At 44.8% G+C, this 72,089-nt stretch overlaps 1 protein-coding gene across 2 annotated transcripts; it reads left to right on the top strand.

Moving 5' to 3' along the window:
- Window positions 1-47,679: 47,679 nt before the first annotated feature.
- Window positions 47,680-71,415, top strand: RSKR (ribosomal protein S6 kinase related). 2 transcript variants are annotated; one of them, XM_089693619.1, is made up of 12 exons: window positions 47,680-47,787; window positions 48,258-48,506; window positions 51,404-51,487; window positions 53,082-53,150; window positions 55,880-55,949; window positions 60,791-60,898; window positions 62,756-62,796; window positions 63,019-63,046; window positions 63,592-63,681; window positions 65,377-65,465; window positions 65,548-65,658; window positions 70,916-71,415. In XM_089693619.1, exons 1-12 carry the CDS (start codon window positions 47,761-47,763, stop codon window positions 71,138-71,140), a joined length of 1,191 nt encoding a protein of 396 aa, XP_089549745.1. In that variant the 5' UTR covers window positions 47,680-47,760; the 3' UTR covers window positions 71,141-71,415. The 2 variants fall into 2 exon arrangements, with proteins under 2 accessions (XP_089549745.1, XP_089549746.1); XM_089693620.1 differs by lacking the exon at window positions 51,404-51,487.
- The last annotated feature ends 674 nt before the right edge of the window (window positions 71,416-72,089 follow it).

Below are 72,089 nucleotides of genomic sequence, written 5' to 3'. Positions count from 1 at the left end.
ATTCCCAGTGCAGATTCACCCTGTACAGTCCACATCAGTACAGACCCCTCCTGAGTACAGACCCTTCCATAGACACACCCAGTACAGAACCCCTGCACCCTGCATTAATGACCCACCCAGAAAACACAACCCTCAGTACACAAACCATTATTGCACACACATTTGCTGTGTTGATGATGCTCTGGTCAAAAAGGTTCTGCTGTCTGTCCTCCGTAGATGGGTATACCTCCTTCCCCGTTTTACAGTCGAGACAGCGCACACAGACGGGACAGCAGTGCAGACTTCATACTCTTCCAGTCCCCTAGAAGGATCGACCTCAAGCGGAGATCTACCTACTTTACAGATCAGCCGCGAAGGATGCAACCTCTAGGGGGTGCTGAAACAGTATAGAAACTCCGTATGACTTTCACATCAAAGCTAAAAAATGCATACTATTTTTGAAACACTGTGCTCTGCAAAGTATGGTAGTGTGCTTCAATGCAGTTAATTATGGACATACCCCTATGCAGACATTTCAAGTATAGACACTCCCAGTACAGAATCGCCTTGTACAGGTCACCCCCAACTACAGACGCCTCCAATGGAACAGACCTCCAGTAACCACCAGTACAAACACCCCTCAGCACAGACACCCCAGTACAACCCCGGAAGTATTGACACTCCTCAGTGAAGACATGCGAGAGCAGACCCCCTTCAGTAAAGACTAGAAATTCTGAATCAATCCTCTGCCCACTGCTTTATACCATTTCTAGCAAACTTTCCACAACAGGGATTTTTAGTTCACATGTATTTCAATACATGTTTAACGTGGCCAATTGCATCAAAATAATCCCTCTCTGGCCAGGCTCTCTTCTACTCTGAAAAATGCAAACGCTCTAGTGGATATAGTGCCATTATAGTGCAGATAGGCAAAAGATGTAGAAGAGCTACAGGTGCAGGTCTGGTTACTGACCTGGACAATGCAATACAGACCCACCTTGTACAGATTCATCCCAAACACACACCCCCTCCAGCAGTACAGATCCCCGGTAACCACCAGTACGGACACCCCAGTACACCTCCCGAAGTATAGACAACCCTCAGTAAAGACAAATTGGTGCGAACTCTCCCCAGTAAGGACTCCCTCAGTGCAGTCCCCCTCAGTACAGATTCCCCAGTGAAGAAAAGCCAAGTAGAGACCCCCTCAGTTTAAACATTCCCAGTGCAGATTCACCCTGTACAGTCCACATCACTACAGACCCCTCCTGAGTACAGACCCTTCCATAGACACACCCAGTACAGAACCCCTGCACCCTGCATTAATGACCCACCCAGAAAACACAACCCTCAGTACACAAACCATTATTGCACACACATTTGCTGTGTTGATGATGCTCTGGTCAAAAAGGTTCTGCTGTCTGTCCTCCGTAGATGGGTATACCTCCTTCCCCGTTTTACAGTCGAGACAGCGCACACAGACGGGACAGCAGTGCAGACTTCATACTATTCCAGTCCCCTAGAAGGATCGACCTCAAGCGGAGATCTACCTACTTTACAGATCAGCCGCGAAGGATGCAACCTCTAGGGGGTGCTGAAACAGTATAGAAACTCCGTATGACTTTCACATCAAAGCTAAAAAATGCATACTATTTTTGAAACACTGTGCTCTGCAAAGTATGGTAGTGTGCTTCAATGCAGTTAATTATGGACATACCCCTATGCAGACATTTCAAGGATAGACACTCCCAGTACAGAATCGCCTTGTACAGGTCACCCCCAACTACAGACGCCTCCAATGGAACAGACCCCCAGTAACCACCAGTACAAACACCCCTCAGCACAGACACCCCAGTACAACCCCGGAAGTATTGACACTCCTCAGTGAAGACATGCGAGAGCAGACCCCCTTCAGTAAAGACTAGAAATTCTGAATCAATCCTCTGCCCACTGCTTTATACCATTTCTAGCAAACTTTCCACAACAGGGATTTTTAGTTCACATGTATTTCAATACATGTTTAACGTGGCCAATTGCATCAAAATAATCCCTCTCTGGCCAGGCTCTCTTCTACTCTGAAAAATGCAAACGCTCTAGTGGATATAGTGCCATTATAGTGCAGATAGGCAAAAGATGTAGAAGAGCTAAAGGTGCAGGTCTGGTTACTGACCTGGACAATGCAATACAGACCCACCTTGTACAGATTCATCCCAAACACACACCCCCTCCAGCAGTACAGATCCCCGGTAACCACCAGTACGGACACCCCAGTACACCTCCCGAAGTATAGACAACCCTCAGTAAAGACAAATTGGTGCAAACTCTCCCCAGTAAGGACTCCCTCAGTGCAGTCCCCCTCAGTACAGATTCCCCAGTGAAGAAAAGCCAAGTAGAGACCCCCTCAGTTTAAACCTTCCCAGTGCAGATTCACCCTGTACAGTCCACATCAGTACAGACCCCTCCTGAGTACAGACCCTTCCATAGACACACCCAGTACAGAACCCCTGCACCCTGCATTAATGACCCACCCAGAAAACACAACCCTCAGTACACAAACCATTATTGCACACACATTTGCTGTGTTGATGATGCTCTAGTCAAAAAGGTTCTGCTGTCTGTCCTCCGTAGATGGGTATACCTCCTTCCCCGTTTTACAGTCGAGACAGCGCACACAGACGGGACAGCAGTGCAGACTTCATACTCTTCCAGTCCCCTAGAAGGATCGACCTCAAGCGGAGATCTACCTACTTTACAGATCAGCCGCGAAGGATGCAATCTCTAGGGGGTGCTGAAACAGTATAGAAACTCCGTATGACTTTCACATCAAAGCTAAAAAATGCATACTATTTTTGAAACACTGTGCTCTGCAAAGTATGGTAGTGTGCTTCAATGCAGTTAATTATGGACATACCCCTATGCAGACATTTCAAGGATAGACACTCCCAGTACAGAATCGCCTTGTACAGGTCACCCCCAACTACAGACTCCTCCAATGGAACAGACCCCCAGTAACCACCAGTACAAACACCCCTCAGCACAGACACCCCAGTACAACCCCGGAAGTATTGACACTCCTCAGTGAAGACATGCGAGAGCAGACCCCCTTCAGTAAAGACTAGAAATTCTGAATCAATCCTCTGCCCACTGCTTTATACCATTTCTAGCAAACTTTCCACAACAGGGATTTTTAGTTCACATGTATTTCAATACATGTTTAACGTGGCCAATTGCATCAAAATAATCCCTCTCTGGCCAGGCTCTCTTCTACTCTGAAAAATGCAAACGCTCTAGTGGATATAGTGCCATTATAGTGCAGATAGGCAAAAGATGTAGAAGAGCTACAGGTGCAGGTCTGGTTACTGACCTGGACAATGCAATACAGACCCACCTTGTACAGATTCATCCCAAACACACACCCCCTCCAGCAGTACAGATCCCCGGTAACCACCAGTACGGACACCCCAGTACACCTCCCGAAGTACAGACAACCCTCAGTAAAGACAAATTGGTGCGAACTCTCCCCAGTAAGGACTCCCTCAGTGCAGTCCCCCTCAGTATAGATTCCCCAGTGCAGAAAAGCCAAGTAGAGACTCCCTGAGTTTAAACCTTCCCAGTGCATATTCACCCTGTACAGTCCACATCAGTACAGACCCCTCCTGAGTACAGACCCTTCCATAGACACACCCAGTACAGAACCCCTGCACCCTGCATTAATGACCCACCCACAAAACACAACCCTCAGTACACAAACCATTATTGCACACACATTTGCTGTGTTGATGATGCTCTGGTCAAAAAGGTTCTGCTGTCTGTCCTCCGTAGATGGGTATACCTCCTTCCCCGTTTTACAGTCGAGACAGCGCACACAGACGGGACAGCAGTGCAGACTTCATACTCTTCCAGTCCCCTAGAAGGATCGACCTCAAGCGGAGATCTACCTACTTTACAGATCAGCCGCGAAGGATGCAACCTCTAGGGGGTGCTGAAACAGTATAGAAACTCCGTATGACTTTCACATCAAAGCTAAAAAATGCATACTATTTTTGAAACACTGTGCTCTGCAAAGTATGGTAGTGTGCTTCAATGCAGTTAATTATGGACATACCCCTATGCAGACATTTCAAGTATAGACACTCCCAGTACAGAATCGCCTTGTACAGGTCACCCCCAACTACAGACGCCTCCAATGGAACAGACCCCCAGTAACCACCAGTACAAACACCCCTCAGCACAGACACCCCAGTACAACCCCGGAAGTATTGACACTCCTCAGTGAAGACATGCGAGAGCAGACCCCCTTCAGTAAAGACTAGAAATTCTGAATCAATCCTCTGCCCACTGCTTTATACCATTTCTAGCAAACTTTCCACAACAGGGATTTTTAGTTCACATGTATTTCAATACATGTTTAACGTGGCCAATTGCATCAAAATAATCCCTCTCTGGCCAGGCTCTCTTCTACTCTGAAAAATGCAAACGCTCTAGTGGATATAGTGCCATTATAGTGCAGATAGGCAAAAGATGTAGAAGAGCTACAGGTGCAGGTCTGGTTACTGACCTGGACAATGCAATACAGACCCACCTTGTACAGATTCATCCCAAACACACACCCCCTCCAGCAGTACAGATCCCCGGTAACCACCAGTACGGACACCCCAGTACACCTCCCGAAGTACAGACAACCCTCAGTAAAGACAAATTGGTGCGAACTCTCCCCAGTAAGGACTCCCTCAGTGCAGTCCCCCTCAGTATAGATTCCCCAGTGCAGAAAAGCCAAGTAGAGACCCCCTGAGTTTAAACCTTCCCAGTGCAGATTCACCCTGTACAGTCCACATCAGTACAGACCCCTCCTGAGTACAGACCCTTCCATAGACACACCCAGTACAGAACCCCTGCACCCTGCATTAATGACCCACCCAGAAAACACAACCCTCAGTACACAAACCATTATTGCACACACATTTGCTGTGTTGATGATGCTCTGGTCAAAAAGGTTCTGCTGTCTGTCCTCCGTAGATGGGTATACCTCCTTCCCCGTTTTACAGTCGAGACAGCGCACACAGACGGGACAGCAGTGCAGACTTCATACTATTCCAGTCCCCTAGAAGGATCGACCTCAAGCGGAGATCTACCTACTTTACAGATCAGCCGCGAAGGATGCAACCTCTAGGGGGTGCTGAAACAGTATAGAAACTCCGTATGACTTTCACATCAAAGCTAAAAAATGCATACTATTTTTGAAACACTGTGCTCTGCAAAGTATGGTAGTGTGCTTCAATGCAGTTAATTATGGACATACCCCTATGCAGACATTTCAAGAATAGACACTCCCAGTACAGAATCGCCTTGTACAGGTCACTCCCAACTACAGACGCCTCCAATGGAACAGACCCCCAGTAACCACCAGTACAAACACCCCTCAGCACAGACACCCCAGTACAACCCCGGAAGTATTGACACTCCTCAGTGAAGACATGCGAGAGCAGACCCCCTTCAGTAAAGACTAGAAATTCTGAATCAATCCTCTGCCCACTGCTTTATACCATTTTTAGCAAACTTTCCACAACAGGGATTTTTAGTTCACATGTATTTCAATACATGTTTAACGTGGCCAATTGCATCAAAATAATCCCTCTCTGGCCAGGCTCTCTTCTACTCTGAAAAATGCAAACGCTCTAGTGGATATAGTGCCATTATAGTGCAGATAGGCAAAAGATGTAGAACAGCTACAGGTGCAGGTCTGGTTACTGACCTGGACAATGCAATACAGACCCACCTTGTACAGATTCATCCCAAACACACACCCCCTCCAGCAGTACAGATCCCCGGTAACCACCAGTACGGACACCCCAGTACACCTCCCGAAGTATAGACAACCCTCAGTAAAGACAAATTGGTGCAAACTCTCCCCAGTAAGGACTCCCTCAGTGCAGTCCCCCTCAGTACAGATTCCCCAGTGAAGAAAAGCCAAGTAGAGACCCCCTCAGTTTAAACCTTCCTAGTGCAGATTCACCCTGTACAGTCCACATCAGTACAGACCCCTCCTGAGTACAGACCCTTCCATAGACACACCCAGTACAGAACCCCTGCACCCTGCATTAATGACCCACCCAGAAAACACAACCCTCAGTACACAAACCATTATTGCACACACATTTGCTGTGTTGATGATGCTCTGGTCAAAAAGGTTCTGCTGTCTGTCCTCCGTAGATGGGTATACCTCCTTCCCCGTTTTACAGTCGAGACAGCGCACACAGACGGGACAGCAGTGCAGACTTCATACTCTTCCAGTCCCCTAGAAGGATCGACCTCAAGCGGAGATCTACCTACTTTACAGATCAGCCGCGAAGGATGCAACCTCTAGGGGGTGCTGAAACAGTATAGAAACTCCGTATGACTTTCACATCAAAGCTAAAAAATGCATACTATTTTTGAAACACTGTGCTCTGCAAAGTATGGTAGTGTGCTTCAATGCAGTTAATTATGGACATACCCCTATGCAGACATTTCAAGTATAGACACTCCCAGTACAGAATCGCCTTGTACAGGTCACCCCCAACTACAGACGCCTCCAATGGAACAGACCCCCAGTAACCACCAGTACAAACACCCCTCAGCACAGACACCCCAGTACAACCCCGGAAGTATTGACACTCCTCAGTGAAGACATGCGAGAGCAGACCCCCTTCAGTAAAGACTAGAAATTCTGAATCAATCCTCTGCCCACTGCTTTATACCATTTCTAGCAAACTTTCCACAACAGGGATTTTTAGTTCACATGTATTTCAATACATGTTTAACGTGGCCAATTGCATCAAAATAATCCCTCTCTGGCCAGGCTCTCTTCTACTCTGAAAAATGCAAACGCTCTAGTGGATATAGTGCCATTATAGTGCAGATAGGCAAAAGATGTAGAAGAGCTACAGGTGCAGGTCTGGTTACTGACCTGGACAATGCAATACAGACCCACCTTGTACAGATTCATCCCAAACACACACCCCCTCCAGCAGTACAGATCCCCGGTAACCACCAGTACGGACACCCCAGTACACCTCCCGAAGTACAGACAACCCTCAGTAAAGACAAATTGGTGCGAACTCTCCCCAGTAAGGACTCCCTCAGTGCAGTCCCCCTCAGTATAGATTCCCCAGTGCAGAAAAGCCAAGTAGAGACCCCCTGAGTTTAAACCTTCCCAGTGCAGATTCACCCTGTACAGTCCACATCAGTACAGACCCCTCCTGAGTACAGACCCTTCCATAGACACACCCAGTACAGAACCCCTGCACCCTGCATTAATGACCCACCCAGAAAACACAACCCTCAGTACACAAACCATTATTGCACACACATTTGCTGTGTTGATGATGCTCTGGTCAAAAAGGTTCTGCTGTCTGTCGTCCGTAGATGGGTATACCTCCTTCCCCGTTTTACAGTCGAGACAGCGCACACAGACGGGACAGCAGTGCAGACTTCATACTCTTCCAGTCCCCTAGAAGGATCGACCTCAAGCGGAGATCTACCTACTTTACAGATCAGCCGCGAAGGATGCAACCTCTAGGGGGTGCTGAAACAGTATAGAAACTCCGTATGACTTTCACGTCAAAGCTAAAAAATGCATACTATTTTTGAAACACTGTGCTCTGCAAAGTATGGTAGTGTGCTTCAATGCAGTTAATTATGGACATACCCCTATGCAGACATTTCAAGTATAGACACTCCCAGTACAGAATCGCCTTGTACAGGTCACCCCCAACTACAGACGCCTCCAATGGAACAGACCTCCAGTAACCACCAGTACAAACACCCCTCAGCACAGACACCCCAGTACAACCCCGGAAGTATTGACACTCCTCAGTGAAGACATGCGAGAGCAGACCCCCTTCAGTAAAGACTAGAAATTCTGAATCAATCCTCTGCCCACTGCTTTATACCATTTCTAGCAAACTTTCCACAACAGGGATTTTTAGTTCACATGTATTTCAATACATGTTTAACGTGGCCAATTGCATCAAAATAATCCCTCTCTGGCCAGGCTCTCTTCTACTCTGAAAAATGCAAACGCTCTAGTGGATATAGTGCCATTATAGTGCAGATAGGCAAAAGATGTAGAAGAGCTACAGGTGCAGGTCTGGTTACTGACCTGGACAATGCAATACAGACCCACCTTGTACAGATTCATCCCAAACACACACCCCCTCCAGCAGTACAGATCCCCGGTAACCACCAGTACGGACACCCCAGTACACCTCCCGAAGTATAGACAACCCTCAGTAAAGACAAATTGGTGCGAACTCTCCCCAGTAAGGACTCCCTCAGTGCAGTCCCCCTCAGTACAGATTCCCCAGTGAAGAAAAGCCAAGTAGAGACCCCCTCAGTTTAAACATTCCCAGTGCAGATTCACCCTGTACAGTCCACATCACTACAGACCCCTCCTGAGTACAGACCCTTCCATAGACACACCCAGTACAGAACCCCTGCACCCTGCATTAATGACCCACCCAGAAAACACAACCCTCAGTACACAAACCATTATTGCACACACATTTGCTGTGTTGATGATGCTCTGGTCAAAAAGGTTCTGCTGTCTGTCCTCCGTAGATGGGTATACCTCCTTCCCCGTTTTACAGTCGAGACAGCGCACACAGACGGGACAGCAGTGCAGACTTCATACTATTCCAGTCCCCTAGAAGGATCGACCTCAAGCGGAGATCTACCTACTTTACAGATCAGCCGCGAAGGATGCAACCTCTAGGGGGTGCTGAAACAGTATAGAAACTCCGTATGACTTTCACATCAAAGCTAAAAAATGCATACTATTTTTGAAACACTGTGCTCTGCAAAGTATGGTAGTGTGCTTCAATGCAGTTAATTATGGACATACCCCTATGCAGACATTTCAAGGATAGACACTCCCAGTACAGAATCGCCTTGTACAGGTCACCCCCAACTACAGACGCCTCCAATGGAACAGACCCCCAGTAACCACCAGTACAAACACCCCTCAGCACAGACACCCCAGTACAACCCCGTAAGTATTGACACTCCTCAGTGAAGACATGCGAGAGCAGACCCCCTTCAGTAAAGACTAGAAATTCTGAATCAATCCTCTGCCCACTGCTTTATACCATTTTTAGCAAACTTTCCACAACAGGGATTTTTAGTTCACATGTATTTCAATACATGTTTAACGTGGCCAATTGCATCAAAATAATCCCTCTCTGGCCAGGCTCTCTTCTACTCTGAAAAATGCAAACGCTCTAGTGGATATAGTGCCATTATAGTGCAGATAGGCAAAAGATGTAGAACAGCTACAGGTGCAGGTCTGGTTACTGACCTGGACAATGCAATACAGACCCACCTTGTACAGATTCATCCCAAACACACACCCCCTCCAGCAGTACAGATCCCCGGTAACCACCAGTACGGACACCCCAGTACACCTCCCGAAGTATAGACAACCCTCAGTAAAGACAAATTGGTGCAAACTCTCCCCAGTAAGGACTCCCTCAGTGCAGTCCCCCTCAGTACAGATTCCCCAGTGAAGAAAAGCCAAGTAGAGACCCCCTCAGTTTAAACATTCCCAGTGCAGATTCACCCTGTACAGTCCACATCAGTACAGACCCCTCCTGAGTACAGACCCTTCCATAGACACACCCAGTACAGAACCCCTGCACCCTGCATTAATGACCCACCCAGAAAACACAACCCTCAGTACACAAACCATTATTGCACACACATTTGCTGTGTTGATGATGCTCTGGTCAAAAAGGTTCTGCTGTCTGTCCTCCGTAGATGGGTATACCTCCTTCCCCGTTTTACAGTCGAGACAGCGCACACAGACGGGACAGCAGTGCAGACTTCATACTCTTCCAGTCCCCTAGAAGGATCGACCTCAAGCGGAGATCTACCTACTTTACAGATCAGCCGCGAAGGATGCAACCTCTAGGGGGTGCTGAAACAGTATAGAAACTCCGTATGACTTTCACATCAAAGCTAAAAAATGCATACTATTTTTGAAACACTGTGCTCTGCAAAGTATGGTAGTGTGCTTCAATGCAGTTAATTATGGACATACCCCTATGCAGACATTTCAAGTATAGACACTCCCAGTACAGAATCGCCTTGTACAGGTCACCCCCAACTACAGACGCCTCCAATGGAACAGACCTCCAGTAACCACCAGTACAAACACCCCTCAGCACAGACACCCCAGTACAACCCCGGAAGTATTGACACTCCTCAGTGAAGACATGCGAGAGCAGACCCCCTTCAGTAAAGACTAGAAATTCTGAATCAATCCTCTGCCCACTGCTTTATACCATTTCTAGCAAACTTTCCACAACAGGGATTTTTAGTTCACATGTATTTCAATACATGTTTAACGTGGCCAATTGCATCAAAATAATCCCTCTCTGGCCAGGCTCTCTTCTACTCTGAAAAATGCAAACGCTCTAGTGGATATAGTGCCATTATAGTGCAGATAGGCAAAAGATGTAGAAGAGCTACAGGTGCAGGTCTGGTTACTGACCTGGACAATGCAATACAGACCCACCTTGTACAGATTCATCCCAAACACACACCCCCTCCAGCAGTACAGATCCCCGGTAACCACCAGTACGGACACCCCAGTACACCTCCCGAAGTATAGACAACCCTCAGTAAAGACAAATTGGTGCGAACTCTCCCCAGTAAGGACTCCCTCAGTGCAGTCCCCCTCAGTACAGATTCCCCAGTGAAGAAAAGCCAAGTAGAGACCCCCTCAGTTTAAACATTCCCAGTGCAGATTCACCCTGTACAGTCCACATCACTACAGACCCCTCCTGAGTACAGACCCTTCCATAGACACACCCAGTACAGAACCCCTGCACCCTGCATTAATGACCCACCCAGAAAACACAACCCTCAGTACACAAACCATTATTGCACACACATTTGCTGTGTTGATGATGCTCTGGTCAAAAAGGTTCTGCTGTCTGTCCTCCGTAGATGGGTATACCTCCTTCCCCGTTTTACAGTCGAGACAGCGCACACAGACGGGACAGCAGTGCAGACTTCATACTATTCCAGTCCCCTAGAAGGATCGACCTCAAGCGGAGATCTACCTACTTTACAGATCAGCCGCGAAGGATGCAACCTCTAGGGGGTGCTGAAACAGTATAGAAACTCCGTATGACTTTCACATCAAAGCTAAAAAATGCATACTATTTTTGAAACACTGTGCTCTGCAAAGTATGGTAGTGTGCTTCAATGCAGTTAATTATGGACATACCCCTATGCAGACATTTCAAGGATAGACACTCCCAGTACAGAATCGCCTTGTACAGGTCACCCCCAACTACAGACGCCTCCAATGGAACAGACCCCCAGTAACCACCAGTACAAACACCCCTCAGCACAGACACCCCAGTACAACCCCGGAAGTATTGACACTCCTCAGTGAAGACATGCGAGAGCAGACCCCCTTCAGTAAAGACTAGAAATTCTGAATCAATCCTCTGCCCACTGCTTTATACCATTTCTAGCAAACTTTCCACAACAGGGATTTTTAGTTCACATGTATTTCAATACATGTTTAACGTGGCCAATTGCATCAAAATAATCCCTCTCTGGCCAGGCTCTCTTCTACTCTGAAAAATGCAAACGCTCTAGTGGATATAGTGCCATTATAGTGCAGATAGGCAAAAGATGTAGAAGAGCTAAAGGTGCAGGTCTGGTTACTGACCTGGACAATGCAATACAGACCCACCTTGTACAGATTCATCCCAAACACACACCCCCTCCAGCAGTACAGATCCCCGGTAACCACCAGTACGGACACCCCAGTACACCTCCCGAAGTATAGACAACCCTCAGTAAAGACAAATTGGTGCAAACTCTCCCCAGTAAGGACTCTCTCAGTGCAGTCCCCCTCAGTACAGATTCCCCAGTGAAGAAAAGCCAAGTAGAGACCCCCTCAGTTTAAACCTTCCCCGTGCAGATTCACCCTGTACAGTCCACATCAGTACAGACCCCTCCTGAGTACAGACCCTTCCATAGACACACCCAGTACAGAACCCCTGCACCCTGCATTAATGACCCACCCAGAAAACACAACCCTCAGTACACAAACCATTATTGCACACACATTTGCTGTGTTGATGATGCTCTGGTCAAAAAGGTTCTGCTGTCTGTCCTCCGTAGATGGGTATACCTCCTTCCCCGTTTTACAGTCGAGACAGCGCACACAGACGGGACAGCAGTGCAGACTTCATACTCTTCCAGTCCCCTAGAAGGATCGACCTCAAGCGGAGATCTACCTACTTTACAGATCAGCCGCGAAGGATGCAATCTCTAGGGGGTGCTGAAACAGTATAGAAACTCCGTATGACTTTCACATCAAAGCTAAAAAATGCATACTATTTTTGAAACACTGTGCTCTGCAAAGTATGGTAGTGTGCTTCAATGCAGTTAATTATGGACATACCCCTATGCAGACATTTCAAGGATAGACACTCCCAGTACAGAATCGCCTTGTACAGGTCACCCCCAACTACAGACTCCTCCAATGGAACAGACCCCCAGTAACCACCAGTACAAACACCCCTCAGCACAGACACCCCAGTACAACCCCGGAAGTATTGACACTCCTCAGTGAAGACATGCGAGAGCAGACCCCCTTCAGTAAAGACTAGAAATTCTGAATCAATCCTCTGCCCACTGCTTTATACCATTTCTAGCAAACTTTCCACAACAGGGATTTTTAGTTCACATGTATTTCAATACATGTTTAACGTGGCCAATTGCATCAAAATAATCCCTCTCTGGCCAGGCTCTCTTCTACTCTGAAAAATGCAAACGCTCTAGTGGATATAGTGCCATTATAGTGCAGATAGGCAAAAGATGTAGAAGAGCTACAGGTGCAGGTCTGGTTACTGACCTGGACAATGCAATACAGACCCACCTTGTACAGATTCATCCCAAACACACACCCCCTCCAGCAGTACAGATCCCCGGTAACCACCAGTACGGACACCCCAGTACACCTCCCGAAGTATAGACAACCCTCAGTAAAGACAAATTGGTGCAAACTCTCCCCAGTAAGGACTCCCTCAGTGCAGTCCCCCTCAGTACAGATTCCCCAGTGAAGAAAAGCCAAGTAGAGACCCCCTCAGTTTAAACCTTCCCAGTGCAGATTCACCCTGTACAGTCCACATCAGTACAGACCCCTCCTGAGTACAGACCCTTCCATAGACACACCCAGTACAGAACCCCTGCACCCTGCATTAATGACCCACCCAGAAAACACAACCCTCAGTACACAAACCATTATTGCACACACATTTGCTGTGTTGATGATGCTCTGGTCAAAAAGGTTCTGCTGTCTGTCCTCCGTAGATGGGTATACCTCCTTCCCCGTTTTACAGTCGAGACAGCGCACACAGACGGGACAGCAGTGCAGACTTCATACTCTTCCAGTCCCCTAGAAGGATCGACCTCAAGCGGAGATCTACCTACTTTACAGATCAGCCGCGAAGGATGCAACCTCTAGGGGGTGCTGAAACAGTATAGAAACTCCGTATGACTTTCACATCAAAGCTAAAAAATGCATACTATTTTTGAAACACTGTGCTCTGCAAAGTATGGTAGTGTGCTTCAATGCAGTTAATTATGGACATACCCCTATGCAGACATTTCAAGTATAGACACTCCCAGTACAGAATCGCCTTGTACAGGTCACCCCCAACTACAGACGCCTCCAATGGAACAGACCCCCAGTAACCACCAGTACAAACACCCCTCAGCACAGACACCCCAGTACAACCCCGGAAGCATTGACACTCCTCAGTGAAGACATGCGAGAGCAGACCCCCTTCAGTAAAGACTAGAAATTCTGAATCAATCCTCTGCCCACTGCTTTATACCATTTCTAGCAAACTTTCCACAACAGGGATTTTTAGTTCACATGTATTTCAATACATGTTTAACGTGGCCAATTGCATCAAAATAATCCCTCTCTGGCCAGGCTCTCTTCTACTCTGAAAAATGCAAACGCTCTAGTGGATATAGTGCCATTATAGTGCAGATAGGCAAAAGATGTAGAAGAGCTACAGGTGCAGGTCTGGTTACTGACCTGGACAATGCAATACAGACCCACCTTGTACAGATTCATCCCAAACACACACCCCCTCCAGCAGTACAGATCCCCGGTAACCACCATTACGGACACCCCAGTACACCTCCCGAAGTATAGACAACCCTCAGTAAAGACAAATTGGTGCGAACTCTCCCCAGTAAGGACTCCCTCAGTGCAGTCCCCCTCAGTACAGATTCCCCAGTGCAGAAAAGCCAAGTAGAGACCCCCTGAGTTTAAACCTTCCCAGTGCAGATTCACCCTGTACAGTCCACATCAGTACAGACCCCTCCTGAGTACAGACCCTTCCATAGACACACCCAGTACAGAACCCCTGCACCCTGCATTAATGACCCACCCAGAAAACACAACCCTCAGTACACAAACCATTATTGCACACACATTTGCTGTGTTGATGATGCTCTGGTCAAAAAGGTTCTGCTGTCTGTCCTCCGTAGATGGGTATACCTCCTTCCCCGTTTTACAGTCGAGACAACGCACACAGACGGGACAGCAGTGCAGACTTCATACTTTTCCAGTCCCCTAGAAGGATCGACCTCAAGCGGAGATCTACCTACTTTACAGATCAGCCGCGAAGGATGCAACCTCTAGGGGGTGCTGAAACAGTATAGAAACTCCGTATGACTTTCACATCAAAGCTAAAAAATCAACAAGGATGGTGTGAACCTCCTGCGCTACTGAATAACCAAAAAAAATATGAAATAATAGGGATGGTGTGAACCTCTCACACTACTATACACCAAAAATTGTATTCAATGAACTAAAGAGAGAAGCCGCCTACACTACATCATATACCCATGACCTAAAGAAATAAAAAGTCAAAAAATGTGGCGCTACTCAAAAAGCTTAAAATAAAAATACTAATCAAAAAAACCTCTAAATATATATATAACACATACAATACACCCCGTGAGATGCATATAAATATAATAATCAAGTGGTCATAGTGATCAAAAAATATATATTAAAGCTAATATCATAAAAAAATAGTGTATAAACGCAGTGTATTAGCAATCTTGTGAAAAATTCTTACACATGAAAACTATAAATGATTGTAATAATAAAACTGTGATCAATCATGCAAATATAGTGCAAAAAATGTCACACTAAAGCGCAAACAAAAATAAAAAATGTGTAGAAAAATGTCCAATGGGTGGGTGACACCACTACTGCAATTACAAGCACACGTGATCATAAAGTGACTCCAGGTGCAGAAACTCCAACACACGGCTAGATTAGCCTCTCACCTCCAGGCTTCGACCCGTGAAGGTCAAAGCGTATAGTGGGATCAAACCCTCAGATCCTCTCAGCATCTACGGATATCCACTGATCCACTTTCCCCATCCATAGATATCCTTCTCTAGGGGTCAAGCAGTGGCTCCTCTTATGGGGTATGGGTATGTGCCAGTAAAAAATAAACACAATCTCCACACACTCCAACAGCCCAGCACAAATGGCCAAACACCTCCCACAGACACGAGGCTTTGCGTTCTGGCTGCGTCTCGCAGCGTCCCACTGCCCCTCACCTATCCTTCTGCGCTCCTCCTGTCCCTCTGTGCTCCTTCTCCTGTCCCACTGCCCCTCACCTGTCCCACTGCGCTCCTCCTGTCCCGCTGCCCCGATACACCAATGATTGGACACTATTCCTCCCACTGATACCAATGATGGGGCACTTCCTCCCACTCACACACAATCTCCTAGATTGTAAGCTCGAAAGAGCAGGGCCCTTGATCCCCTCATGTTTTGCATTGTATTGGTATTGTTCTGTCACATGTTCTGTCTCCCTCTTGTAATGTACAGCGCTGAGCGAACTATTGGCGCTTTATAAATACTGTATAATAATAATAATAATAATAATATTCCTCCCACTGACACTCATGATGGGGCACTATTCCTCTTACTGACACTAATGATGGGGTACTTCCTCCCACTGATACCAATGATGGGGCACTATTCATCCCACTGATACCAATGATGGGGCACTATTCCTTTCACTGATACCAATGATGGGAAACTATTCCTTCCAATGACACCAATGATGGGGCACTTCCTCCCAACTGACACCAAAGATGGGTCACTATTCCTCCCACTGACACCAATGATGGGGCACTATTCCTCCTACTGACACTAATGATGGGGCACTTCTTCCCATTGATAGCAATGATGGAGCACTATTTCTTCCACTGATACCAATGATGGGACACTATTCCTCCCACACACACTAATAATGGGGCACTATTCCTGCCCCTGATACCAATGATGGGGCACTATTCCTCCCCGATACCAATGATGGGGCATTATTCCTTCCCCTGACCCCAATGATGGGGCACTATTCGTCCCCCTGACACCAATGATGGGGCACTATTCCTTCCACTGACACCAATGATAGGGAACTATTCCTCCCACTGACATCTATGATGGGGCACTATTCCTCCCACTGACACTAATGATGGGGCACTATTCCTCCCACTGATACCGATGATGGGGCACTATTCCTCCCACTGACACCAATGATGGGGCACTTCCTGCCACTGATACCAATGATGGGGCTCTATTCCTCCCCCTGACAATGATGGGGCATAATTCTTCCCACTAACACCAATGATGGGGCATGATTCCTCCCACTGACACCAATGATGGGGCATGATTCCTCCCACTGACACCAATGATGGGGCACGATTTCTCCCACTGACACCAATGATGGGGCACGATTCTTTCCACTGACACCAATGATGGGGCACGATTCTTCCCACTGACACTAATGATGGAGTACTATTCCTCCCACTGACACCAATGATGGGGCACGATTCCTCCCACTGAATCCAATGATGGGGAACGATTCCTCCCCGATACCAATGATGGGGCATTATTCCTTCCACTGACACCAATGATGGGACACTACTACTCCCACTGACACCAATGATGGGGCACGATTCCTCCCACTGACGCCAATGATGGGGCACGAGTCTTCCTACTGACAATAATGATGAAGTACTATTCCTTCCACTGATACCAATGATGGGGCTCTATTCCTCACACACTGCCACTAATGATGGGGCACCATCATTGGTGTGAGTGGGAGGAATAGTGCCCCATCATTGGTATCAGTGGGAGGAATAGTGCCCCATCATTGGTGTCAGTGTGAGGAATAGCGCCCCATCATTGTCAATGGGCGGAGCTCTAATAGGAAGAGGTGGAGCCTAAAGAGGAAGGTGTGGAGTTTGCAGATGAAAGGGTGGGACAAATTTAAATGCGGGGGGGGGTGCCCAATTTTAGTCTTGCCTAGGGCAGCGCAAAACCAAAATACACCACTGGCTACAGGACTCCACAAAATAATGCAGCGCCAAGTAGCAAAAAATGGCCTGGTCAGATATTGGGTAAGTGGTTAACCGCTTGCCTGCCGCCCTATAGTAGAAGTACTGCTACAGGGCTGCACAAAATCACGTTTAGATATGTGATGTGCATTTCCGGGTAGAGGTTACGCGAGCGCCTCCCTACCTGCGCCCGCACAGCAGAGAAATACAAAGCAGCATGTCTTTGTAATAAAACAGCACACAGTTAACCCTTTGATTGCCCAAAAGTTAATCCCTTCCTGCCCAGTGTCATTAGTAGTGTCAGTGCTTTTTATTAGCAGTGATCACTGGGGATGTCATTGGCAGTTAGTTCCCCCCCAGTGTCAGAATGCCCACTGCAGTCCCGCTATAAGTTGCTGATCACCGTCATTACTAGTACAAATGAAAATTCCAGTACATATACCGCCATTTGTAGACACTATAAACCAGTTAATTTACATGTATTTGTAGCAGAATACATTTTGGCCATATGACGAAATTTGATTTTTTTACATTTTTTTTAATTTTTTTTGTTTATAGTGCAAAAAAAAAAAAACGTACAGGCAATCAAATACCACTGAAAGAAAACTATTTGTGGAGGGAAAAGGACATAAATTTCATTTGGGTGCAGTGTTGCATGACCGCACAATTGTCAGTTAAAGTAAAACAGTGCCAAAATGTCCTGGTCATGAAGGTGGAGGGGGGGGGGAATCCTTAGGAGGGTAAGTGTTGTGTGAGTCTGAGTGTAATGGAGCCATGTCCCAGACCTGCACTACTACAGGAATAAAGAGGCTGCAAGGTCATCCTGCAATCATCTGCTTCTTCCCATGTTTATCTATTGCTGCTTCTACAGATCAGGGGGTTGGCTGTGCACACAGGAGATCGATCCTATGAAAGATCAGTACATACACATTGACATTCTGTCCCATCACCCAATGATTGCAGACCACAGCTCCCCCTCCAACCACCGGGATCATCCATTCGGGTGTAGCGGTGGCAAGATAAATATCCCATGAAAATCTGTATCCCCTGAAGCAACTGCGCATGTGCAGGTTTAAGGCACACCAAGCCTTCGGGGGATACCGATTTACATGGGATACTCATCTTGCCGCTACACCGGCCTATTGATTCCTCTCTCTAGATCCACCCTCACTGAATGTCAGAGTTCATCAGCTGCATGGGGGCGGTCCCAATAACTACTCCACCCCAATTACCTCACCGATCATTCATATATATATATATAGTAATATAAAAGATACACAGTACCTGCCCCCTGCTCCGCGATCTCCTCCTTCATTCGCTCAGAGATGAAATGATCACTGCCCACATGTCGCTGGCTCCACCTGCTTGCACAGGTTTCACAGTCCATTGGTTCGTCGGTCTGCCACTCTGCAGCATCGAATCGATGTTGATCCCAGGAGCGCCAGCTCCAGACTGAGCAGCAGTACTGGGGTTGCTAGGCGACGCGTGTGTGTCTCCTCCCACTTCTGATTCACAGGCTCCTCCCACTTGTGATCCAGAGGCTCATCCCACTTCTGGTCCACAGGCTCCGCCCACTTGTGATCCACAGGCTGCGCCCACTTCTGATCCACAGGCTCCGCCCACTTTTTTGCCCACAGTCTCCTCTTTCCAATAGAGTCTGGCTGCAGAATGGAGCTCCATTTTTAATAGGAAACACATGACTTCCACTCCCCTTTTTTTTGCTAGTGAACTTTAATGCAACAAACGAGCAGAGGATGTAGAGTGGAGCTCCACTCGGCAGGAAACATGTGACCTTCACTCCAAATGTTTTAAACTTCATTAACAAAAACAAATGGTGAAATGGAGGTCACATGTTTCCTGTTGAAAGTGGAGCTCCGGTCTTCAGCCAGTCTTTCCAATGAAAATCCTTTACTGGGAAGAATGTGGCCAATGAGGAGGTGGACAGCTGTGACCAGGAAGTGTTGGCTGTGTGTTCCATGCGGTGACAGAGGCAGTGATGGTGGGGAGATGAATCTGTTACCGAAGAGCAGTAAGCAGTTCTCCTCCAGCGAGTACTGGGAGCAGTTCTTCCGGCGCAACAAACGAGCAGAGGATGTAGAGTGGAGCTCCACTCAGCAGGAAACGTGACCTTCACTCCAAATGTTTTAAAGTTCATTAACCTCCCTGGCGGTATGATTATTTCAGATTTTTGCTGCTGAAAGCGGTACCATTTTTTTGCATGGAAATGTTTTTTTTTTTTATTGTAGGCCTGTAATTTAGGAATAACTCACTGAAATCTGTCCGAACAAGAGTCTAGTAAACATTCCGGGTATGATAAAACTTGAAACACAAAATCATAAATTATAATTTAATAAATAATCATAAAAAATAATATAAGAATAAATTTAATTAAATAATATAATCAAACCAAAAACACTGAAATTTGCAATACAGCGCCAAGTTCGCACATCGCTGAGCAAAGTCGCAAAATCGTTTTCAGTGTCTGATGACGAATTTCCCCCACTAATCATCACTCAATTCTGCAAGTGGTTCTGATTTACTATCGCTGTTCTCTAGCTGGTCTAAAACTGCTTTTGACATAAAGGGACGCTTTTTGGACGCCATGGACTTTTCTAAGTTTCCAGGCAGAAAGAACAGTCAAAATGCAGGCAGGGGACAGGACAGAGCAGTAGGGACAAAATGTATGTGAAATGTTTTGAAACAGCAATGTTTTACTATGTAATAATCGTTTTTTTTAAAAAATGACATTTTTAAAAATATTTAAAATTTGCTGCCAGTTCCGGCGCCCGTACGTCCCGACGTCACAGGGACCGGAACACGGCAGCCGGATGCCGGCATCGGCCGGAGGAGATGGCCAGGGACGCATCGCGGGAGCGAAGGACAAGGTAAGCGCGGCAGGGACTCCCTGAGCAACACCGCATGGTAAGCCCGAGTCTAGCTCGGGGTTACCGCTTTTGGTACTGAAACTCTACCCCGAGCTACACTCGGGAATACCGCCAGGGAGGTTAACAAAAACAAATAGTGAAATGGAGGTCACATGTTTCCTGTTGAAAGTGGAGCTCCAGTCTTCAGCCAGTCTTTCCAATGAAAATCCTCTTCTGGGAAGAATGTGGCCAATGAGGAGGTGGACAGCTGTGACCAGGAAGTGTTGGCTGTGTGCTCCATGCGGTGACAGAGGCAGTGATGGTGGGGAGATGAATCTGTTACCGAAGAGCAGTAAGCAGTTCTCCTCCAGCGAGTACTGGGAGCAGTTCTTCCGGCGCAGGGGGGAGCGGGCCTTCCAGTGGTATGGAGGATACTTGGAGCTGTGTGGGGTGCTGCACGTATTGAATGTATTTATTCAACCCAAAGACAAGGTGTGTACATGGACTGCTGGCTGCCTTCCCTTCTCTCACTCCCTCCTGTGAGCTCTGGATTAGGGCTCCAGCACAGAACCCTGTGTTCAGTTTCATATGGATCTGAATGCAGTAGCACTCCAAGGCCTGGCCTCCTTCACATAGTGTTCAAGGCTCCATTCACCCTTGTGCGACTTGGGGAAAAAATAAACTTGACAAAAGTCACATGACAAGTTGCAACCCATGTATTTCAATGGAAGCTGTTCAAATCCATGCAACGAAAGTCACAGCGACTTTAAAAAGGTTCCTGTGCTACTCATGTGACTTTCATGCGACTGGCGTGATATAGACTGCAATGTAAACTCTTAAAAGTTGCACGAAAGTCACATCTTAACCACTTGATTTACCCCCCTTCCTGACCAGGCCATTTTTCGCAATACAGAGCTGTTACTTTAACTGACAATTGCGCGGTCATGCAATGCTGTACCCAAATGAAATTTACATCCTTTTTTCACAAATAGAGCTTTCTTTCGGTGGTATTTGATCGCCTGTGCGGTTTTTATTTTTTGTGTTATAAACAAAAAAAATCGCCAATTTTGAAAAAAAAAAACTACCATATTTTTCGCTCCATAAGATGCACCTGACCATGAGACGCACCTAGGTTTTAGAGGCGAAAAAGAAGAAAAAAAAATATTCTGAACCAATGGACTGCAGACACAGTACAGGAGATGACCAGAGACTGCGGACACAGTACAGGAGATGACCAGAGACTGCGGACACAGTACAGGAGATGACCAGAGACTGCGGACACAGTACAGGAGATGACCAGAGACTGCGGACACAGTACAGGAGATGACCAGAGACTGCGGACACAGTACAGGAGATGACCAGAGACTGCGGACACAGTACAGGAGATGACCAGAGACTGCGGACACAGTACAGGGAAAATACCAGGGACACAGTGCAGGGGATGACCAGAGACTGCTGACCTTTGGGGAGGGAGGGGGAGCGGGTACCTGAATTTGACAGGTACCCGCTCCCACTTTCGCGGAGTTGTCCTTCCCTCTTCTTCCCGCGGCGGCTTCTGTGACAGCCGGGTGCCCACTGCGCATGCGCGAGAAGCGCTGCGCTTTGTGAATGGCCCGGCGCCTTCTGGGACCTGTCATGTGTCCCAGAAGACACCGGACCATTCACAAAGCGAAGCGCATGCGCAGTGGGCACCTGGCTGTCACAGAATACAGCGCGGGAAGACTGTACAGCGCTGGAGCGAGGAACAGGTAAGGTCCTGCGAGAGAGAACAGCTGAGCGGTCGGTCCGGTATTCTGACATGGTGGCGGCAGAAATACCGGACCGGCCGCTTTATATTCGCTCCATAAGACGCACTGACATTTTACCCCCTTTTTTGGGGGGAAAAAAGTGTGCCTTATGGAGCGAAAAATACGGTATACTTTTTGCTATTAAACATCTCCAGTAAATAATCAAATTTCTACATAAATTTAGGCCAAAATGTATTCTGCTCCATGTCTTTGCTTAAAAAAAAAATCCCAATACATGTAAACTAATTGACTTACGTCAAAGTTATAGCATTTACAATATGCATGTACATGTACATATGCTAGAATTTTATTTTTTTTTTTACTAGTAATGGCGATCAGAAACATATAGCAGGAATGCGGCGGGCATTCTGACACTGGGGGTAACTGACTTTGTGTCACTGACATCCCCAGTGACACCAATACAGTGATCAGTGCTGAATCCAAGCCACTGACTCCACCTCCCCTGCAGCAATCTCGTCTGGACCCACTCACCCAGACCAAGCAGCCGCAGAGGCGGTGGGGTCGGTATGCTCCTGCCACCGCTGAGCCCCTTCCAGGTCTTCCCTAACCCCCCCTTCCTATCCTCCTCCTCCTTCGAGGGCCACTGCTTCCGGCTTTTCTCTCCCACCCCCCTGAGGATTGCGGTAATCTATCGGCCTCCTGATTCCGCATCCCTCTTCCTAGACGACTTTGCCGCCTGGCTTCCCTTCTTCCTCTCCTCCGAGCTACCGACCATCATCCTAGGGGACTTCAACATCCCCATCAATGCCAACAGCCCAGCTACTTCGCGCTCACACAGCACACACAGTCCTCCACCCACACCCATGGAAACACCCTGGACCTCGTCTTCTCCCACCTCTGCATCCCCCGCGACTTCACTAACACCCCCTTCCCCCTCTCTGACCACCACCTCCTCACATTCTCCATCTCCCCCTCCCTTAACCCCCCCCCCCTCCCCAAAGCGTCTAACCATCTCAAACCGACCCATCTCCACCCGGCAGCTGACCGTCTGTATGACAGTATCCTCCCTCTGTCATGCCCTGACCTGGCCACTACTGTGCACAACGACTCACTGTCGGCTGCCCTCGACTCCCTGGCACCCCTAAGCTCGCGTAACACCAGACCCCGGCCGCTTCAACCCTGGCAAAACAACCATATGAAACGTCTCAAACTCTGCAGTGGAGCGCTTATGGCGCAAAACCAGATTCCCTCGCGCGTTCTCCCTCTACAAAGCCGCCTTCCTCACCTACACCACCTTCCTCCACGCCGCCAAGCAAGCCTATTTTGTAACCCTTATCAACACCCTCTCCACCTGTCCTCGCCGGCTCTTCTCCACTTTCAAATCCCTGCTCTCTCCCCCCCCCCCCACCTCCACTCAGCACCTCTCTCACTGCCCACGAGATTGCCAATCATTTCCAAAACAAGATTGACGCAATCCATAAGGACATTGACAACTCACAATCTACCTCTCAACCCTCCCCTCCTCCGGCCTCATAGCCACACTACCCCCACTATGCCCAACGCCCCGCACACTATCACCTCCCCAATGCTCCGCTCCTTTAGCCCAGCTACCCCTGAGGAGGTCTCTAAGGTCTTCACCGAAGCCCACCTCACCACCTGCCCCCTGGACCCTATCCCCTCACAGCTCCTCCAGTCACCCCTCCCCCCTCTATCATTTGCTCCCTCACCCACATCTTCAATCTCTCCCTCTCCACTGGCACTTTCCCCTCCCCTCTAAAGCACGCGCACATCACCCCCATACTCAAAAAACCCTCCCTTGACCCCACTGACCTGAACAACCTTAGACTTATCTCCCTGCTACCATTCACTTCCAAGCTCCTTGAGCGCCTGGCCTACAATCGCCTAAGCGCCCACCTCACTGATAACAACCTCCTTGATCCTCTACAGTCTGGCTTCCGTCCCCTACACTCCACCGAAACCGCCCTACCTAAAATCACCAACGACCTGCTAACCGCCAAAGCTAATGGCCATTACTCTTTTCAACTGCTCCTTGACCTCTCCGCGGCCTTTGACACTCGACCACCCTCTCCTCCTTACTAAACTGCACTCCCTTGGCATCAGGGACGCTGCTCTCTCCTGGTTCTCCTCCTACCTATCCCAACTCTCCTTCAGCGTCACCTATAACACTGCCACCTCCCCCTCTCTGTCGGAGTCCCCCAAGGCTCTGTCCTCGGGCCCCTTCTCTTCTCCATCTACACCTCCTCCCTTGGCAAACTATTACACTCCCACGTCTTCAATTACCACCTCTATGATGACGACACACAAATTTACCTCTCCACCCCCCATCTCACCCCCTCTCTCTCCGCCCGCATCGCCCACCTCCTGAACGACATATCAGACTGGATGTCGCTCCATTTCCTCAAATTAAACCTGATCAAAACCGAGCTCCTGGTCTCCCCCCCCCCCCCCCCCCATCCTCTGCATCACTACTAACAAACTAGCAACGCCACCAATCACTCCCACCCCACATGCCAAAGTCCTGGGTGTCACCCTGGACTCGAACCTTTCCTTCCTACCTCATGTCCAATTACTATCAAGATCATGCAGGCTCCACCTCGGCAACATCCCCAAGATATGTACATTCCTCACCCCAGACACTACTAAACAACTCGTACACTCCATCATCTCACGCCTGGACTACTGCAATTCCCTTCTCACTGGCCTACCCAAACAAACGCTATCCCCTCTCCGGTCTATCCTGAACTCAGCGGCTAGACTCCTCCACCTCACCAACCGCTCCACATCTGCCACCCCCCTCTGCCAATCCCTTCACTGGCTCCCGATTGCCCAGCGCATCAAATTCAAACTGCTAACTCTGACCTACAAAGCCATTCACAACGCTGCCCCAAACTACCTAACTGACCTGATACCCAAATAACACCCCACCCGTGCCCTCGCTCCTCACAGGACCTCCTACTCTCTAGCTCCCTGACCTCCTCCTCCCATGCCCGATTGCTGGATTTCTCCAGGACTTCCCCCATCCTCTGGAACTCCCTACCCCAATCCATCAGACTGTCAACTACCCTCCTCACCTTCAGGCGCACCCTGAAAACCCACCTCTTCAGGGAAGCCTACCCCACCCTCACCTAAAAACTGACCTCCTCCACTCCTCCCACCACTCCATCCCCCACAGCCATTTCCTCCTGTACCACTTTTCCCTCCCTCCTAGATTGTAAGCTCGAAAGAGCAGGGCCCTCAAACCCTTCATGTATTGTATTGTTTCTGTCTTGTCTCATGTTCTGCCCCCCTTGTTATTGTACAGCGCTGAGCAAACCCTTTGGCGCTATATAAATACTGTATAATAATAATAATAATAATAATAATAATAAAAAGCACTGACGCTGTACTAATGGCACTGGGCAGGGAGGGGTTAACATGTGGGGCGATCAAAGGGTTACCTGTGTGCTGCTTTACTGTGTGTGTGTTGTGTGTGCGCTTTACACTGTAAGCGCACTGCTTTGTATGGCTCTGCACAGGTGTTCCGGGCATCCCGTTGTCGGCTGTCCCATAGCTGTTAATTGGGATGCAACGGTTGCACAGATACAGCCGCTGCTCCCAATGTGACATCCATGTGGATGCGTGTACCCAAACACAAGCTAGGGTGCATTTGGGACTCTGCGCCCCCACCCACAAGAATGTCACATTGGGAGAAGCAGCTGTGCCTGTGCATTCGTTGCATCCCAGTTAACAGCTATGGGACTGCCGACAGCGGGATGCCCTGAACGCCTGTCCAATCTGTGCCGGTAACCATGGGCCTGCACGGATTAAAATGTAGAAGAGCTACAGGTGCAGGTCTGGTTACTGACCTGGACAATGCAATACAGACCCACCTTGTACAGATTCATCCCAAACACACACCCCCTCCATTAATACAGATCCCCGGTAACCACCGGTACGGACACCCCAGTACACCTCCCGAAGTATAGACAACCCTCAGTAAAGACAAATTGGTGCGAACCCTCCCCAGTAAGGACTCCCTCAGTGCAGTCCCGCTCAGTACAGGTTCCCCAGTGCAGAAAAGCCAAGTAGAGACCCCCTCAGTTTAAACATTCCCAGTGCAGATTCACCCTGTATAGTCCACATCAGTACAGACCCCTCCTGAGTACAGACCCTTCCATAGACACACCCAGTACAGAACCCCTGCACCCTGCATTAATGACCGACCCAGAAAACACAACCCTCAGTACACAAACCATTATTGCACACACATTTTCTGTGTTGATGATGCTCTGGTCAAAAAGGTTCTGCTGTCTGTCCTCCGTAGATGGGTATACCTCCTTCCCCGTTTTACAGTCGAGACAGCGCACACAGACGGGACAGCAGTGCAGACTTCATACTCTTCCAGTCCCCTAGAAGGATCGACCTCAAGCGCAGATCTACCTACTTTACAGATCAGCCGCGAAGGATGCAACCTCTAGGGGGTGCTGAAACAGTATAGAAACTCCGTATGACTTTCACATCAAAGCTAAAAAATGCATACTATTTTTCAAACACTGTGCTCTGCAAAGTATGGTAGTGTGCTTCAATGCAGTTAATTATGGACATGCCCCTATGCAGACATTTCAAGGATAGACACTCCCAGTACAGAATCGCCTTGTACTGGTCATCCCCAACTACAGACGCCTCCAATGGAACAGACCCCCAGTAACCACCAGTACAAACACCTCTCAGCACAGACACCCAGTACACCCCCGGAAGTATTGAAACTCCTCAGTGAAGACATCCGAGAGCAGACCCCCTTCAGTAGAGACTAGAAATTCTGAATCAATCTTCTGCCCACTGCTTTATACCCTTTCTAGCAAACTTTCCACAACAGGGATTTTTAGTTCACATGTATTTCAATACATGTTTAACGTGGCCAATTGCGTCAAAATAATCCCTCTCTGGCCAGGCTCTCTTCTACTCTGAAAAATGCAAATGCTCTAGTGGATATAGTGCCATTATAGGGCAGATAGGCAAAAGATGTAGAAGAGCTACAGGTGCAGGTCTAATTACTGACCTGGACTATGCAATACAGACCTACCTTGTACAGAATCTTACCAATCACACACCCCCTCCATTAATACATACACCCCAGTAACCACTAGAACAAACACCTCTCAGTACAGACACCCCTGAAGTATAGACACTCCTCATTCAAGATATCTGAGAGCAGACCCCCTTCAGTAAAGACAGGAAATTTTACACCCTTTCTAGCAAACTTTCCACAGCAGCTCACATGTATTTCAATACATGTTTAAGATGGCCAACTGCGTCAAAGTAATCCCTTTCAAAGTAATTTCTTAACAAAAAATACTTATTTTTATCATGTGAACAAAAAGTGTCAGAAAAGGCTTGGTCTTCAAGCGGTTAGAAGTGTGAGTGATGTGTGGCATAACGTCTAATGCTGGGCATAAAATGACAAAAAAAAAAAAATTTTTTTGTTATACAGAGTTGTTCTGCAACTTCTCCCGAGTACGGGGATATCGCATGTGAGGGATGTTTTGGCAGTTTTAGTCACATACAGGACCTTAAAATCCAATAAGCACCTTTTCTTTTACACTTTCTGATTACCAATCACAGTTTCGGAGGCCCTGAAATGCCAGAATAGTACAACCCCCCCCCCCCCTTCCCCCCCAATAACACCTTTTTGGAAAGTAGACACTCATGTGACATGTGATAAGAAGCCTGGTGAGTATTTTGCAGATCTCATTTGCTGCCACAAGTTTTTGGAAAATGAAGGAAGAAAACATTTTTTTTTTATTTTTCAAAACCTTGTGAGAAAAAATTACTCACCCTGCCTCTTATTAAACTCTTTGGGTTTACTTTCCAAAAAGGGGCCATGTGGATGGGGGGTTGGTGCTATCCTGGCATTTCAGGGCGTCTGAAACTGTGATAGGCAGTGAGGAAGTGAAATGAGGAAGTCACGCACCTTCAGGCTTTTAAAGTGGTCAATGGATTTCAGGCTCCTGTTGGCTAGGCTCCTAAAAAGTTTCTTACATGTAGTATCCCCATACTCGGTAGAAGTAGCAGAATGTATTTTGGGGTGTAATTCCACATATACCCATGGCATGTGTGAGCAATAAATAAGTGACAACTTTGTGTAAAAATAAATACTTTTTTTTGTTCATTTTCCAAATACTTATGGTAAAAAAAATATAGTGTTCCATTGACTCAGATTTTATCATCGTGGAATTTTAGAGCCTCTGAAACCGTGATAGTGAGGAAGTGAAATGAGGAATTTACGCACCATCAGGTTTTCAAGGGGGTCATTGGATTTCAGGCTCCTGTATGTGGATAGGCTCCCAAAAAGTCTCACATGTGGTATCCCCATACTTAAGAGAAGTAGCAGAGTATATTTTGGGGTGTAATTCCACATATTCCCAGGACATGTGTGAGAAATGTACCATTTAAATGACAACTTTGTGTAAAAAAAAAAAAAAAAAATTCCAAAAACTTGTGGAAAAATATAAATCTTACATGGACTCAACATGCCTCTCAGCAGATAGCTTAGGGTGTCTACTTTCCGAAAAGGGGTCATTTGAGTGTGTTTGTACTGCCCTGGCATTTTAGCTCCTCAAGAAATGTGATGGGCAGTCAGAAAGTAAAAGCTGTGTAAATTTCAGTATCTATACCATAGTTTGTAGATGCTATAACTTTCACACAAAGCAATCAATGTACACTTATTGGGATTTTTCTTATACCAAAGACGTAGCAAAATGCATTTGGCTTAAATTTATTACAATATGTGAGTTTTTGGATATTTTCAGTAACAGAAATGAGAAAATTTGAGGTTTTTTTTCAAAGGTTTTGGTCTTTTTTTGTTTACAGTGCAAAAAAACAAAACAAAAAACACAGAGGTGATTAAATACCACCAAAAGAAAGCTCTATTTGTGTGAAAAAAAAGACACATTTTGTTTGGGTACAATATTGCATGACCGCACAATTACCAGTTGAAATAATGCAGCGCCAAATGATAAAAAATAGCCTGGTCAGATATTGGGTAAGTGGTTAACCGCTTGCCTGCGGCCCTATAGTAGAAGTACTGCTACAGGGCTGCACAAAATCACGTTTAGATACGTGATGTGCATTTCCGGGTAGAGGTTACGCGAGCGCCGCCCTACCTGCGCCCGCACAGCAGAGAAATACAAAGCAGCATGTCTTTGTAATAAGTATGAACAGGAGCCAGGCGCTGTGTAGTGTTGTGATAAAAGTAATACACCTTATATGGAAGTGTGCCTTTAATAATTCATATGGTAAAAAATAGATAACCAGCCTGTGGCTTTAAGAAGCCAGGCTTCCATATAAGGTGTATTACTTTTATCACAAAACTACACAGCGCCTGGCTCCTGTTCATACTTTCCACAAACCGATGTGTTTTTACCATGGCAGCAGTGAGTTTTTTCCCCACCAATCACAGTTGACATATACCATTCACTTATTTCCTTTGGGACACATCTGTGCGCTTTTATCCAGACCTGTCTTTGTAATAAAACAGCACACAGTTAACCCTTTTATTGCCCAAACGTTAATCCCTTCCTGCCCAGTGTCATTAGTAGTGTCAGTGCTTTTTATTAGCAGTGATCACTGGGGATGTTAGCGACAGTTAGTTCCCCCCAGTGTCAGAATGCCCACCGCAGTCCCGCTATAAGTTGCTGATCGCTGTCATTACTAGTACAAATGAAAATTCCAGTACATATACTGCCATTTGTAGACTCTATAAACCAGTTAATTTACATGTATTTCTAGCAGAATACATTTTGGCCTAAATACATGACGAAATTTGATTTGTTTACATTTGTTTAAATTGTGTTTTACAGCAAAAAGTAAAAAAAATATTTTTTTTTAATTTTCAAAATTGTCTGTCTTTTTAGTTTATAGTGCAAAAAATTTAAAAAAATGTACAGGCAATCAAATACCACTCTATTTGTGGAGGGAAAATGACATACATTTCATTTGGGTGCAGTGTTGCATGACCGCACAATTGTCAGTTAAAGTAATACAGTGCCAAAATGGTCATGAAGGTGGAGGGGGGGGGGGGGGGGAATCCTTAGGAGGGTAAGTGTTGTGTGAGTCTGAGTGTGATGGAGCCATGTCCCAGACCTGCACTACTACAGGAATAAAGAGGCTGCAAGGTCATCCTGCAATCATCTGCTTCTTCCCATGTTTATCTATTGCTGCTTCTACAGATCAGGGGGTTGGCTGTGCACACAGGAGATCGATCCTATGAAAGACCGGTACATACACATTGACAATCTGTCCCATCACCCAATGATTGCAGACCACAGCTCCCCCTCCAACCACCGGGAACATCCATCTGGGTGTAGCGGTGGCAAGATAAATATCCCATGAAAATCTGTATCCCCTGAAGCAACTGCGCATGTGCAGGTTTAAGGCACACCAAGCCTTCGGGGGATACCGATTTACATGGGATACTCATCTTGCCGCTACACCGGCCTATTGATTCCTCTCTCTAGATCCACCCTCACTGAATGTCAGAGTTCATCAGCTGCATGGGGGCGGTCCCAATAACTACTCCACCCCAATTACCTCACCGATCATTCATATATATATATAGTAATATAAAAGATACAGAGTACCTGCCCCCTGCTCCGCGATCTCCTCCTTCATTCGCTCAGAGATGACATGATCACCGCCCACATGTCGCTGGCTCCACCTGCTTGCCCAGGCTTCACAGTCCATTGGTCCGTCGGTCTGCCACTCTGCAGCACCGAATCGATGTTGTTCCCAGGAGCGCCAGCTCCAGACTGAGCAGCAGTACTGGGGTTGCAAGGCGATGCGTGTGTGTGTCTCCTCCCACTTCTGGCCCACAGGCCCCTCCCACTTGTGATCCACAGGCTCCGCCCACTTCTGGTCTGCAGGCTCCGCCCACTTCCATTTCACAGTCTCCTCTTTCCAATAGAGTCTGGCTGCAGAATGGAGCTCCATTTTTAATAGGAAACACATGACTTCCACTCCCCTTTTTTTTTGCTAGTGAACTTTAATGCAACAAACGAGCAGAGGATGTAGAGTGGAGCTCCACTCAGCAGGAAACGTGACCTTCACCAAATGTTTTAAAGTTCATTAACCTCCCTGGCGGTATGATTATTTCAGATTTTTGCTGCTGAAAGCGGTACCATTTTTTTGCATGGAAATATGTTTTTTTTTTATTGTAGGCCTGTAATTTAGGAATAACTCACTGAAATCTGTCCGAACAAGAGTCTAGTAAACATTCCGGGTATGATAAAACTTGAAACACAAAATCATAAATTATAATTTAATAAATAATCATAAAAAATAATATAATAATAAATTTAATTAAATAATATAATCAAACCAAAAACACTGAAATTTGCAATACAGCGCCAAGTTCGCACATCGCTGAGCAAAGTCGCAAAATCGTTTTCAGTGTCTGATGACGAATTTCCCCCACTAATCATCACTCAATTCTGCAAGTGGTTCTGATTTACTATCGCTGTTCTCTAGCTGGTCTAAAACTGCTTTTGACATAAAGGGACGCTTTTTGGACGCCATGGACTTTTCTAAGTTTCCAGGCAGAAAGAACAGTCAAAATGCAGGCAGGGGACAGGACAGAGCAGTAGGGACAAAATGTATGTGAAATGTTTTGAAACAGCAATGTTTTACTATGTAATAATCATTTTTTTTTAAAAATGACATTTTTAAAAATATTTAAAATTTGCTGCCAGTTCCGGCGCCCGTACGTCCCGACGTCACAGGGACCGGAACACGGCAGCCGGATGCCGGCATTGGCCGGAGGAGATGGCCAGGGACGCATTGCGGGAGCGAAGGACAAGGTAAGCGCGGCAGGGACTCACTGAGCAACACCGCATGGTAAGCCCGAGTGTAGCTCGGGGTTACCGCTTTTGGTACTGAAACTCTACCCCGAGCTACACTCGGGAATACCGCCAGGGAGGTTAACAAAAACAAATGGTGGAATGGAGGTCACATGTTTCCTGTTGAAAGTGGAGCTCCAGTCTTCAGCCAGTCTTTCCAAGGAAAATCCTTTTCTGGGAAGAATGTGGCCAATGAGGAGGTGGACAGCTGTGACCCGGAATTGTTGGCTGTGTGCTCCATGCGGTGACAGAGGCAGTGATGGTGGGGAGATGAATCTGTTACCGAAGAGCAGTAAGCAGTTCTCCTCCAGCGAGTACTGGGAGCAGTTCTTCCGGCGCAGGGGGGAGCGGGCCTTCCAGTGGTATGGAGGATACTTGGAGCTGTGTGGGGTGCTGCACGTATTGAATGTATTTATTCAACCCAAAGACAAGGTGTGTACATGGACTGCTGGCTGCCTTCCCTTCTCTCACTCCCTCCTGTGAGCTCTGGATCAGGGCTCCAGCACAGAACCCTGTGTTCAGTTTCATATGGATCTGAATGCAGTAGCACTCCAAGGCCTGGCCTCCTTCACATAGTGTTCAAGGCTCCATTCACCCTTGTGCGACTTGGGGAAAAAATAAACTTGACAAAAGTCACATGACAAGTTGCAACCCATGTATTTCAAAGGAAGCTGTTCAAATCCATGCAACGAAAGTCACAGCGACTTTAAAAAGGTTCCTGTGCTACTTATGTGACTTTCATGCGACTGGAGTGATATAGACTGCAATGTAAACTCTTAAAAGTTGCATGAAAGTCGCATCTTAACCACTTGATTTACCCCCCTTCCTGACCAGGCCATTTTTCGCAATACAGAGCTGTTACTTTAACTGACAATTGCGCGGTCATGCAATGCTGTACCCAAATGAAATTTACATCCTTTTTTCACAAATAGAGATTTCTTTCAGTGCTATTTGATCGTCTGTGCGGTTTTTATTTTTTGCGTTATAAACAAAAAAAAAACTATACTTTTGACTTTTTGCTATTAAACATCTTCAGTAAATCACATTTCTACATAAATTTAGACCAAAATGTATTCTGCTCCATGTCTTTGCTAAAAAAAAAATCCCAATACATGTAAACTAATTGACTTACATCAAAGTTATAGCATTTACAATATGCATGTACATGTACATATGCTAGAATTTTTTTTTTTTACTTGTAATGGCGATCAGCAACTAATAGCAGGAATGCGGCGGGCATTCTGACACTAGGGGGACTGACTTTGTGTCACCACTGACATCCCCAGTGACACCAATACAGTGATCATTGCTAATAAAAAGCACTGAGGGTGTACTACTGGCACGGGGCAGGAAGGGGTTAACGTGGGGCGATCAAAACGTTAACTGTGTGCTGCTTTACTGTGTGTGTTGTGTGTGTGCTTTACACTGTAAGTGCACTGCTTTGTATGGCTCTGGACAGGTGTTCCGGGCATCCCGTTGTCGGCTGTCCCATAGCTGTTAATTGGGATGCAACGGTTGCACGGACACAGCCGCTGCTCCCAATGTGACATCCATGTGGATGCATGCACCCAAACACAACCTAGGGTGCATTTGGGACTCTGCGCCCCCACCCACAAGAATGTCACATTGGGAGCAGCAGCTGTGCCTGTGCAATTGTTGCATCACAGTTAACAGCTATGGGAGGGCCAACAGCGGGATGCCCTAAACGCCTGTCCAATCTGTGCCGGTAACCATGGGCCTGCACGGATTAAAATGCCCAACTACAGACGCCTCCAATGGAACAGACCCCCAGTAACCACCAGTACAAACACCCCCCAGCAAAGACACCCCAGTACACCCCCGGAAGTATTGACACTCCTCAGTGAAGGCATCCGAGAGCAGACCCCCTTCAGTAAAGACTAGAAATTCAGAATCAATCCTCTGCCCACTGCTTTATACCCTTTCTAGCAAACTTTCCACAACAGGGATTTTTAGTTCACATGTATTTCAATACATGTTTAACCACTTGCCTACCAGGCACTTATACCCCCTTATTTACCAGGACAATTTTCAGCTTTCAGTGCTGCCGCACTTTGATTGACAATTGCGCGGTCATGCAACATTGTACCCATATGAAATTTTGATAATTTTTTTCTCACAAATAGAGCTTTCTTTTGGTGGTATTTAATCGCCACTGGGCGCTTTACTTTTTGCACTATAAATAAAAAAGGTGCAAAAAATTTGAAAAAAAAAAAAAGTTTCTTTGTTTCTATTATAAAATTTTTCAAACAGGTAATTTTTCTCCTTCACTGATGTGCGTTGATGAGGCAGCACTGATGGGCACTGATAGGCGGCACTGATGGGCACTGATAGGCAGCACTAAAGGGCACTGATAGGCAGTACTAATGAGGCGGCACTGATAGACAGCACTAATGAGGTGTCACGGATAGGCGGCACTGATAGACAGCACTAATGAGGTGTCACGGATAGGCGGCACTAATATGCAGCACTGATAGGCGGCACTGATAGGTGACACTGATGATGGGTACTGATAGACGGCACTGACTGGCATCACTGCTGGGCACTGACTGGTGGCACTGACTGGCTGCACTGGTGGGTAACACTGGTGGACAGCACTGGTGGGTGGGCACAGGTGGGTGGCACTGGTGGGCACAGGTGGGTGGGCACAGGTGGGTGGCACTGCTGGGCACAGGTTGGCACTTCTGGGCACAGGTGTGTGACACTGCAGAGTGGCACAGGTGGGTGCACTGCTGGGCACAGGTGGGTGCACTGCTGGGCACAGGTGGGTGATCTGCTGGGCACAGGTGGGCGGAGTTAGTGGGCGCACTGCTGGGCACAGGTGGGCGGAACTTGCGGGTGGCACTGCTGGGCACCGATCATCAGGGCACTGATCATCAGTGCCCTGATGATCGGTGCCGATTTTCGCTCTGACAACAGCCGGTTCTCGGCAGTACTTTCCTCACGATCTGACAGCGTGAGGAAAGTGCAGCCGAGAACCTGCACTTGCATTTCCCTGTGATCAGCGTGTCATTGGACACCGCTGATGACGTGGTAAAAGGCCGCTGTGATTGGCCTTTTACCACATCACAGCGCTGGAGATCGCTGGGTGCGCGCCCCCTGGGGCGCGCAGGAGAGCGCGTTCTGGGGGGACGTCATATGACGTCCACTCAGAACTGGCCGGCCGCAGTGCAGCCGTCATTCGGCTATCTGCGGTCGGCTACTAGTTAATGTGGCCAATTGCGTCAAAATAATCCCTCTCTGGCCAGGCTCTCTTCTACTCTGAAAAATGCAAATACTCTAGTGCAGTGGTTCTCAACCTTCCTAATGCCGCGACCCTTTACTACAGTTCCTCATGTTGTGGTGACCCCCAACCATAAAATTATTTTCGTTGCTACTTCATAACTGTAATTTTGCAGTGGGAGGAGTAGTGCCACATCATTGGTGTCAGTGAGAGGAGTAGTGCCACATCACTGATGTCAGTGGGAGGAATAGTGTCCCATCATTGGTATCAGTGAGAGGAATAGTGCCACATTGTTGGTGTCAGTAGGATGAATAGTGCCCCATCATTGGTGTCAGTGTGGGAGGAATAGTGCCCCATCATTGGTGTCAGTGGGGGGGGGGGATAGTGCCCCATCATTGATACTAGTGTGGGGGGGAATTGTGCCCCATCATTGGTGTCAGTGGGGGGGATAGTGCCCAATCTTTGGTGTCAGTGGGGGGAATAGTGCCCCATCGTTGGTGTCAGTGGGGGGAAGAATAGTGCCCCATCGTTGGTGTCAGTGGGGGGAGGAATAGTGCCCCATCGTTGGTGTCAGTGGGGGGAGGAATAGTTCCCCATCATTGGTGTCAGTGGGGGGGGGGGAAATAGTGCCCCATCATTGGTGTCAGTGGGAGGAATAGTGCCCCATCATTGGTATTAGTGACACCAATGACGGGGCACTATTCGTCCCACTGACACCAATGATACTTACCTTGCTGACTCCTGCTCCAGCCTGGGCTCGCTCCCTCCCTCTCCCATCTACAGCCAGCGCACCTGGCTGCAGCAGCACCATCTGCACGCTACAGACACTTACCTGTCAGCTGTCTTCCTTCTCCGGCCACTCCCTCGCTCGATCTCCTTTGATCTTCGCGCTGCTGCTGGGCTCCTCCTCCTCGCTGGTGATTGGCCGCCTGTGTGCCTCTACTGAGCTACAGTTTCGGCGGCCAATCACTGGCGAGGAGGCGGAGCTGTTGAGTGATCCCGGGGATGTGGCCAGATGACAGGGGCGGCATGTCATCCCGCGCACACATCGCGGTCCAGGGAAGTTTGGACGTATCTGCATGTGGGCGGACCCACCTGGAGACTGATAGAGCAGCGGTGTCTCGGTTCCTAAGACCATCGGAAATATGTGTTTTCCGATGGTCTTAGGAGATTCCTGTGAAAGGGTTGTTCGACTCCCAAAGCGGTCGCAACCCACAGGTTGAGAACCGCTGCTCTAGTGGATATAGTGCCATTATAGGGCAGATAGGCAAAAGATGTAGAAGAGCTACAGGTGCAGGTCTGGTTACTGACTTGGACAATGCAATACAGACCCACCTTGTACAGATTCATCCCAATCACACCCCCCCTCCATTAATACAGATCCCCGGTAACCACCAGTACAGACACCCCAGTACACCTCCCGAAGTATAGACAACCCTCAGTAAAGACAAATTGGTGCGAACCCTCCCCAGTAAGGACTCCCTCCGTGCAGTCCCCCTCAGTACAGATCCCCAGTACAGATTCCCCAGTGCAGAAAAGCCAAGTGGAACCCCCTCAGTTTAAACCTTCCCAGTGCAGATTCACTCTGTACAGTCCACATCAGTACAGGCCCCTCCTGAGTACAGACCCTTCCATAAACACACCCAGTACAGAACCCCTGCACCCTGCATTAATGACCCACCCAGAAAACACAACCCTCAGTACACAAACCATTATTGCACATACATTTGCTGTGTTGATGATGCTCTGGTCAAAAAGGTTCTGCTGTCTGTCCTCCGTAGATGGGTATACCTCCTTCCCCGTTTTACAGTCGAGACAGCGCACACAGACGGGACAGCAGTGCAGACTTCATACTCTTCCAGTCCCCTAGAAGGATCGACCTCAAGCGGAGATCTACCTACTTTACAGATCAGCCGCGAAGGATGCAACCTCTAGGGGGTGCTGAAACAGTATAGAAACTCCGTATGACTTTCACATCAAAGCTAAAAAATGCATACTTTTTTTGAAACACTGTGCTCTGCAAAGTATGGTAGTGTGCTTCAATGCAGTTAATTATGGACATACCCTATGCAGACATTTCAAGGATAGACACTCCCAGTACAGAATCGCCTTGTACAGGTCACCCCCAACTACAGACGCCTCCAATGGAACAGACCCCCAGTAACCACCAGTACAAACACCCCTCAGCACAGACACCCCAGTACAACCCCGGAAGTATTGACACTCCTCAGTGAAGACATGCGAGAGCAGACCCCCTTCAGTAAAGACTAGAAATTCTGAATCAATCCTCTGCCCACTGCTTTATACCATTTCTAGCAAACTTTCCACAACAGGGATTTTTAGTTCACGTGTATTTCAATACATGTTTAACGTGGCCAATTGCGTCAAAATAATCCCTCTCTGGCCAGGCTCTCTTCTACTCTGAAAAATGCAAATGCTCTAGTGGATAGTGCCCATTATAGTGCAGATAGGCAAAAGATGTAGAAGAGCTACAGGTGCAGGTCTGGTTACTGACCTGGACAATGCAATACAGACCCACCTTGTACAGATTCATCCCAAACACACACCCCCTCCAGCAGTACAGATCCCCGGTAACCACCAGTACGGACACCCCAGTACACCTCCCGAAGTACAGACAACCCTCAGTAAAGACAAATTGGTGCGAACTCTCCCCAGTAAGGACTCCCTCAGTGCAGTCCCCCTCAGTACAGATTCCCCAGTGAAGAAAAGCCAAGTAGAGACCCCCTCAGTTTAAACCTTCCCAGTGCAGATTCACCCTGTACAGTCCACATCAGTACAGACCCCTCCTGAGTACAGACCCTTCCATAGACACACACAGTACAGAACCCCTGCACCCTGCATTAATGACCCACCCAGAAAACACAACTCTCAGTACACAAACCATTTGTCAGAGCCTGGAATCGAACCTGGGCCTTCTGCGGTGAGAGACAGTGTTTCTTCTCACTGAGCCACCTGGAATGCTGGACAGCTCCCTTGACAATTCTTTGGATGATCCTGCCTTTGCCCTGTTTTGTCTTGAACCTTGATCCCCTTGCTCCTCCCATGAACTTCCTATAAAAGCCATGTCTCTGCACTTCCTGGTTGCCAGATTATTGTGCCTTACCAGCCAATATCCCGCTTACTGTTCCTGCAGCTGTCTTCATCTACGTTACCAACCTTTGGCTTGCTACTGACTACGATTCTGCCTCATCCTATCTACTACCATTGGTGACCGACCCTTGGCTGGTGACTGACTCCGCTTCTGTTTGATCCCTGAACTGTTTGATCCGCTTTTGGTTTCCAGCCTACTCATTCCCTGGTGGGGTGATCCTGAGATCTGCGACCTGGCATTCACACGCAGCCAAATCCATCTCCACCATTAGGAGCTCTGGGGGAGACCGGTGGATGCTTATTCCCCGCACCTCAGGTGAGCCTGCGTCAGTCCCAGGGTGGGCCGCTGGTATACCAATCCTGCTGGTTTCAGGTAAGCCTTACAACTGCTGTAGCAACTGGTCTCTGAACCTGACCTTATATCGTGACACCATTATTGCACACACATTTGCTGTGTTGATGATGCTCTGGTCAAAAAGGTTCTGCTGTCTGTCCTCCGTAGATGGGTATACCTCCATCCCCGTTTTACAGTCGAGACAGCGCATACAGACGGGACAGCAGTGCAGACTTCATACTCTTCCAGTCCCCTAGAAGGATCGACCTCAAGCGGAGATCTAGCTACTTTACAGATCAGCCGTAAAGGATGCAACCTCTAGGGGGTGCTGAAACAGTATAGAAACTCTGTATGACTTTCACATCAAAGCTAAAAAATGCATACTATTTTTGAAACACTGTGCTCTGCAAAGTATGGTAGTGTGCTTCAATGCAGTTAATTATGGACATGCCCCTATGCAGACATTTCAAGGATAGACACTCCCAGTACAGAATTGCGTTGTACAGGTCACCCCCAACTACAGACGCTTCCAATGGAACAGACCCCCAGTAACCACCAGTACAAACACCCCTCAGCACAGACACCCCAGTACACCCCCGGAAGTGCTGAAAAATAGCACCACACCATGATGTTCCCACCTCCAAACTTCACTGTTGGTATGGTGTTTTTGGGTGATATGCAGTGCCATTTGACCTCCAAATATGGTGTGTATTATATCATCCAAAGTTAAATTTTGGTCTCATCGGACCAGACTATATTCTCCCTCTATTGTCTAAATGTTGTAAAGTTTAAAACAAGCTTCAACATGCTTTTTCTTCAGTCTTGGGTGGTGAGCGTGCATACAGGCAGGCCTGAAATGGCCATAGGGCCGGGGCTGCCTAGATAGGAGGGGCGGCTGGATGGCACATAGAGGAACCGGATCGTGAATCCATCTCCTGCATGCCCTGGGCTCCTTTATGCTCCCCCTGTGGCTGCCCCCCCTCATCTCTGGCAGCGCTGGGGGTTTCTGTCCCCCACAGGCAGGAGAGGAGAGAGGGAGCTGTTTCTGCCCCTCCTCCTCCCACCCTCTCCTCCCGTGTCTGCCCAGCCCACACTCCCTGCTTGCCTTGTGTCTTCTCTCTCTCTCTCTCTCTCTCTCTCTCTCTCTCTCTCTCTCTCCCTCTCTCTCCCTCTCTCTCCCTCTCTCTCCCTCTCTCTCCCTCTCTCTCCCTCTCTCTCCCTCTCTCTCCCTCTCTCTCCCTCTCTCTCCCTCTCTCTCCCTCTCTCTCCCTCTCTCTCTCTCCCTTTCCCTTTCCCTCCTTCTTTCCTCCCTGCTTTTCCTCCCTTCTTCCCTCCCTTCTTCCCTCCCTTCTTCCCTCCCTCCTTTCCCTCCCTTCTTCCCTCCCTCCTTTCCCTCCTTTCCCTCCTTCTTCCCTCCCTCCTTTCCCTCCTTCTTCCCTCCCTCCTTTCCCTCCTCAGTCCAAAATGCCCAGGCCTGTTTTTTGTCCCAGTCCAGGCCTGCATACAGGTCATGGCAGTTGAATGCATTACTTAGTTTTCTTTGAAACAATTGTACCTAATTCCAGGTCTTTCTAAAGCTTTCCACGTGTGATCCTTGTCTCCTGGGCAACTCTTCTGATAATTCTTTTCACTTCTCTGTCAGACATCTTGCAAGAAGCACCTGGTTGTGGATGGTTTATGGTGAAATGATGGTCTTTCCACTTCCTGATTATGACCCCAACGGTGCTCACTGGAACATTCTGAAGTTTAGAAATCCTTCTGTGACCAATGCCATCAGTATGTTTTGCAAACAATAAGTTTGCAAAGGTCTTGAAAGAGCTCTTTGCTTTTACCCATCATGAGATGTGACACCTTGGTAATGAGACACGTTTTTATAGGCCATCAGTTGAGCCTGAACCAGCTGATATTATTTGCACTGAAAAGGGGCAGGATTGCTTTCTAATTACTGATAGATTTCAGCTGGTGTCTCGGCTTTCCATGCCTTTTTTGCATCTCCCTTTCTTCATGTGTTCAATACTTTTTCCCTGTGTCATTCCATTTTATTACACATAACTTAATTTCTGAACTTATTTGTTTTGGTTTCTATGTATGCATGGATTGCATGGGTTGTTACCAACATGTAACGAACATTTTGTGTCAATTGCACCTTTAGAAATATATTTACTGAGAAAAATGAAGATGTGTTCAATACGTATTTTGCCCACAGTATGTCAAGGCAGCACCAAAATGGCCATCCAAATTTCAACAAATTTCAGTGCCAATATTAGGCACTGGCTTCCCTAAGATGGCTGCCTGGAGCCGATAACATGGGGCAACTTAGTCCCCAACCAAACACTCAGAGAGAGCTATCCAGCAACAAAACTTCATGCTAATATTGTTCTTTTCCCATCAATACAGTGTCAGGAGCATAAATAGTGTTGGCCACCCAGAGCACATTCTCATTTCCTGCAGGGTGCCCTGGTGCAACTACCTTACAATCCTTGTTATTTGTGATGTCATTAGCACAAATCATAGGCAAAGGCACAGAGCCAACCAGAGAGGCTCTGTGCCCTGTGATCAATGTGATGACCAATTACACTGCGGGCATCATCCCAGTATCAAAATTTTCAGCCAGTGATTCACTTTACAGTAGAAGGGATTTGAGTGGGAACACTTTTACTGATGGTACCTTTTCTAGACTGTGGTACTGTATTTGTGTGTCATGCGTACAGTGAGTAGGGTCAGGTTTTATTTATCCCACGTCCCCCTTTAAGCCTCTCCCACTGTTAGCTCAATTAAGCTACACTCACTATTCACTCATGCTACAAATGCCACATAACTACTTTCCTCAGCGTCCCAAGGGTCCCCTTTCACAAACCTAGTTACACCCATGCTAGTTCGGCAACCTAGCAACAGATCATAATGGGACCAAGTGTGTTCCATGCACTACACTGTGTGTACAATTATTAGGCAAGTGAGTATTTTGACCAAATCATTTTTATGTATATTGTCCAACTCCAACCTGTATATACTTGAATGCCTATTAGATGTCTGTAATGAGGGAGGGTGTGGCCTAGGGAGATAAACACCCTATATCAAGGTGTGCATAATTATTAGCCTGTTTCATTTCCTCAGGCAAAATGGGCCAAAAAAGAGCTTTACTGATTCTGAAAATTCAAATATTGTAAAAAGTCTTTCAGAGGGATGCAGCACTGTTGAAATTGCTAAGATATTGGGGCGTGATCACAGAATCATGAAATGTTTTGTTGCAAATAGTCAGGAGGGTCACAAGAAATGCGTTAAGAAAAAAAAAAGCAAATTAACTGGCAAAGATTTTAGAAGACTCAACCATGAGACTACCAGGAACCCGTTATCCTCCAGTGCTCTCATATTTCAGAACTGCAACCTACCTGGAGTGCCTAAAAGTACAAGGTGTTAAGTGCTTAGAGACATGGCCAAGGTAAGGAAAGCTGAAACCCGACCACCACTGAACAAGACACATAAGTTACTACGTCAAGACTGGGCCAAGGAATATGAAGACAGATTATTCAAAGGTTTTATAGACTGATGGGATGAGAATGACTCTTGACTGACCAGATGGATGGGTCCGTGGCTGGATCAGTAACAGGCACAGAGATTGACTTTGGGGTACTGGTATAGGCTGGTATTATTAAAGATGAGCTAGTTGGACCATTTCGGGTTAAAGATGAACTCAAAATAAACTCCCAAACCTACTGCCAGTTTTTAGAAAACACTTTCTTCAAGCAGTGATACAGGAAAAATTCTGCATCTTTCAAGAAGACCATGGTGTTGATGCAGGACAATACTCCATCGCATGCATCGAATTACTCCACTGCATGGCTAGCCAGTATAGGCCTTAAAGATGAAAGAATAGTGACATGGCTCCCTTCCTCATCTGACCTAAATCCTGTACAGAACTTGTGGGCCCTTCTTAAATGGGAGATTTACGGTGAAGGAAAAAGTACACCTCTCTGAACAGTGTTTTGGAGGTTGTGGTTGCTGCTGCACAAAAAATTGATTGTCAAGAAACTGACAGACTCCACGAATAGAAGGCTTATGACTGGTATTGAAAAGAAGGGTGACTATATTGGTAACTGATTTTTTTTTTTAAATGTCAGAAATGTTTATTTGTAAATTTTGAGTTTGTTGCTCGCTGTTTTCTATGGGGCAGTCAGATGGAAATGGACTGCCTGTCCATTTCCACCCGACTGTCATGCGATCTGCCATCTTTTTTTAGCATACAGAATTGAATGCCAGCGCTGACATGTGCGCTGACACACAACTCCATAGAGAACTATAGATGGTTCGATTGGGTCCGCCTAAAAATTTGACAGGCAGACCGTCAGTGTGAGTGGGGCCTACCAGATGAAAATAAACAAATTGCGTAATAATTCTGCACACTAATAGTTGCCCAATAATTGTGCACAAACATATGTATTCTCCTAAGAAAACCCAAACCTTACTTTTACTGTCTTACCCAAACCTTAATTTTACAGAGCTCCACCCAAAAGGGGAAGTTCCGCTTTAAGGATTGCTCCCCATTAAGGATTGGCACCTTTGGGAGGCGGGTACCTGAATTTGACAGGTACCCACTCCCATTTCTGGTCCGATCGCCAAGGTGATCGGAAACTGAAGGTGTCCTCCCTCCCTCGCTCCCTCCCTGTAGTCTTTTGGGACACGTGACAGGTCCCAGAAGACTACAGGGCCATTTATGAAGCGCAGTGCTATTTGCGCACTTTAAATATTCAGGTTTGAGATTTATTAACACTTTGTGTTGCCCGAGAGCATTGTAGTTCTTCAATAATAAAATGAATCCTCAACAATACAAGTTGCCTAATAATTGTGCACACGGTATAGGTCTCGCCTCAGGGATTCCTCAGATATTTACAATAAACTTTAAATTAACATTGTAGTGGTTCTTTTTTATGCCCCTCCCCCCCAAAGTGTGGCTGTGTTTCAGCAGAATTAAAGATAACTGCAGATAGTAGTGTTTATGGTCCATTATTTTGTTGAATATCTTAGTAAAGACAAATATACAGTAAAGACATAGGCAAAATGTGTACTTTATACATAGTAATGCTTTGTAGAATAATATTTTTTTTATTATTTTGTGCACTAGTCTGTAAAGAAGTGGTTTCTAAAAGTAAGGCCAAAGTACTGTTTTATTGAACTTTAGCTGAGTGTTTGTAGAGAGAAATCATAAATTATAATATAAATAATCATAAAAAATAATATAATAATAATAAATTAAATTCAATAATGTAATCAAACCAAAAACACTGAAATTTGAAATATAGCGCCAAGTTCGCACATCACTGAGCTTAGTCACAAAATCTTTTTCAGTGTCTGATGACGAATTTCCCGACGAATTTCCCCACGAATCATCACTCAATTCTGCAAGTGGTTCTGATTTACTATCGCTATTCTCTAGCTGATCTAAAACCACTTTTGACCTAAAGGGATGCTTTTTGGACACCATGGACTTTTCTCATTTCCCAGGCAGAAAGAACAGTAAAAATGCAGGCAGGGCACAGGACAAAGCACTGGGGACAAAATGTATGTGAAATGGTTTGATACAGTAATGTTATACTACGTGATTTTAGTGTATTGAGTGAATGTCACTTTTAAAATTTTTGAATTTTCCGCCGGTTCCATCCCCCCGTACGTCACGTATGTCCCATATGTCCTGACGCTCGCAGGGAATGGAACCCGGAAGTTGGATGCCGGCATCGGCCAGAGGAGTTGGCGGGGGACGCTGCAGGGGGGACATCGCGGGAGCGCAGGACAAGGTAAATGAAACAGGGATCCCGGAGCAATACTGCAGTGTAATCCTGAGTGTAGCTTGGGGTTACCGCTTTTGGTACTGAAAGTTTACCCCGAGCTACACTCGGGAATACCGCCAGAGAGGTTAACACAGATCCTTACAATCCCTGAGCTCCCATCATCCCCTGGACACACCCAAAGATATACGTTCCACCTCTTTCTATCCTCTGGAGCTGAGAGGGAACACACCTGATGGGACAGTAGTAATTGGACACATGCGTTTTCACCACACTTTGCAAAATTGCATCCAGCTTGCTCACTGCCAGCAAGCAAATAAGCACACAGCTTTCTTCTAAGCCCCAGTTATGGTGGACATTGTGCTGGCTGGTTCTGGTTTACTGCCCTTCCATTTGTGGTCAGGGGGGACCTTACCTTCATCCACCTGAACCTCCAGACCAAAGATTCCTTCATCCTTACTTTTGTGGAGCCTGCCTGAGAATCCCTGCGACCCTCTACCTGAGCGAACAGCTATAGTTAGCCTCCTAGTGAGAGGCGTTACAACCCCATTTCCAGGTAGAAGCAAAAAACTGCATTTTCTTTGTTCTGTGCTACGACCATTTGTTTTGAATGTGAACCATTCTAAATTAGTTGTATTGTATTGTGCTGCAATTAATGGTCAAGTGTGGAAACTATTCCTATATCAATTTCTCAGCATAAGGCTGAATTCTTGCATGGTGCAATGACAAGCGTTTAACAACGATACCTACGATAAACACAACTTACTGTGGTCAGCCTGGCTCCATTTCTCTTCCTCTTTGACCCTTCGGGAGTTGTGTGCTGCACTGTAAAATGCCTTTGACCGCAAGGACACACAGAAAACAATGGCAAACACTGCAACCCAACCCAGAGCTACACTAAAATGCAGTCATGCGTAGCACTGTAGGGCAGTAACAGGAATGAAGTGTACTTCTGTCAGAAAGTTGTGTGATATACTGAACTGCGCACCACACTGCTCCTACCGCAGTTGGAACGGACAAGTACAGCAGAGTCCATACTTGTGTGATCTTTATCTACGTATATTCCCCTCGCACACATTCCTGGAAGTACGGCTCATCAGTGGAGGGTGCTGTAGCGACTAGCAGCTGGGACTGGAAACATCATAAGTAAACATACATATTCGCCAGCTCACCATGGATCTCCAATATGGTCCAAAAAAGGTTTTTATTGCAAAATGATTACATCACAAAAGAAAGTGCATACTTGTGTGATTTCACCCTCAGATAGCTTTGTTGACCGTTATCTTTTGTTTAACATTATTGCATACCTTCCTGCCATTCTATCCATATTGTCAATTCACCATTAATTTATTTCAGGTACTTGTATAGCGCCGTCAATTTACGCAGCTCATTACATATATATATTGTACATTCCCATCAGTCCCTAACCCTCAAAGAGTGTACAATCTAAGGCCCCTAACTCTCATTCATTCATACACATATTAGGGCCAATTTTGACAGGATACAATTAACCTACCAGCATGTCTTTGGAGTGTTGGAGGAAACCAGAGTACCCGGAGGAAACCAGAGTACCCGGAGGAAACCCACGCAGGCACAGAGAAAACATGCAAACTCCAGGCAGGCGGTGCCATGGTTGGGATTCGAACCAACAACCCTAGTACTGCCAGGTGGAAGTGCTAACCATTTAGCCACTGTGCTGCCCATTCATTCATCAGTATACATCACAACAAAGTTGCTCATCACTGTTTACCTGATTGTTTGGCTGATATCATTACACAACAGTGGCTCATTGTAGTAGTTCAGATATTTTAAAGGAAACCTTTAAAAAGTCTTCAGCTTGCCATTGGTGACTGAAAATGGCAGTTGTCGGGTTGTATTCATCCAGACTTTTAAAGGATAAGTTCACCCATATTCATGGTGTAACATGTTACAATCGGAATGCCCCCCCCCCCCCCCTTCCCCGTTGTAACAGCTAGCTGGAGATCTTCTCCTCCTCTGCCCGTCCAGCCACGTCACTCATTTACAGTATTCTGTGAATGGGAACACTACAAGTCCCAGCATCCTTTGGGGCTGTCAGCTTGTAGTTTTCAATTAACTACTACGGCACTACGCAGCGCCATGGTAGTTCATTGAGCCTTCCTGTCAGTATCTGGTTGCCGTATGGGGATGGTCAGGAGGAGACCTGCATGGCACAAGCAATCTGCTGATTAGGAGAAAAAAAATAACACTGTGGTCAGTAGGAGGAGGAATTGTGTCCCACAACAGGTATTAGTGATAGGAATAATGCTCTATTGTTGGTGTCAGTGGAAGGAATAATGCCCCAACATTGGTGTCAGTGAGAGGAATAGTACGCCATCACTGCAGTCAATGAGAGGATTAGTGCTCCAACATTGGTATCAGTGGAAGGAATAATGCCCCATCATTAAGGTCAGTGAATGAGATAATGTTCCATCATTTACATCAGTGGAAGGAATAGTGCCCCATTGTTGGTGTCAGTGGGATAAGTAGTGCCTTGTTGATAGCGTCAATAAGAGGAGTATTGCCCATCATTGGTATCAGTGGAATGAATAATGCCCCATCATTATTGTCAGTGAAAGAAATAAAGTTTCAGTGCTTATAGGAGTGGGAGGAATCTTCATATCTGTAAACGGAATCCACAAGAGCCCGGATAAAAGCAAGCAAAGGGCCACATCCGGCCCGCGGGCCGCAGTTTGGAGACCACTGCTTTAAAGGCTCCACAAACAAAAAATAATAAATGCAAATTTTTTCCCCAGAAAAAATTGCATTTATTATTTTTTGTTAAAAGGTGAACTTACCCTTTAATGCTTTGAGTAAACAACCCAAAATAGTTGCGCAGATTGAGAGTTCCACTTTCACTACTGTAGTTGTGTTCTTGCTCTAGGTCAGTAACTCAAAGTACTGAAGCTGCATGCTGCTTGCAGGGAACTGACAGAGTGTAGCAATAGCAGCATAGTGGTTTTCCTCGCTATAGGTTTCCTTTCTGGGGAAATAAGCAAATATACTTAGAATTAATTATAACATGAACTATAACAGTAAAAAGGTCATGTCACTGATGTAGGTGAATAGGAAATGATCCACTTGCTTTTGTTTTGTCAAGAAGGTGCCATGACGGACATACCATCACCATGTATGATATGTATAAGAATTACACTCCAGAATAATGCAGCACTAGATAGGATGCATAAGCAAAGGCCAGTACTTAGCAGCAGATTAAAATTGTTTGTCCAGCTAAAGCGGATTAACAGTACATGTGACTCCCTTCAGAGATCAGAAAGTGTTTGGATGGTGGGGAGGGGGGCTTGAAAGCACAAAATCTGCCCCGTGTATACACTAACTGAAGACATGAAATGGGAGCCACCAGCAGTGACACCAAGGTAGGGGTAACACATGTGAAGGAAACCTTATTCAACCTATTAGGAAATAGATTCATAGAATGGTAGCTTAGGGTAACTGTATGGAAATAGCTCCTTATTTTGTAACTGTTGTATGATTTGTCACAATTAAGTAGATGAACAAGAAAGTACTACGGTATATATCAAGGCTGATTACATTTAATGGGTCACCCTTTCATTAAGGCAAATAGCTTAATGCTGGAATGCAGGACAGTGCACTAATAAACTTTTTAACGATTATATATTATCTATTTTGTTTAATTGTATCTCTACAGTGTATTGAAGTATCTATCTTTTTGGTCCAAAATATTTCAACGTTATAATCTTTTTTTTTTGGGGGGGGGGGGGGGTTTGAATTCATTTACTGAATTGTGTATTTTTTTTTCATACATTTTGAAGACTTTTTTATTTGGATAATCCTCCCTTTTAAAGTATAGTTTCTTGCTTTTTAGGGCTGTACTTCTGTGTCACCCAACCTTTGGGTTCCTTCTTGGAAAGGACTGTTGAATGGGGACAGCTTGGCAGCATCCCGTTTTGGTCAGCTGTGGGCAACTGGCCGAACAATAAAGGACAGGTTTAAAACATCACATCAGACTAGCCTTCCAGAAGCAAAAGTGACAGAGCGGCCTCTCCCACATTGTGTATCCTTATTCTTGCCTGAATTTCCTTTATGGTCACCAGCTGTGCAGCCAGAGTTAAAGGTCTTGTATTAAAAGTACAATGATGTAATATGATGTGCGATGAAAAATGAGAGCTTTCATATAGATAGTACCTGGTATATAATGCTCAGCATCAAAACAATCTATATAATGCAGTTGTGTCTTCCCCAACGTGAATTATAAAAAGCCTGTCGCTTATTTCTTCTGTTCAGTTATAGCATTCACCTACCAAGCTACAAGTATATGAACCACCATCATCTGGTGAGTGCGGTTGATGTTGGTTTCTCACTGGTGGATGGTGGAAGCACAATCTTTTTGGCTAAATAGTTTTTTTAAATACACTATTTATGTGGGAGAAAAGACTTTTGTTTATTATCATTATTTTTATATATTATATTTTTTTGGACACTTTAATATGATTTAAATAATTCATATATAAATTTTTTTAAGGGGACACTTGATTATTATTTAATATATATTGATTTTTTCACTGTATTGTAATTGATTTATGTTATTCATTGAATGAGGGGGTTTTGATTTCCGCTGTTTATTTATATTTCTTTTGTGAATTGTAAAAAGCCTGTCGCTTATTTCTTCTGTTCAGTTATAACAATCACCTACCAAGCTACAAGTATATGAAAAGCATGCTTTTTAGGCCTCATGCACACAGGCCTTTATTGTAACTCTCCTAGAAGCCTTTCCTCCTCGCAGCAGCGTTTTGGCAAAAACAAATTGCCTGACCCTTGTAAAAGTGTGTAACGTGTTTAGCCGCAAGCGTTTGGGCATTCATTCATTTTATTGCCCAAAATAAATAATTTATTCTGGCCACTGAAATGAATTAACGCTCAAGCACTAGCCTTGCATTATTGCATATTTAGACGTGATTAGACGCGTCAAATGGTTTTTCTGCCAAAACTCTGTTGTTCCTGGGCGCACTGGCAGTGGGCTTTTTTTCCTGCCTCTAAACGCATGTTTGCATGTACACATAGGCTAACATGCAGGGGAGTTTAAAAGCAGGAAAACAAAAATAGCAGATGCCCCTAGGAGCAGCTGTAAAAACGTTCAGTGTGCATGAGGCCTTCAAATGTTTACAGTACTGTAGAGTAATAAAATTACAAGACTACATATATATAAAAAAAATCTGCACTAATGCATGTATTATTATATGCACTATATTAAAATAAGCTGCTTACAAGGCACCTGTTCAGATGGTTGAAAATCATTTGCTGACAGCTACATGTCTTACAAATGTACGGCTTTGCCTGCAATACATAGGTAATCTCAGATTTTACACCGAGAAGCTTTTGAAGCTGTTATACTACCCACAGTAATGCCATTCTGGCCCACATCTATTCGATTTTTTTATATGATATTTGGGATTTTATTAAAACAAAAATTGGATTTCAGGAGGAGTGGTGAAAATACTTGTACAGCCTCGCTACTTATACTTTTTCAGGATTAATTATAGTAATCATTTTCCCCAGTACGCAATGGAGTTGATTTACTAACGGCAAATAAGCTGTTTAACTTGTATGGAATTTTTCAATTTGCAAAAGCATTTTTTCACATTTAGTGAATGCGGTGAAAATTCACTTTTCAAAGAATACCCAATTATGTGCAATGAAAAGTAACAACAAACAAAAAAAACCCTTATTTTTGCTGACACATGATTGGATGGTGGAAATCAGCACAGCTTCATCTTATGCACCAAGCTAAGGGAAAATTACATTGCAGATTAAACATTTCCTTGCAGAGTGTACAGCCTATTTCCCTTTAGTAAATTAACCCCAATGTATAGCATAACATTAAAACTGAAGTTTATCTTTTAGCGTTTTCTGTACAACTGTAGTTACAATACTTATTTGTAAAAAGTATGCCCCACATCATGCAGGCAGTTGGATAATGTAGAACTCTTCACTGTAGGGATGCCCTGTGCTCTTCCTGTCTTTGAACTTCCAGTATGGTTATTAGCTTTGGGCTCTGATCTGAGCTGTTGTGAAAATATTGCACCCCCTCCTCCCTTTTCATCCATTGAAAAAAGTTATTTCATTGTTTATACTGCCTGTAACATGATCCCAGAATGGGGGAGATCCTGGTGAGCCACAGGATCCTCTCCTCCATTCACAGAGGTAGGTAGTTAGAATAATGAAAGAACCTTCCCGTCCCTTTCCCTCCTTTGCTTGTCTCTCTCCCTTTCGCTTCTCGCTCCCCTGCCTTTCTGTTTTTTCCCCTATTTTTCCAGGCTCTTCCATAGGGTCAATTTGTTCTCATGTACTCCTTTGCTTTGTTTTTTCCATTGTGAAGTTTTATACACTGATATCTCATCCATCAACGCCTGATCCCATGGTACAGGCGTAGGGATTTTCTCCTATTCCCCATAATGTTTTCTTGTTATACTTGAATAATGCGCCTTTTGACATATCAATCGTTTTGTCATTTGCTATAGTTCTTTGGTAGCAGTAAGACCGCTTTTGACTTGTAAGCCATCAATTTTATGCTTTTGTCTGCAGACATGACAGTGGTCACAAGCTGTATCCCTTTAACATTTTTTCAATAAAAATTTATAGAAAGTGAAAGAACCTTCCCAATGGAGGATGCAGGAGGAGGGGATGGGTTACGGCACAAATGGCATGTGACGTAATTTGGCAATTGCTAAACTTCAGGTGGTCTGGTCTAGCACTAGATCACCCACGGCTCAAGTGGAATTTGTCAGAGGTTCTGATTACCACATGGAGATTTTTCAGTGTGTTAGCAAACTTCTATAAAAACTAAAAAGTTAATGATTCCATCCAACATAGCAGACGCTGGGGAAATAATTGTGAAGCTGAATTGTCAAATAATCCAAAAATAGGTAGATTTCTCAGGCATCTCAAAGAGAGATCTATGCATCAAATTTTGGCCTAACATTACTAATTTATACATGAATGTATCTTCCATAGGTTCTAGGATGTGTTGCTAAAGGATCCATTGGTCCAGTACTGAAGGTCTTAAACTGTGCAGAACAGAAGATCTTTGCTTTAAAGGTTAGAAGATTTGTAATTTTCCTCTAAACTGCTGGAAGTCTGTACCGTCTGTACTAAGAAAAAGAACATAATCAGGGGAATTTAGTGGCACTTTTTGGCTGTAGTTTTATTTAGAACTACCTGCACCTAGTATAGGCAAGCATTTTTCCCAGTTTCGATAAGATTACCGTTGACAAATTCAGGGAGTTCTTACTACTGCCATTTTAAGAAACTGTCGCTATGGCAGCAACAGATTCTTAAAGAATTACCGCCAGTGCACAGATTAGGAAACTGGTAGTAATTAAGACCAGTTGTGAGCTTGTGTACAGAGGTATGCCAGTGTTTAGAGTTGGGTATATCTGTGTTGGGAAGTTGTCATGTATGTGCCAGTTCCCTGCACAGGGCTCTATTTCCAGTCCCATTCAGCTATCAACTGGGAGATTCTCTGTCCCAAAGCTAAATGTAACTAAAGGACCAGAGATAGTGGTGCTGCCAATACCCAAAATATGGCAATGCCCATATTTGTGAAATTACTTGTGTCACTGTGTGGGCAGAGCCTGATGTAGAACTGAATGACTACTTCCCCATCAGGTCCGCTTTACTTTTGATTGACGGCACACAGCAGTGGGATTTTTATGCTGCTATTGGACTAAATAGTGGCCATGGATCCACCCATTGCCATGCACAGCTGATCAACAGCCAGGCAAACCTGAATGGGGAAGAACTCTCTTGGTTCTCCATCAGGCCTTGCCCACCTCTACTACAAAACTCATCCATGTGCCTGTCTGTGTGATGGGTGCAGTGGAAGCAGTGTCCAGTGTGGACATGAGGGTACATGAATCAGCTGTAAACACCAATGGAGTTCTAAAGGGTGTCTACGAACCCTTTATGAATTCCCCCTAATGTGTGTTTTGTTAAAGGAGTTAACTATGTAGTGTATGAATATATTTCATGTATTTGGACTGTGATAACTCGCTTCAAGTGGTAGAACTTTAAGGACATAGCCAAACAATCGACTTCTGTTGGCTATTCTTTCCCAATTTTATTTAAAAGAAAGTTCCATAAATCAAAATCAAAGGGTTTTCCTCACAAATAAATACACATGCAGCCTCCTGGCTTACACTTGCACTGCTTCTCTGCCCTACACTTTAGGCTTTTGTCTGTCTCCTACAGACCGTCTTCTCATAAAGACAAACTTTTTTCCATACAGTTAGCAGCACCTTGCTGCTCTGGCTCCCACCTCCCTCCTAGGTGGTGCTCTCCTAACTTCTGGGTGATGACCTCCTGTCTGCTGGGGTGGAACCCAGAACCCTAGTCAGGTCTCTCCTAAAAGTCCAGCACGGACCCAGGATTGGAGATTTCATCCCTCCCAGATCTCTACAAAATCCCCGGGCTCCAGGTCCCAAACCAGTTTTTTTTTATAAATTATGGCAAAACTGAAAAGTCAGTTTCCTCTGAATGTCACAAGTTCCCTGGAGCCCCCTCAACCGGTCTGAATGAGAATCCTGGGTCATTAACTCTTTTACACTGTGGCAGAGCACAGCACTACCACAGGACACCTGATTTAATTAATGTGCCACCTTGCGTTTACCATACTTATATATTTGCTCCACAGGTATTACCCAAAGGAGAAGTTCTGCGGCGTAACACACTGAAGCAATGTAAGGAAGAGGTCAGCATTCAGGTATGACTGATGTTTTGGAGAGAGCTTATAAAAGAGATAAAGCCTAAGTGTAGCCACAATTAAAAAAACCCCTGAAAAATCAGTACAAGTGACATACCACACAATAGGGTGGGTCCTTTGTGCTGATGCTTCTTTTTTTTTTTTTAGATGAAATCCTCCTCTATCCATGCCCCCTTACCATCCTTGGGTAGCTACATTTTTACTTTTTGTCCTGATGCCCTTTGCCACTAAAACAGAAAGTGATGGTAAATCCAACATTTTGAGAAAAAAACCTTAGCAATCCAAAACTTACAAAAAAATCTTTTGTTTGCACATCACTTTGGGGCGTTTCCCAGGATGTTTCCACTCACTAAAGCTGCCTGAGCTAATTATTTTCCATTCAGTGTAATGTAAGGGAATACTCAACACTGATGATTCAGACACACTGCATAAGAAAGCGAAAAGATTTCTGACTCAGGAATGATGTGTAGCACCCGGATTGTGAATGCGGCAGTTGTGCTGTTAGGGGACAAGTGTGGCCAGGTTTCATGGAGACTGTAACTGGCCCCTTCCAATTAACAACCACTGTAAGTGTAACTTTTCACTGTAATTTGTCCTGTGGTACTGGGGCATCATCAAACATGACCGAGGTATTGGGGGATAGGGTTGGTATCTGCCAGTCCTTTCCTGTGGGGTACCTTCCAGCCAATACTGTTGTGCAGAGTCTGACAGTCCTGTCCTTTGTCACTAGGATATTGGTTTATTGTAGGTGGTCTCACTGGGACATCTGAGCTTTACCACTGAGCACCTTCATAACTAGGAGTTTGTGCATAGGCTATTTCAAAATGTTATTTTTCTACTTTTGGATAAAGAGGCTTGTAGGAAGGTGCAGGCAGTCTTGCCATCTGTAGGTGGCCTTTTGTCATTACTACACGGGAAGAGGGGTCTTTTAAGGGAATTGATCCCTCATTGATTCTGTCAGTTATCTCGGGAAGAGAAGTTGTCCAATTGGATACAGAACTCTCACAAAACTTTGCTGCCCCTTTTTGTCAGGGAACCTTATAAATAAGAGAACCCATGTCAATTTGGCACACTTTGAGCGAGTGGCTGATCAGGGACAGGAATCTGCTTGTGAAGGAGGTTCCTGGTAAGCAGGGATAGCTCAGGGAAGGCTCCCTCATCACTTTATACACTCCAGTAATTGGCACAAAAGAATGGAGCCAGTGCAGGCTGTTGAAATTATGCCTCACATCTACTGAAAAGGGACACTACCACCAGTAACTGAATCCACCCTCCAGTAACACATCTTGTCAGCAGGGCTGAGGCTTCCAATAGCCAAACTAGGCAGCTGCCTAGGGCTCACTGCCACCTCAGGGCACCTGAGAGCAGCACAGGCCGGCACTCTCTCTGTGTGGGACACCGCCACGTCATGAATGATCCTTCAGCTGAAGGGAGTGAAGGGAGGGGCAGCAGAGGGGAAGGAAGAAAGGACATAGGAAGATGCTGGGTGTGTGGGGCCAGTGTAGTAGATGAGCTGCTGCTCCTTCCAGTGTTCCTCTCAGACTCAGTGCCTTACTGCAAGCCAGCTGGCGGCTGCTGATCATTGTGGAGTTCCAGTCCTTCTCTTCCCATTCATCAGCAGAGACGGAGCCGTGCCTGTGAAGTAAGGTAATGTCTGACTCTAATGTCTCATGTCTGTGTGAGTGTGACCCGGCCAGCCGGACATCCATCACATGTGAAATTTGTCCGTGAGTGATGACATCATCATAATCCCACAGCCTGCTCTTCTAGTGCCTGTTGGGTCTGCTGATCTGTGTCAGTGTTGGTGACGGTGTGTTGGATCTGTCACTGTGTAGGATCTCTTAGTTCAGGTGTTCTGTGTGTGTGTGTGTGTGTGTGTATGTGTGTGTGTATGTGTGTGGGCTGCCTGCTGTCACAGTGTTTTACCTCCCCCATTGCCTGGGGAATTCCAGCCTGGGGTCTGTCAGAGTGTGGATCCATCATCCTCCACTCACTGCAACTGTCACCCTGCCACTGCTAGCCTCAGATACAGTCCATCCGTGACACTGATTTTGTCTTTGATATTGGTGCTGGTGGCATCTTATTGCCCTTATTTTCGCAAATTATAAAAAAAATAGCAGTTTTGTTGATTTAATATTTTCTACTGTTTTTAAATGTATTTATTTATTTTTTTGGGGGGGGCCCAAGTAGCTGGTCTTGCCTAGGGCACAAAATAGTCTAACACCAGGCCCTGCTTGTCAGACATTAGGACTGTTTATTCACTGGACCAATGTATATCCATGCTAAAGTCTAACAGCTGTTTTAATAAACCTGCTTAAGATCAATACAGAATATATCAGTGCAGAACATACTGTCTGTGCTTGATTCCTCCCAAATAGGCCCCGCCTACAAGCTCTTTAAAAATATTGTTATGGGGCCTTATGAATGTTATATTCCTAAATATAGAGTTCCACTCTGCATACCACACCTAAAAAAAAAACTTCTACCGAGGTGGTGTTAAGCTATACAAGTACCTGTAACAATAATAATAATAATAATAATTTGGCTTTTTTTTTGCGCACTGACCAGTTCCTGGTGTACATTTCTATTCACATCCTTTAAAATCTACCACCGCTCCAATACACATACCTAATGTCATTCAGTTTCTACTAAAGACCGCTTACATTGATACTATATTGGTCATACAAGTTACTGACATATACATGATAATTTACTATCTTTTCTAACAGCGACAATTGAAACACCCATTTATTCAATGCCTGGGAGAGAGTTGGCAAGGACAACGGCACCTGTTTATCAGTAAGTCGCCCTAATTCACACTACCACATACTGATACATACAGCAAATAATGGAAACTCCACTCAGTGGCCACAAATACATGAAATTTGTTCTGGAGTTGTGTCTTTTTAAAACAATAAGGCTCCATGCACACTGGCGTTTTTTTTTAGCTCAAAAAATGCTGGAAAAAAGCTGGATAAAAACACTAGTAATAAAACTTTTTAGTAGCATTTAGAAGTATTAGGCAGGTCATAGACGGGCCGTATATCGGCCGAATTGTCGGACGATAAATGAAAAATCGGTCAGCGCTGATGCTGCCACCATCATCCATGAAAAACAGCCGTTTTTCATGGATTTTCCAGCATGACCAATAAAAATAAACAAGAATATCCACGAAAAACAGCCGACGGGCTGGCTCCACTAACAGTGTGAATATCGGCCAATTTTTCATGCGGACGAAAATTCGGCCAATAAACGACCCGTTTATGGCCTGCATAAGTGTTTTATTAGCATTTTTACAGTACATGTAGAGGAAAACAAAAGCTAGAAAAAAGCTGTTAGGAGTATTTAAGCAGCATTTAGCATTTTTTCTGCTGGAAAAACACTCCAAAAACATTTTTTTTGTTCTGCTCCTAGATGATGAAGATCAAAAAATGCTAATAGCCTAAAGTAATGTGCATGGACATAGGAAAACACTATTTAGCTTCTAGGAGCAGAAATAAATATGCTGATAATAGCTTTTAGAAGCTAAAAACACAAGTGTGCATGGAGCCTAAGAAGTGCTGCCAAACCCACAGGTCAAATGATAACCTTTAATTCTATTTAAAACACTTTTATCTGCTGCAGGAAGATGTAAACAGCTGATCAGGAGCAGAGAGAGGCTGCAGATAGCAAAAGAAAAGTGTATAACCTTTTCAAATCATCAGATATCATTAAAGGCTAATTGAACCTTCAGTTTAAATTGGCTAAATACATTCTAGTTCAGCAATGGGCAGGCTACGGCCCGCGGGCCGTATACGGCCCGGCGGACCTTTTAATCCGGCCCGCGGAGCTAGGCTCCTCTCACAGTCCGCCCTGAAGACCGGTGTAGCATGAAAATCTGTCTCCTATGAGGATCTGTCCCCCTCGACGTATCTGCTCATGTGCCGGAGATCGCCGATCGGCTGCTAATGCCTGAAACTGGCACATGCGCAGATACGTTGAGGGGGACAGATTCTCATAGGAGACAGATTTTCATGCTACACCGGAACGGCGCGGGAACACGGCGAGAGGAACGCGCGGAGCAAAGGTAAGTGAATTGACACAGGGGGGACTTGGAGACTTAATATGGGGGATGAATTACTATAGGGGGGATGAATTACTATATGGGGGATGAATTACTATAGGGGGGGATGAATTACTATAGGGGGGATGAATTACTATATGGGGGATGAGTTACTATATGGGGGATGAGTTACTATATGGGGGATGAGTTACTATATGGGGGATGAATTACTCTATGGGGGATGAATTACTCTATGGGGGATGAATTACTCTATGGGGGATGAATTACTATATGTGGGATGAATTACTATATGTGGGATGAATTACTATATGGGGAATGAATTACTATATGGGGGATGAACTACTATATGGGGGATTAATGACTATATGGGGGATTAATTACTATGCTTACTATGGGGGAATATTACTATACTTACTATGGATGACACATACACATCATTCATCTACTCTTGGTCCGGCCCCCGGGTCCAATATATGAACCCATTGCGGCCCTCAAGTCAAAAAGTTTGCCCATCCCTGTTCTAGTTGGATCCAAACAAGGTGTTCAGTGTCTTACAATTTGTATTCTTTCAAAAGCAGACACAGCCTGGCTTTTCTACCCAGGTTGTAGCTGCTTTATTATGAAATCAAACCATTCAGCCAGAATACACTGATTAGCGGCTGCAGAGGCTGATCAACAAAAGTTTTCCAACATTCTCCTTCCACAGAAATTAATCAATCAACTTCTGTTGAATGGGTACAGTTACACACTGAATAACATTTGGTTGGTGCCTGCTATTCCGGCCAAATTTTGATCTGTCTGTGGCCAGCTTAAAGCAGTTTTAAACCTTAAAGCAAACATTCTCCCAAAAGAAATTGCTTGTGTAACTGCAATGTGAGCTGGAGTATGGCTTCAATTTGTTAGTGTATTTAATCTGCTAGTACATCTAACACTCCCCTCCCCCCAGACTGGCAATGCTGTTGTCCAAATGTGCCCCCTTTGCTTCTTTATCCAGAGTGGGGGCACTCTAATACAGGAGGTATGTTATTGGCCAGATCATGAGGGGAAAACAGAAGGGAAAAAAAAGAAAATTAATGCAGCCATCACATTTAATGATTGGTAAGCTGCAATATATATGTATGTATCATATATACAGGGCTTGAAAAAGCCGCTCGCCAAATGCAAGGAAAAATTCCTCTGTGGTGAGCAGCGAGCACAGATGCAGCATGGAGCGACTGCACCTGCGCTCCAAGCCTCATTGTGAAGCCGAGTTCCAGTTTCCGGCTTCTGCGGCACCGCCGCTGAGGGGACAGGTGCAGGAGAGGTCCGCTCTCCTCCGCTGACAGGAGACACCCTCTACACCGCCGCGGTGGACTTGAGTAAGTACTGTATACCTGTCATATCACTATAATGGAGTACAGGGGAGCTGGGATATACATTACTGTGTACAGTTTTATATTTTGTACTCTTTGTTCTAATGTTAAATGTAATTTCATAAGCTTTAAGGGGGCGTGGTTGGGGGACGTTCCGGGGGTGGGGTTGGAGGCAGACCTGGGCAAGGTTGGGTGGGGCAACTGGTGGAGAGTAAGGTTTGTGCCTGGCTAGTAGGTCTAGGCTCGAAATTTTAAGCCCTGAATGAATATATATATATATATATATATATATATATATATATATTGCCAAAAGTATTGGGACACCAGTGCCAGATCTAACCAGCCTGATATGGGGGTGCAGTAAAAAATGTCACGGGGGCAGCAAATAGGAGGTTAGCAGGGCAGTGCACAAAAACAGGAATCAGTAGTGGAGTGTACTGGGGGTCAGTAGGGCAGAGGACAGGAATTATCAGAGTGAAGGGCTGGGATCCACAGTTTGTAGGGCAGTGTACAGGGGGTCAGCAGGGCAGAGGATGGGCGGTCAGCAGGGTGGAGGACAGGGGTCAGTATGGTAGTGTATTGCAGGTGTCAGCAGTTTGTAGGCCAGTGTACAGGGGGTCAGCAGGGCAAAGGACAGCCAGTCAGCAAGGGAGTGTACATGGGATAGTATGGCAGTGTACAGGGGTCAGCAGTGCACAGGACATATAATAATATGTTTTTAAAGGCAAACTTAGCCTCTAAACAGTATAAAACAATATGTAAACATTGACAATATTAACAATACTCATAGTGAGTAATCTGACTGGCTTTGCAATTAAAAAGTCAAAACAGGATGACATGTGAGCAAGACTGGGATGATGAAAGACATGGGACACCCTGGAAAAGAACAGAGAAAGAAGTTCTGTAGCTGGCCAGTGAAAGGGTCTTAAGGGGGGATTGAACAGAATCTGTACCTGCTGTATACAACGCACACCTATACCACAGTCCTCGTACCCACAAAATACTAAATACTGTGCCACAACCGACAGTCACACAGACACAAATAAACCTCAGGACAAAGGAACGTTTTGTTTCCATCTCATACGTTTTTATGCACACAAAAAGGATATTTTTGCCCTAGGTGGTCATACTTGGATCAAAATTCATCTGCTTCAGTAGATACCAGGGAGAAGGTAGTAGAGGTGGGGGAGAAGGGGAAAGATAGAAGGGGGAGACAGATGGGGGAGAGAAGGGAGGGAGATGGGGAGAGTTCAAATGTAGTGCAGAGCTCAGCTCACTCATCCAGGCTAGTCTCCACATGCTCAGACAGAGGAATCAATCCTGCAGTTCCCATGGAGTTGTCTGCAGTGCTTCAATTTTCCTGCCCACACATCCTCTTGGGCACAGCACTGGGCGAGAATTGGAGTGTGGGTCGCTCTCAGAAACTCTGAATTTAAGCGTGGTACCATGATAGGTTGCCATCTGTGCAATAAGTCAATCCGTGAAATTTCCTTGCTACTAAATATTCTACGATCAACTGTTAGTGGTATTATAACAACTGTTTGAGAGTCAATAGCTAAAGAACTCCAAACTTTGTGTGGCCTTCAGATTAGCACAACAACAGTGCATAGAGAGCTTCATGGAATGGGTTTCCACGGCCGAGCAGCTGCATCCAAGCCTTACATCACTAAGTGCAATGCAAAGCATTGGATGCAGTGGTGTAAAGCACACTGCCACTGGACTCTAGAGCAGTAGAGACGTGGTCTTTGGAGTGATGACTCACGCTTCTCTGCCTGGCAATCCAATGGACGTGTCTGGATTTGGCGGTTGCCAGACAAACAGTACTTGCCTGAAAGCATTGTGCCAAGTGTAAAGTTTGGTGGAGGGTGAATTATGGTGTGGGGTTGTACTTGGCCCCTTAGTTCCAGAAGAGTTGAAGCTGTTATAGCTGCAAAGGGTTGGCTAATTCAATATTGAACCCTACGGACTAAGACTGTGTTGATGCCATTAAAGTTCATGTGCGTGTAAAGGCAGGCATCCCAATACTTTTGGCAATATAGTGTGTGTGTGTGTGTATATATATATATTTTTTTTTTTTTAGCTTAAATACCGCTTTAACAGTTAGCCAGACTTGGAACTTTATATATTTAATTTTAAAATATTTTCAAATATTGGGAGCAATAGATACCATTCCAGTGGTTAAGATTGTGACCTGTTTTTAATGTGCTTTCCTTTGTTTACTGCAGTGTGTAATTACTGCAGATACGGAGATCTTCATTCCTTATGGATGTCTGTCAAGCAAATTGAAGAAGGCACGGTCCGATTATTTGCAGCAGAACTGGTGTCAGTGCTGGGTAAGATCAATAGAGTATGGTCACTGTGCATGGACACTGCTCGGATATCAGCACACATATATATACATATGATTAAAATCAGACTCATGGGGGTTTATTTACTAAAGCTGGAGAGTGCAAAATTAGGCTCACTTCTGCATGGAAACCAATCTAAACTCAGCTTGTTCAATTAAAGTGTTACTAAACTCACAACAGTAAAATTACTCTGTATATGCAATAGAGCATGCTTGTTAGACTCACTGTGGAACCTAAGGGGTTAATCCTCTACATTGTGTAAAAAGGCTGTTTGATCCTGACTTCTGTGATCCTTCCCTTCTTCCAGTGTACCCCTCATATCTCCTAATAAGACATATCATGTGGAGTCATTCTGTACATGCTCAGTTTGGTGTGTACTGCTAGAGAGGATTTTTTTTCTTGGGAGAGTGCATGTGATCAGCACAGGGCCAATAAGCACTGTCCAGACAGAGGTCAGGGGTTCTGCATCCTCCTAGAGCAGAAAGAAAACTCCTCCTACAAGCTTTAACCAGAGCCGTGCTGGACACTGATATAGGTCACAAGACTGCTAATGAGAAAATATATTTAGCAGTTTATATTTACTAAAATAATTGCATTTCCATGTTCTGTTTCCTGTGGGAGACCAGATATAGTGAGTGCAGGGTCCTGGGTTTAGTAACACTTTAAGCATTGGCAATACAACCTCCAAGCTGATTGGTTTCCTTGCAGAAGTGAGCCTGATTTTGCACTCTCCAGCTTTAGTAAATGAACCCCATGGTAACCACCGGCTCACATGTCCCACTTCCACTCCTTCTCTACTTCTTTCCTGTCTGTTTTATGTTTTATTTTTTCTATTTAACCTCTTATCACTATTTATTTTCATTAATTTCTCTGATTGGGTCTGGGCTTTCTATCCAATGTATCAACCTATCCTGTGTTTTGAAAAGGAGAAAAACCTGGCAACAACTTTTAGAAGTTAAATAATCTCATGCAGGCAAGGAATGCTTAATTAAGAATGAAGTATTTGCCAAACTCTTTAGCATAGCAGGCTTGATCATGATTATCTTTCACTGGCCTGCCAACATGTTGTATGTGAAACAATTGACTTGTTTTGACCTCTGGATTTTAGTATTGTTGAGCCCCAGACAAAGAGGGGATATTTACTAAAAATGCGGTGTGCAAACTCTGGTGCAGATCTGCATAGAAACCAGACTCCAGGTTTTGTCAAAGCTTAACTGAACAAGCTGAAGTTAGAAGCTGACTGGGTACCGTACACAACTGTACCAGATTCTAAGGCTGGCCATATATTATTCAATTTTTTTGAGATTTTTGCTTTAGATTTACCAAAAACCATATAATATGAGGTCAAACCCAAACAACACTTTCAGTTGTATCCAATTAGGCAGGCCCTTGCACTACACAGTTGAAGGTAAATCTAAAGGAAGTTTGGCAGAAATTGGACAGAAAATTGTATAACGTATGGCCAGCCTTAGAAGTGCACCAGTTTTAGTAAATCTCCCCCATAGACATTGCATCTACATTTCCGCCTTTCTGCTTCTTCCTTTGTTTTTTTCCAGCCCTTTACTTTCATCTGCTATTTAGGGAAATGTAATTACTTATTCTTTTACATTAAACACCAATGAAAATATTGACTAAAGTGGACAATACAGACAAAATGTTTTTTTGATCAGTTTTGGGTATAGTGGGAGAGGGTAACAACCTGTCTGTATTAAATTTGTCTCAAACAGCTGAAAAATTGCAGGAAAATCATGTACTGTATATGAATATTTAGAGTATATATTACTTTTTACTATAGAATATTGTTTTTAATCAGAGAATTAACCAAATACTATACCCTTACAGTGTATCTTCATAATCTGGGAATCATACATCGAGATGTTAAGGTAAGAATGCAGTGCACAAACGCTACATAGAAGATATGTAGTTACATTTAAAGCAATAAAAATCTGACCAAGAGTCTAACCCTTCCCCAATTCCCCTAAAATCAACCCTAAATCAATTTTTGACCCTAAATAAAAAAAAAACGAAATTGCCTTTTAATAAACTCTAAGATTACAATGTTATTTCAAAGAATTTCTAATAATACCATCATTGTACTATTTCAGATGGAAAATATACTGCTTGATGAAAGAGGTAAGTGAAGCTCCATTACAACAACTTCTGGTGTTACTTAGACCTCAGAATTCTTCTCTATAACACATCCTTGCTGCACTCAATACTGCAAAATTGACGGACAGATTATAGCATAGAGTACATAGTACATAACTTTTCATACTTTAATGTGTTGCCAGTGTGCCACAACAGTCATCTGTCTGATATAAAAGAGGTATGCAGTCTGTAACATAATAAATGAGATAAGGGCTTTCAAAATGGTTTAGCCAATATTACTCTACACAACCACTTGTAGTGGGGAGATCAGGCCAGGAGCACACCAAAGACTCAAATACAGGGGCTACCGAAACGTTATTATCATAAGCAGCAATCAACCACATCTCCGGTAGCTCAGAATATATCCAGGGGTGTCTCATTAACTGTAATTCATATCACAGCAAGCTATGTGTTTTAGGGAGGTTAATTAATCAAAAACATTGTACTACCAAGAAGCTGTGAAGTGACGTATTCTAAGAAAACACTTTCAAAACTGACAGACACACCTGACAAGTTTTTTTTTTCACTAGGGCATTTGAAATTGTCAGATTTTGGACTTTCTCAACATCTTCCTTTTGGAGAACGTGCATACACCATATGTGGCACCCTTCAATACATGGGTAAGAGGAAAGCACACTGAATATGAACATTAAACAGCAGCCAGATCTAAGGTAAAGACTGTTGTTTGCATGACTAGTTGTTATAACGAACCTTCACTCAGAAGTGAGAGTACCACTCTTTCATCCCTCATTCCCTCCAACACATTTGAGGTGGTTTTGTTTTACTTCCTCAGTTCTCACCTAGGTGAGAATGATGTCCACTTGGGAAACCCCCCACCTGCAGCCTCCTGGGACATGTTTTTTTAATGGGGTAATTCAGTGACATTCGCTGGCATGCATTCATCCTTAACCAGATTCATAAAACTACCTGAAAAAATACTAAAGAATGACAAATGCAAATATTTGTATTTCAATGGTTTTTATTAATTAATAACAACACAGGAGCAACAAATCACAACCACGCAGGGGCTATCAATTGCACATAGAAGAAGTAGAAAATTAAAGAAATCAGTGCTCTAACACCAACAGGGCAAAAGATCGCCCACGCAGGGGCTATCAATGGCACTTAAATAACAAAACATAAATATAACACTGATAATAACTCAGGACAAATGCAAATATTTGAATCCTAAGTGGATCTGTAGCAAAAAGCATTCTGGCAAGAAAAGCAACTACAGGCCTCTATAGGAAGGAGCTGGGCAGCAAATGTTTATATGTGAATCTTGTAACAGCTTTATATCTACAACAAATTATATTGTATCCAGAATTTAACATGAAAACGCTGGTGAATTTTTTTGTGGAACAGGTGAAAATGATGGAATGTTTGGTGAATCTAAGATTCAACCCTTTATAAATACACTTCAAGAATACAAGTGTTTTTTGGGGGGTAGATATTTATCTTCTTAACACCCATCTGTATGAAGTCATCATCCAACATGCATCATCACTTATTCATTTTCAAATTGGGTACAGCTCTTCAGGGACCTAGCTAAATAGGTTCTGGACTTTACCAGTGACAAAAGGAGCTAAAGAAGAAGTTATTACTACCAGTTAATTGGGGACTGGTCCTGATTATAAATACTTGTCACTCCCTCTTTCTTTCTGAGTCAATGGAATCATCCTTTAGCTGGCAGAGGCTTTAATTCATACTGATATGTGTGTTGTGATGTATGAGGCCTTTGTGTACATCAGCCTTTTTCAACCAAAGTGCCTTCTGGGTTCTTCAATGGTGCCTTGGCAAAATGCCTAAAAATTGCAACAAATTACCCAACAGTTGTTAAAAAGCCAGCGAGTGGATCAAGCCTGCCTTTTTGTTACATCAAGACACAGGTTTGTCTTGTACAACCTTAGGCACTGTGCAAGCCAGCCACTAGTATCCTAACAACCAATGTCATCAATGTCACTGGGGTCACACTAGCAAGACATGAGAGAGAAACTGAAGGTGAAGAGAAACACTGGAATACTATTCGGTACCAGTTTGCGAAGATGGAGGAATAAATCCTCTCTAATGTTGGGTGACCCATGTGTATGGATGCTGCTGTGTTATGTAAAATTATTAGTTTAGTTTTTTACACTTTAGAATGAGGTGCTTCGAGTCGGTGCAAAATTTAAAGGGTGTCTTGAGTCAAAAGGTTTATGAATCATAGTTTTCATTAAAGCCTAGAGGATCTTGGTAAAGCCTCAAAACTTTATTACTATAAACAGTAAATACTCATAAAAACATTATGTTGACTTTTGTTTGTTTTGTGGTTCTAGCTCCTGAGGTTCTTTCTGGAGGTCCCTACAGCCATTCAGCTGACTGGTGGTCTTTGGGTGTCTTGTTGTATGCACTAGCGGTTGGTGAGGTAAAGGAAAATGTATGTCATTTATATGCATAAAAAGGCACACTTAGTACTCAGTATTTAATTGGATTGTTCTTTATCTTAGTTTCCAGTTTCATGTGCTAGAGACCACATAAGTATGCTGGAGTTTGTCAATCAAGCAGATTTCATTATTCCGGAGTCTTTAAGCCAAGGACTGTCCTTTCTTTTAAAAGAGGTATGCTGTAACTGTTTTAAAAGCCCTTTTCAAGCTATAGAAATATTGTTAGACTGGTAAGGGAAAGGAAGATTTAACACTGCCCACAATGATCACATAACAGAGTTTATGAGTACTAACAAACACTGCTCATTATCACACATAGAAAGGTTCTAACAAGTTTCCATGAAGAAGTGGAAATGATCCATCCAATGCGCTACAGTGAAATACCATAGAATGCCATGAGATAACTGACCGAGGGTTGAGGAGTGCAGAAATTTGGAAAAACAAGCAGATTTATCATCCCATATAATTTCAGCTTTACTTCTATTATAATTAATAATACTATTCACAAATATATCCAATTTTTCCATCACTTTATAAAACCTAAAGCTCCCCACACAAAGAGCTCCCCCCCGAAGATCTGAAGATCATTTGAGCTTCTTTTTTTATACTCACAACGTTTTGGAGTCTTTTGGCATGCTTAGGGAATTAACAAAGGAAACATACATTTTTATTTTAGTGTAAATATCTGTACATTGTGCCAAATCAAGAACACCATTACACAAGTTCTATGTGTTATGTACCAGAGGTTCCCAATCACATTAAAAGTGATATGTGACAGTTTCTATTAATGCACAATTAACAAATTAATGCAAAGATGCAGAGAGCAGCGGTGGAACAATGACATAATATCCGCTGGTTGCACCATTACTTCAGTAAACACAGTGTGCCATGGTGAGGGGCTCTTGACGCCCTTTCCTCACTTGTGTTCCCAGTTTTCCAGGTTAAAGTGTCACTAAATCTATTACTAAAAAAAGTATATTCTATGCTGACGACACAGAAATCTATCTCTCAACCCCCCACCTCACCACCTCAGTCTCCGCCCGAATCACACACCTATTGAGCGACATATCTGACTGGATGTCGCTCCACTTCCTTAAACTGAACCTCTCCAAAACCGAGTTTCTTGTCTTCCCCCCAGCCCGGACACCACCCCCCATTGACTTCTCCATCACATCCAACAACGCCACCATCAAACCCGCCCCGCAGGCCAGAGTACTTGGTGTCATTCTGGACTCCAACCTATCCTTCCAGCCCCAAGTCCAATCATTAACAAACTCGTGCAGACTCCACCTCCGCAACATCGCCAAAATACGCACGTTCCTAACCCCAGAAACCACTAAACGGCTCATCCACTCCCTCATCATATCACGACTCGACTACTGCAACTCCCTCCTCACTGGCCTGCCTCGCCGCTGGCTATCCCCGCTTCAGTCGATCCTGAACACGGCTGCCAGACTCATTCACCTTTCCAACCGCTCCATCTCCACCACCCATCTCTGCCAATCCCTCCACTGGCTTCCGATTGCGCAACGGATCAAATTCAAAATCCTAACACTGACGTACAAAGCCATCCACCACACTGCCCTGAACTACATCACTGACCTAATATCCAAGTACCACCCAGCACGCACACTCCGCTCCTCACAAGACCTCCTTCTCTCTAGTTCCCTGGTCTCCTCCTCCCATGCCCGCCTCCAGGACTTCTCCAGGGTGTCACCCATCCTCTGGAACTCCCTGCCCCAACCCATCAGATTATCACCTACTCTCCTCTCCTTTAGGCGCACCCTGAAAACCCATTTCTTCAGGGAAGCCTACCCCATCCCCTGCTAACTTGCCGACCTCCTCCACTCTTCCTACCACTCCATCCCCCACAGCTATCTCCTCCTGTACCACTATCATCTCCCTCCTAGATTGTAAGCTCGAAAGAGCAGGGCCCTCGAACCCTTCATGTATTGTATTGTTTTTGTCTTGTCTCATGTTCTGCCCCCCTTGTTATTGTACAGCGCTGAGCAAACCCTTTGGCGCTATATAAATACTGTATAATAATAATAATAATAATAATAATAATAAAAAGCACTGATGCTGTACTAATGGCACTGGGCAGGGAGGGGTTAACATGTGGGGCGATCAAAGGGTTAACTGTGTGCTGCTTTACTGTGTGTGTGTTGTGTGTGCGCTTTACACTGTAAGCGCACTGCTTTGTATGGCTCTGCACAGGTGTTCCGGGCATCCCGTTGTCGGCTATCCCATAGCTGTTAATTGGGATGCAACGGTTGCACAGATACAGCCGCTGCTCCCAATGTGACATCCATGTGGATGCATGTACCCAAACACAAGCTAGGGTGCATTTGGGACTCTCCCAAATGCACCTCCCTCCTAGATTGTAAGCTCGAAAGAGCAGGGCCCTCAATCCCCTCATGTATTGTATTGTTATTGTTCTGTCACATGTTCTGTCCCCCTTTGTAATATACAGCGCTGAGCGAACTATTGGCACTTTATAAATACTGTATAATAATAATAAATAATAGTGGTATTGCAGGTCATCTTTCTCCTTGTAATGCCAGCTTTGTTGAGCACCTTCTAGAAAATAATTCCAAAATATCCTCCTAAGTCTTCACTTCCTTACTGAGGATGGCTACGTTCACTTTACATAGTTCCATAATTAACTGAAAATATAGCCACCCTCCTCTGCTAGCCTCTGAATAGACATGCCAACTCATTCAGCACCAACAAGTAAAAGTGCAGAAGAACCCCATTTAATCCACAAAATGGCGCATATTAAGTAGAAACAGGTGCATTTATTTCTGGCTATTGTAATTTGAGAGAAGATGCGCATGTGACTGCAAGATACATACACCTCTTCTTATAAAAAGCTCAAGTTATGGTGATAGAGACTAGGTCAAGGACACACAAGGAGAATGTTTAGCTGCTTAACCACTTCAAGTCCGAACACATTTACTCCCTTCCTGTCCAGGCCAATTTTACAGCTTTCAGTGCGATCACACCTTGAATGACAATTGCACGGTCATGCAACACTGTACCCAAATGAATTTTTTAGCATTTTTTTGAGACAGATACAACTTTACTTTGGTAGTATTTATTTACCACTGGAAGTTTTATCTTTTTTTTTTTTGCTATATAAATGAAAGTCAAAAAATGTAGAAAAAAAGGGTTTTTCTTATAAAGTTTTGCAAATAATATTTTTTTATAAACCTTGGCCAAGATGTATTCAGTTATCTTTTTAGTGTAAAAAAAATCCAAATTTGTTTATAACCAAAAATTATAATTTTTCTAAATGTTTTTAACATTTTTAATTTTGTATATTATGTTTTTTTTTCTTTAAATACTGTCACCCTAGCAGTACAGTGTCACCATAATGACACTGTAATACTTGTGGGGGGAGATGATTTTTTTTTTTTCTTTTTTCACACTGATTGCTTTTACACCTATAAAGGCTGTAAAAGCAATAATTTCTCCTTCTTTCTGGCTGCATTCTTGCAGCCATTGAAAAATACTGTGCGAGCTGTGATTGGTCACAGCTTGTCACATGGTGACAATGATGTCAGGAAGTGATTGGCCAATCAGTGATCACATGATCAGAACCTCACACAGAGGTCCCGTACAGTGACTGGAGGACACAGCGAGCACCGGATTGTGGTGCTGCACACTCCCAGGGAGCGAGCACAAGCAGGGAAGCGAGAGGACGTTTATAAACAGCCGTCCGGCCGTTTATGTATACGGGCCGGATGGGAAGTGGTTAAGGAATAATTTCAGCTTGGACCAATATAACTATCTGTATACCATCCCTGGCCAACTCCCCTGGAAACCACTGAAGTAGACACCTCTACCCCAGGGATCTCCACTTGCTTCTGCGTACAGTGTAGAGCAGCTGGCCTAATGCATTGTGAACGCAGTAGATCAGCCACCCAGAACAGGCACTATTCAAAGAATGATTTGCATTTTCTGAATGAATGCAAAGCGTTCTCTGATTGGACAGGGTAAACAACGTGACCTCACCCCTCCTGCCTCTCCACCTCGTCCAATCAGAGAATGCTTTGTATTCATTCAGAAAATGCAAAGCATTCTCTGAATGGCGCCCATGCCGACTGGCTGACTTTTTTGTGTTCACAATACAGGAGAGAGGCACGGACTGGACCTGGAAGCAAGTGGAAATCACTTACGTAGCAGTGTCTACTTTAGTGATTTCCAGCTTCCAGGAGCTTTGGCAAGGTATACACTTAGTTACGATGGTCAAAGCTGGACCACTATAACTATGTATAAGATGCTGATGGCTGGATTTATTCTTTAAAAAAAAGGTTTAGCAAGTTTTGTTTTATTTACAATGAGCTGCCTTAACTAAAAAAGAAATCTGCTTGAAGTTGGACTCTAAGAAATGTAGGCTAATATAAAACCAAACAGCTAATAAGACTGGGCCACCTGTGAGTTGCGGGAAAGTCAGTCTGCAATAATTTTACAATTTGCAAGGACTGGAAAAACTGATACGATACAGGCATATAAGCCAAATATCATAACAGAATGGTTGTAGACTACTGAATACTATAAACAACCACACTGCTATATATAGTATACAGCAGCATGGCCTTTGTGTTATTTTAGCCTCTATTTTCGCTGTTTGCAATCTACACAGACATTTTTTAGCCTTGAATGTCAATACAATACTGCTAATCTACAGAGCTGTTCTAAAACAATCTGTCCTGTACGATGAAAAATCCCAGATATAGGCCTGTTTACTATGTCCTGTTCTGTGTTATTTTCAGACTGTCTTACCGGAGGCTTTCTAAAGTGTCCCTAACAGTGCACATTTACAAATCATTTGCAAATTTTTTTACTCAAACACAAGCTATCTTCAGTTCATACAATTTTTTGTGATCTCTGATGAGGAGGAGGATTAGGGTTTGGATTTTCTGATCTTCCCCTTCAGTGAAATCATATGACTAGTAACTGCCTAGGCTTGTGTTGTCTAGCTTATAGAAAAAGGGGGGGGGTAACCGGGACACTGCCAACTATGAACTATAGTGAGAATACCTAGGAAAAAGGGGGGTCAGAAATTTTGTAATGAACTAAATACTGGCCTCCATATACATAGAAAATATGCCGACTCACATGGAGATAGCCATGTGGTGTCCTTAGGACCCAAACATAACTGAGGGAAACAAAAAGGGAAAACAATGACAGAGGCACAAGATGCCTAAGTCAAGCGGGTCCAAAAGAGGTCAAACAAGCCGCGGTTTGACCTCTTTTGGACCCGCTTGACTTAGGCATCTTGTGCCTCTGTCATTGTTTTCCCTTTTTGTTTCCTTCAGTTGTGTTGTCTAGCTGCCTCACAGTTTAAATTCTAGTTATCTTATCTAATAGTAGTTCATGCATATTCCTGTATGTAACCAATGTAAATGTTTAATGATTTTCTTAGCTCCTGTGTAAAGTTCCAAGGCAGAGGCTACACCACTTCCATCAGTTCCAGAGCCATATTTTCTTCAGAGGAATGACTTTTGATCCATTGCTTCTTCAGAAGTACCCAGTAGATCTTGTGTTATCTATGCGGAAATCGGAAGATATAGATCTGTCAGAAACTCATGTGTTTGAAGACTTTGACTGTGATTTCACAGAAACCTTGCAGTTTCCACGGCCAGCCTAAAATACATCACCTGCAACAAAATACAGTATATAACCATCATGCCAGCCACTGCCTTAAATGTGTGGAGCCTCATTCTGAAATTATGAGTGTAAAGATCTTCAAACTCTTTGCCTTTATTTATCATTGCTAAATTTTCTATTTATCCTGTATGGATAGCAGTGCTTTTTAGTTATTAGGCAGTTCTGCTTTCTAATAATACAATACCTATTTGTACCTTCCATAAATAAGACTAGCTTTTATACTTTACAAATAAACAGGTGTTTTACTATTCTAAAGTCGCTTGACTTCTGTGGTTCTTTTAGTATTTTTTGTTCTTGGTTGCAAGAAAAATAACTTGCACTTATAAACAATACCATTGCTCATTGCTATATGTAAGAATATGTATAGTAGGGGAGAGTACAACGATGATGAGTGCATTGCTGTTCCTTTACAGTTCAGTCAGAGGCAGGGGCAGGTCCTAGACCAGGGATGGAGGTCTGAGAGAGTGCAGAACCTGGCTATGCTGTGTTGTCTCATACCCACTTAAAAAGATACAAATCCTATGTGCAATTGATAGCCCCTGCGAGGGCGTGATTTGTTGCTCCTGTGTTAATTGTTATAAATTAATAAAAACCATTGAAATACAAAAAGATACAAATCTTTTGGTAAGTCAGATAGGTCACATATATGTGCTTTAATTGTTATTTGTATCTGTTTGCATGGAGTTAAGTGCTATGATCAACTAAGCTATCTGTATAGCTTTCTCAGACCCCAATGATGGAATGTTGGTTGAAAAGCTGTGCATTACATTTTGTAGGGTTTAGGGCTCATGTACACTGCAGCTGATAAACTCACGTTTAGGAGCTGTTTAGCATTTTTTTCAGCAGCCCCTGAACTCACCCTAATGTTTTCCTATGTGTCCATGTACACATCTTCGTTTACAGTCCTTTACAGGCATCTGAGTTTACAG

This window comes from Staurois parvus, unplaced genomic scaffold (assembly GCF_062004578.1).
Source record: "Staurois parvus isolate SC_StPar_1 unplaced genomic scaffold, SC_StPar_1.0 ptg000635l, whole genome shotgun sequence".
NCBI classification, from domain to species: Eukaryota; Metazoa; Chordata; class Amphibia; order Anura; family Ranidae; genus Staurois; species Staurois parvus.
Note: the sequence above shows the minus strand (reverse complement) of the source record. Positions and strands in the feature narration are given on the sequence as shown.

Coding starts and splice junctions, on each gene's coding strand:
- RSKR (XM_089693619.1), top strand. CDS start 47,761: ATGGGAGCCACCAGCAGTGACACCAAG. Junction 62,797..63,018: donor TCATACATCGAGATGTTAAG/GTAAGAATGCAG, acceptor GTACTATTTCAG/ATGGAAAATATACTGCTTGA. Junction 65,659..70,915: donor TGTCCTTTCTTTTAAAAGAG/GTATGCTGTAAC, acceptor TGATTTTCTTAG/CTCCTGTGTAAAGTTCCAAG.